The sequence below is a fragment of the Balaenoptera acutorostrata genome, chromosome 12 (genome assembly GCF_949987535.1).
Source record: "Balaenoptera acutorostrata chromosome 12, mBalAcu1.1, whole genome shotgun sequence".
NCBI classification, from domain to species: Eukaryota; Metazoa; Chordata; class Mammalia; order Artiodactyla; family Balaenopteridae; genus Balaenoptera; species Balaenoptera acutorostrata.
In genome coordinates this window covers 3,272,823-3,344,911 of record NC_080075.1, presented here as the reverse complement: position 1 = coordinate 3,344,911, position 72,089 = coordinate 3,272,823, and the positions used below count along the sequence as shown (strand labels likewise).

The following is a 72,089-nucleotide window of genomic DNA, read 5'->3' as shown; positions in this document are numbered from 1 at the left end:
CACACACATACACACATATACACACACATACATATACCACACACATATATACACATACACACACCACACACACATACACACACATATACACGCACATACACACACATACACACATACACACACACACACGTACACAGACATACACACATTTATGTCCAACAAACCCAACTACTTTCCACTCCCAGAAACACCAGCCGCCTTCATGCTTCAGTGCCTTTGCACGTCCGGCTCTCTAGCTGATGAACTCATACCTCCAGGCCAAGTTTCAAGATCACCTACAGTCCCAAAGCCTTTACCTGCGCTGTTTTCTCCACAGTGGCGCTTTGCAGGGCTTGCCTTACATTGCGGATCCCTTGTGCTTTTCTGTGCGCCGCCTGGGCGTGGCTTACAGAACAGGAGAAGCTGCTGCACGCTCCTTAGCAACGGGGAGGCCGGGACTACGTGGATATAAGTAGACCGTGATGGTTCAGGGGTTTACATGCTGTGGTGGAGTGAATCATGGCCCCCAAAGAGGTCACATCCTAGTCCCTGGAGCCTACGTATATGTTCCCTTCTTTGGCAAAAGGGGCATCGCATATGTGACTAAGTTAAGGATCTTCAGATGGCGAGATCACCCTGGAGTTTCGAGCGGGTCCAATGTCATCACCAGGGTCCTTATAAGAGGGAAGCAGAGGATCAGAGTCAGAAAAGGAGAGGAGAGGACAGAAGCGGAGGCCAGAGTGGTGCAGCCAGGAGCCAAGGGCTGCAGGCACCTCTAGGAGCCGGAAAGGCAAGGAATGGGGTCTCCCCTGGAGCATCCAGAAGGCACACGGCCCTCTGACTCCTGCTGTTAAGCCTGTGAGACCCATGTCAGACACACTGTCAGAGCTATAAGATAAAAAGTGTGTGCTGTTTTAAGAAAACAACCAAGTTTATGGAAATTTGTTACAGCAGCCAAAGGAAGTCAAGTCACAGTCTCTCACCCGGGAGACTCAGAGATTCTCAAAAGCAAAGATAAATTATGGCCACCTTTTCATCCCTGGTAACTATCTCAGTATCTGTCAGAGAGTAGGAGCTCCAGAAATGTCTGCTGAATTAAATCAAAACCATAATGAGATATCACCTCGCACATATTAGTATGGCTATTATAAAAAACAAAAAGATAAAAAGTGTTCGTGAGGTTGTGGAGGAAGATACAAAATACAAGGAATCCTTGTATATTGTGGGTGGGAATGTAATTTGGTGCAGCCACTATGGAAAACAGTGGGAAGTTCCTCAAAAAACTAGAAACAAAACTGCCATATGATCCAGAAATCCCTCTTCTGGGAATAAACCCAAAGGAAATGAAATCAGTACCTCAAAGAGAGATCTGCACCCTCATATTCATGGCAGCATTATTCACAATAGCCAAGACATGGAAACAACCCAAATGTCCGTTGACAGATGAATGGATAAAGAAATTGTGGGGCTTCCCTGGTGGCGCAGTGGTTGGGAGTCTGCCTGCCGGTGCGGGGGACGCGGGTTCGGGCCCTGGTCTGGGAGGATCCCGCGTGCCGCGGAGCGGCTGGGCCCGTGAGCCACAGTTGCTGGGCCTGCGCGTCTGGAGCCTGTGCTCTGCAGCGGGAGAGGCCGCGACGGTGGGAGGCCCATGCGCCGCGATGGGGAGTGGCCCCCGCTTGCCACAGCTGGAGGGGGCCCTCGCGCAGAGACGAGGACCCAACACAGCCATAAATAAATAAATAAATAAATTTAAAAAAAAAAAAAAAAAAAAAAGAAATTGTGGAATAGCTATACAATGGAATACTATTCAGCCTTGAAAAAGAAGATTCTGTCATTTGCACCAACATGAAAGCACCCAAAAGACATAATGCTGATTGAAATAAGCCAGACACAGAAAGAAAAAAACTTCACAATCTCATTTGTATGTGAAATCTTAAAAAGTCAAATACATAGAGGTGGAAAGTAGAACCATGGTTACCTGGGGTGGGGAGGTGAGGGGAGATGCTGGTCAAAGGGTATAAAGCTGTAGGGTATGTAGGATGAGGAAGGCCAGAGATTTGACGTGCATCATGATGACTACAGTCAATACTCTATTAAATGCTGGAAATTTGCTAATGGAGTAGATTTCAGGGCCCCCCCCCACCCCGTCCGTCACATACATCCACAAAAAATGGTAACTATGTAAACTGATACTTGACTGCAGTAATCATTTCACTACGTAAACCAAATTACCATGTTGTATACCTTAAATGTATACCATATTTATTTTAAAAAATAATATACTTATTTTTAAAAGAAATGTCTGTTGACTTGAACTAAAGTGAACATAATTTTACGCTATCTTTTATTGGTTTCAGTGTACTCCTTACAATTAAATATCGATCTAGCCTCCCTGGGGAGGAATATGGGTCTACAGTACATAGGAAATTAAGATTTACTCAGTAATTATCAAGTGGTAGATTAACACCGTTTTCTTCTTTTTTAATTGTCTTTGTCTTTAAAACCTCTTACCTTTATAACTTCATATTTCCGGGCTTTTAAAAAATATGTTTATTTATTTAGGCTGCACCAAGTCTTAGTTGTGGCATGCAGGTGTCTTAGTTGCAGCGTGTGGGTTTCTCAGTTGCAGCATGCATGTGAGATCTAGTTCCCTGACCAGGGATCGAATCCAGTCCCCCTTCGTTGGGAGAGCAGAGTCTTACCCACTGGACCACCAGGGAAGTCCCTTCTGGGCTTTTAGATTTTGGTGTTTTGATTCACTAATAACCAGAAAAACCCTGAAATGTTATTCGTAAATCACACACTCTCTTCAATGTAACTGAGAAGTCTCTGAAATGAGCAAATTCTTAATTTCCTAAAAACTGTTTTAGTTTGGTCTGTGACTAAGCATGGAAGTGTCGTTTAAGTGGCACAATTTTCTGTAAGTTACGAAGAAGTGAAAACAGGAGTTCTGCTGCCTGTAACTTTAAATTTTTAAACATTAAACAAGCTTGAGCTTTTCTGAAAATTAACCTGAGAACCAAAAGGGCAAGTTATTGCCGCAAACCCAAGTCTAATTAAGCCCATCTGAGAAAAAGAAGGAACAGAGGCAACGGGCTGTTCTGTGATTTGCCAGAATTAGAATTAAGAATTAAAATAATGGAATCAAGATCCATATTCCCAAATGTACCAAAGAATTTTGCCACTTCCGTATCGCAATCACATCCCTGTAACACAAAGTTGGGGAACTCTGTCACACAGCAGTGCTCTCACGTGAGACAATTTGGGTCACAAATCACCCAGACTCTAATAGGTGATAACTCACCTGCCTCTTTATCACAGTCTCCTGCGCCTTTGCTGTATATTTTTATCTGGGCTCCACCCTCACTCCCCTTCCTCTTTGTGCACTGATAACTTTCCTTCACTCCTCACCCTGTCCTATTAATTATTAAGTGGGGTCCTAGCAGGATAAGGAGAATCCAGTTAGGTTGAGAGAACCTTTCCAGGACCCACTGACCCAAGGCAGCCACAAGTCTACACTAGGCTAACTCAGCATCCCTCTGAGACAGAGCCCTGGGCCACCCAAGCACCGTGCATCCTTTCACTATGAGCCAGACATCCATCTACTTTTTCCCAGGCACTGGACTCTACCCTCAAGCGTCCAGTGGGGAGACAGACACGTAACAAATCAGGGTTATCCTTCAACGTGCTGGGACACATGCAAATTACGGTAGAGGCGCAAAACAGGTTGTGAAGCATTTGGAAATTCACAAAAAGATTCCTGGCAGGTGACACTTCAGTTGAGATCTGGAGGATGCAGAGAAGTTAGCAAAACTAGGAGGGTTAGATGGGACAGAGGCAAGCAGCAAAAATAAAAGTGAAACTGGAGACACTGGTGGGGACCAAACCAGGAGAGGTTCAGACTCTATCATTCATTGAAGGATGATTCGTAGGGACAGGGCAAGCTTAGATGCGCTTTCAAAGTTCATTCTGTTTTGCAAAATGCCAAATGGGGTCAAGAAGAGCAAGACCCAAGAGAGAGATGGTGATTAAGCTGTAGCAAGAAGCCAGATTGATTCAATTATTCCTTCAACAAATATGAACTTAACTTCTATTCTACACCAGATAACCAGACGATGGAAACCAAAATGAGGCCAGTGACTGCTCTCATGGAGCTCACATTTACAGAAAGAGATAAGCACCACTTAGTCACACAAGTTTAGGATTACAAACCAAGATAAATACTATGGAGGAAAAGTGTGGGCAGGGGAACTGCATGAATCCTCCCACAAGAGGAGACATGGGAAATCTGAAGGAACGGCCAAGTGGGAAATGACGGTGGCCTGAAATAAAGTGATCTCAGGGGAGATGGGGATCTGACTGACACGTGACTGATTGAGTGAGTGAGTGAGTGAGTGTGGCGAGTTGAGAAAAGGGCCAGAGAGGGAGCATTGTCGAAAGTGTGGATTTAGAAGAGAGAGGAGAAGATGAAGTGATAAAGACAGATTTAGACATTTTGGATTTGAGGGAACATGAGTCATTCAAATGGAGATCTTAATAAATAAAGGAATCTGAAGATGCAGCTGAATTTTACCAGAAAGCTCTACACTGAAAGGAGCAGATCTGGAATATAAGTGAAACAAAAACCACAGGAAGGGATGAGATTTCCTAGGACAGGAGTCTAGTGAAAAAACTGTGATGGCCCAAAAGATATCATGAGGAAATCCCACATTTCAGAGATTAAGAGACTCAGAAGAGGCAGCCTGAAATGTAGGAGAAAACCTGAGAGGTGTATCCTTCAAATACGATCACGGCATCTTGATCTGCATCAGAAGGGCATATAACTTGGGTGGTCTTAACCAGAATGATAACAGACGTGTTACCGCTGATGTCACCTTTCTCTCTCCCTCTCTCCCATTCTTCCTTGCAGCCAAATGACGTGTACGTAGATGGTTGGTCAAGTTTTGGATACAGTTGGTGGCCACAGAGCCACAGAAACAAATTGCTCCATGGATGACAAATCTACAAAGCTTACCTTAGTCCTATCAAATGAATAAATCCATCTCAGGCTAGACTGTTCATACTTACAGATTTGCAAATTCATATACTCATTTCTGTACTCAGATAATTCTGTTCAATTTTTATTGAATAATCTGAATATTAATATACATTACTCAGGTGATAGGTAAAGAGTGGGAATTTGGCTTCTATGAATAATTGCTTCAACTATTTATTTTTGTATACAAACACAACCATGTCACACATATAGTCATGAAAACAACAAGCCACAGAAGTAAAAATACCTGCCTACAACCAACACCCTGGGCCCTGCTGCCATCCATTCATTTTGCTTGAGTTTTTAATATAGTCTGATCACTGTAGTAAGTCAATCATGTACTTTTCCACCTTGATCATTTAACTACCAAAATCAATTATTGAGCCCACTATGTTCTGAGGATGTTCATTTCAACTACTGCCAAATCTTCTTGATCAGCTGATTTCCTAAAACCACACGTGACATCATTCAGGCCAGATGTGTGATTCCCGAATTTTCAGATGGACTAGAGACTGTGATTGAAAACCACACCTAAGGCAGCTCTAAGACAGATACAAGTCTAGTCATGGTAATTTCTCTTCAAAATCAAAGGACATGGACTAGAAACTAGAAATTTCATCACAGCCATCACTGTCTTGACCATCCGAGTTTACATGATTTGTTTCTAACTACTTCCCAGGCTTTGCATAAAGTCCTCCACTGCTCCATTTTATTAAACTCCACAGTGCGAAAAAAAGACATCTGGAATCTGTCTATAAAACACCCAAAGAGTGCTTTCTTTTTCAATATTCAATACCATATGGATATCATACAGGCACTACTGACAGTCCCACTGAACAATGCATTTGTTTATTCAAATGTTTCCTTGGACTACATCGTGTCAATCAAATACGATGCACAGAGTCAAATAAAAATCCTGAAATAAAAACGTGAAAAATGCCAAACTAGATAGCATACTTTTTTCTTTTATGCTTAAAGACAGCTGAACTTTCTGAGATCTTTCAGAACTTCAGCACATCTTGGTTCTTCCCAATCTTGGATAAATCAGAGGGATAACCTCAAAGTCCAGTTGCATCTCCTTCATTCTCGGAGTCATGATCTTGACTCTGCTTCCACAGCCCTCACCAGGGAACCTCGATCCCCAGAGGGAACCTATGGGAAGGTACCATCAACCCCAGAACGTAGTCCTGTTTCTGGAGCAGGTGCTGTGTCAGATGACACACACATACTATTTCACATGAGCCGTCAAGCACAAAAATGAATGAGGTGGGTATCACCATTGCCATTTTACAGTTCAGGGAACTGGGGTTGGGCCAGGTGAAAGCACAGACCCAGGCCCCCTGAGATTTCCCCTGCCAGAGCCCAGGGGCTGCCCCCCAGTGCCTGCCTGTCCCCCCGGAGAGGCGTCCAGCGAGAGCAGCTCCTGACCGTCTTCTCGCAGGAAAATCTGACGTGCTTCGCTTTGCATTTGTACCTATTCGCACTTTCACTAAAAAGACGCTTTTAAACAACTATGACCTCCATCATTAATCTCATTTTTTACTTTCATCGAGTAAAGTTTTAAACGACCACCAACAAGGAGAAGAAAAAAGACTTCCTATTTTGAATAAACATTCCTTCTGACTCTAATACAGTGAAGCCAAATAACCAGAGTGGCCATTTTTTCCTGAACGAATCAATATATTTGATTTCCTGTTGCATCCGTGTCAGCTCAGCCCACGAGTCTCTCTTGGTTCTATGCAGAGAAGGATTTCTTTTCCTTTCATTATGATGAACAAGCCCTGACACCTACACATTATTTTGGGGTAAAAACTTAATTTTAAGGACAAAGAAGCTCTTTTTCAGAGATAGATAGATATAGATATAGATATAGATTTTTTTTTTTTTTTTTTTTTGGCTGCGTTGGGTCTTAGTTGCAGCATGTGGGATCTTCATTGTGGCATGTGGGATTTTTCTTTTTTCTTTTTTGCATTTGTCATGTCTCTTTAGGATGCTTTTTTTTTTACATCTTTATTGGAGTATAATTGCTTTACAATGTTATTTTAGCTGTACAACAAAGTGAATCAGCTATACGCACACATATGTCCCCATATCAACTCCCTCTTGCGTCTCCCTCCCACCCTCCCTATCCCACCCCTCTAGGTGGTCACAAAGCACCGAGCTGATCTCCCTGTGCTATGCAGCTGCTTCCCACTAGCCATCCATTTTACATTTGATAGTGTCTATATGTCAATGCTGCTCTCTCACTTCGTCCCAGCATGTGGGATCTTCGTTGCAGCATGCAGGATTTTTCGTTCTCTGCCTAGATGCGGCACGCGGGCTTCTCTCTAGTTGAGGCACGCGGGCTCAGTAGTTGTGGCACGTGGGCTTAGTTGCCCCATGGCATGTGGGATCTTATTTCCCCAGCCAGGAACCAAACCCATGTCCCCTTGCATTGGAAGATGGATTCTTTACCACTGGACCACTGGGGAAGTCCCAGGTATATTTTTTTTACCTGAAGTATAGTTGATTTACAATGTTGGGCCAATCTCTGCTGTACAGCAAAGTGACTCGGTTATACACACATATACATTTCTTTGTTTTAATATTCTTTTCCCAATCCAGCAGTCTGGGGTGATCTGGCAGGCGTCTCTGCTCCTTGCAGATATTAGGGGACTTCGGTTCCTTCCCCATCCCCTGGGACATTGCCATCACCTGCGCATTCAGAGCGGGTTGTAGGCTATTCTGTGTTTTAGTATTAACCAAAGAGAAAGGCTATGTGTTAGGACACCAACCTAGAAATGTCTCCTGTCACTTCTGCTCACATTTCATTGTCAAGAACTTAAACACAGGCCTGAGGCTTGAAATACAGCCCTGCGCCGAGAGACCACACAAGCGCCTACAACTAGATTATCACCATGAAAGAATGGGAAAATAGATTTAGTGGGCGGCCAACCACCGGGGAACACCCACAATTCTTGGATATAAGAATGTGAAACAGAAGTCCACCCTACACAAAAGCAAAAAGAAATCAAGGAAAGAAGACCTCATGAATTCAAATAAACAATAAACAACATGCTATTTTACCCAAGTGTAAGATTGTGAGCCTGACTTTTCCACCTATGTACCGCAAATCTTTGTTTCGCTAAGAACAACTTTTCAAGAATGAAAGATCACGCCATTCTAAACATATGGAAATGGAATTCATCTCAGAAGAAGAATATTGGATAATAAAAATATTGCTGCATGACACAGAGGGTCGAGGATGTACCCAGGATGCCTCCGGGTCTGCAAATGATGCTGAGTTGAAAATCCAAACAAAATCTAAGGCTCTCCAAGCCCAAACATACGGGCCTTAGACACACATATGGTTTCCATCTCCAGCTGAAGGAGCTGGATCTAAATGGAGTTTCAAAGCACATATGCAGTTTCATAAATAGAATTAGGTAGATCAGGATACCTTCCAACCCAATGTCCTTTGCACAACTAAAGTTTGCTGTTCTAAAAATCTAGTCTTTGTTAAAGTTTCCTGGCTGGTCTTGGATCCTCATAAAATTTGTTTTTCACATGTGCTGGGGAAGCTATAAAGGCTTGCTTTGTGAGCAGGATAATGAGAATGCCAGAATTTTCATTTGGGGATAACGTATATAAACTAAGCCATCCATAATTTGAACATATGAAAAATACCTCAATAACACAAATTTGGGGGATTGACCTGTCAATAAAATGTGTATTCCATCAAAAGAGGTTGACCAATGAAACACTGATCAAAGGTAAAACTAAGACACGTGTCTGGTCAAGAAAAATTTATAGAATCTAGAATTGTAGTTCTTTCAGATTCCTCTGTCAAAAGGCAGTACTCAGCCTCCCCTAAGGACCATAAACATGAAAATCTAAAAGAAAAATCTAAAATTGTGAATCTAGACTGAATAAAGGAGTTATGAGAATGTACCCTTGGGACCTAATTGTCCCTATTAGTTCTAAATTCAGCAAGCTGCTGGTCAGCTCTCAGTTTTATCAAGGTAATGGAGACATACATAGAAAAAAGTCCTTGCTGAGGGATTTTGTACATGGAAATTTTATATCCTGTCTATTTTATTTCATAAATGTGCTGTATTAACAGATTACATTCCAGTAAGCCTCTGTTTGATTTGGGGACGGTTTTAATGGTTTGATTCTCAACTACTTTTGGGCTGAGATTGGCTGATTTTATAGGCCCAGCGTCATGATATGATTCCTCTAATTGCTATGGGTCTAGCAAGAAAAAAAAAAAAAAGCCTAGAATGATGCTTATCCTTCCCACTGGTAAATTGACAAACGCTTTATAATTTTAATAGATTTCTACCCGACCAGCACTATCTAAATATAATAGTTACTGAAATCCTTAATGAAAATATTCCACTGAGGTCTCTCAAATTAACCATATCTGTTGTACAAAAACCGGATTTCGCAGAGAATTTCCAACCTTGCTCCTTTGCTTTGTGATACGGAGGCTTGACGGTAATTTTCTGGATTAATTCATCTACTTTGTTAGGAGAAGGCTGGAAGCCAGCCAGCGTGCAGGTCTCACAGTTAAGTTATTGAAACTGTGTCTTCATATGAAATGAAGGTAGTGCAATTACTGGGTGAATTCAGAACTCTCTCAAAGTAGTCTACAAAAGCAAGGCGGAAGAGTGGACAAACGCACGTTTTTCTCTTCTGGAACACCGTCTCTTAGGACTTAGCGGACCCAGCTGTTGGAAGCATCTTCTTTGTGGTTGCTGAGAATGAGGTTCGCAGAGGTGAAGGGCTCGCCCCAGCCTACGACATCTTTGCACTCCCACTCCAGGGCTCCTTCCTCACCGCAGAGCGCGCTGCCAATCTCCTCCCAATATACATCTGGAGGAAAACACGCTGTGCGACTCCTGAGACCACACAGCCAATGCCAGAATAACTTTAGTTTCTAGTCAACCATTTCAAAAGCTGATAGGAAGTCACACAGCGGCAAATATGGCCATCGCAAGATATGACAGAGGAAGGGGAAATTCTCAAGGGTCACAGACTCACGCACAGGCTGCTGGCCTTCAGAGTCAAGCTACTGGGGATCTTCCCGGGAAGGAAAAACGGGAACGACTTTATTTGCTCTCTCCTTTTTCAATAAGACAAGTAAATGTCTTATCTCCAGCCCACCCCCCCCGGAAAACTGGTGTCCTAGCCCCAAGGTCCCGTGAGCGTTCTTCTGCTAAAGACAAGGTCACCGAACCCACGGACAGAGCCCGAAGCTCCTGGTCGAGGGGTCAAGGCAAGCCTTTCCCTCTCTGAGAGGTGTCAGCTCTGGACAGTCCTCTCCTTCTTTGAAGATGAAATTCCAAAAGTCAGCTTAGAAAGGTGGCATTTAGTTAGACAGAATCCCCGGCTCTTTGTCCAGCAGTTAGAAAGCGGTTTCCTTGTTAACGAAGTACATCCTCTTCTATCCCGCCGTTCCTTTGGTGCCTCAGTCTCTACCCAAGGGGTTTTCTAGAAGCAGCACAGGTGGTACACGTGAGTAGGATGCCCAGGTGTTTTTCACCGGCAGTTTAGATTCATCACTGGAGTGAAGGCCCTTCAGATGTAACCAGCTGCTTCTCTGTGGCTAGAAAGAGAATACAGGATAGAGAATCAAATGTGGGTCGCCCTGGGGAGTCCCAACGCCAGGTATGTAGGCTGAGCCGTCCCAGACCTTGGTGTTCTTGGTGCCAGGGGGTGAGGTGTGCTGAGAAGACGGTGTTGCACCTGCTTTTTCTCCGTAGCCAGCAGGAGCTTCTAAAGAACAATCTCCACTACCAACCGGCATGTCCATTCTTAACTCATAGTCACCGTTTAATCAATAAATATTCACTTAGCGCTTGATCAGGCACTGTATTAGGCACTCTTTAAGCTCCCAAGAGCAAATACGTGAATTCTCTGCTACCCTGACATCCTTGGGGCTGCCTTGCCCTCTCCTGCCCCTGCAACCAGCAGTCCTGCTTTGCCAACATTCAGAGCAGATCGCAGACCTGACCAGAATGGACACAGGGTGGAGGCTCAGGGCTGGAGGCCAAGCTCCCACAGGAAGAGCTAACCCCACCCAAGACAGACCCCTGGCCGACACATCACCTTCCTGCCCCTCTGTGGACCCAGAAATTCCTTGAAATTCGAATTAGATCTGTCTTACTTTGGAAATTTGATGGCTTGTTCATTAAAGATGGAAAAGAGATGCAATTTCTTCTTCTGTTCTTTTTCTACGGTCCAAGTGGTAGATGCTACAAGTGGCCAAAAAGTATGGGAGTCTGCCTCTTCCAGAATAAGGGGACATTTGCACTGAAATAGGAAGTGTATTGTTTAGAACTAAAGAGAAAAGGGGGACCAAGAAAGCCAGGACTGGAAAAATAAGTCAAGATTTTACTGTTTTCAAACACAAGCCTCTCCATCAAGGAATACAATGTGCTGTCCAGGTAACGGGCTCGATGGATGGGTAGCTCTCGGACTGATGCAGGATTGTATGAACACTGCAGAGGGAAGTGCTCTGGTGTCCAGGACATCTGGCTGTCCTTTCCACGTGGGCATAAATAAGCAACGTGCACCAAGCTGCGGGCTTGCCTCTGCTATGATTTCAGCGCTGAAGAGCCAGGGGACAGATCGTGATAAAATGAACAGGGCAGGGGACCCATGTTGGGGTTAACCTGCCAGGGCAGAGGCGGCCATAAATCAGCATCCCGGCCGCACATGGCAGCAGAAGGAGAACGTGCGAGGCACCTTTAAGTCAGCCAGATTAAGCGGCACGACTGCATCTAGGCAGTGTTTTCTCTTCTAGAAACTAGAAAGGTCTTTAGAGACAGATGGACTTCCGGTTTTCGAAAACTGTAAAACAGGGAGACAAGATGCAATATGCACAGAAAATTGATGTCAGTTGTGTTTATGCCTTTTTTCTTGCCAAAAAAACAGTCAATTCAGTCTTATGGGATGAAGGCTATGCCCTGTTTTCTTTAAAGTCTAATAATACTTTGGGTAACAAAATAGAAAAATCTGAATCTTCCTTGTTTTTTTTTTTTTAGAGAGAATTGATCAGAGCTTATTTATGAACAGACATTCATATCATGATGTTAAGAAAGCAGAATTGTTTGTTGGATACCCACTATGTGCCGGGAGTTTACTACGTTAGCATTTAATTTTTTTTGCTAAACTCCCCCTGAGGTAGGTTTAATTGGGACCGTTTTGCAGATGAGGAAACTGAGGCTCGGAAAAATGAAATCATTTTTCTAAAATCACACAGCTCATAAGCGTTAGATCTGGAATTCAAAAGTTGGAAGGACAAAGCCGAGGTCAGCATCTCCGAGAGCTGGGGCTTCTTTTAGTCCTCCTATGGCCCATGTCAGTATTGGGAAGAATCTTATGCAGGGTAAAGGTAACAGCATAAAAAACCTTCTAACCGTTCTTGAGGGTTGATTCGGTGCCAGCTGCCTTATTTGCACGGAGGGTCCAGGCTAAATCCTTGGTGCACCGGGGACCTCACCGTCCACACTCAGATCGTGTCAGTGGAGGTCTTCCTCATGCATCCCCCCAACATCCTGCCGCCCGTCCACATTCATACCCATTGTAGAGATGAGGAAAGTCGAGGTCACAGAGTCCATAACTCATGCAGTGTCTCACACAAATCAGCAAATAAGTGCCAGAGCCAGGGGAGGTGCCCCAAATTCTCTTAAATTCCAAAGCCCGTGTCCTTCTCCGTCTCCGTCTCATGATTCCATCCATAAAGAGAGGAAAGACCCTGCAGGCTTCCAAACCCCTTTATTTACTTACTTAAAAGTAGAGCTCCCACAGGGGTGCCGGCCAAGGTCAGAGGCAGGTGGCTTCCACTCCTGGGAGTGGATCGTCCAGGCAGGCATGCTCTGCAAACGAGGAAGTGATGCAGCGCTTCCAGGGGCTCAAAAGGAATTCACAGCGTTTCATTTAGAAAACTACACAAGGACTCGGGGAGAGAAGATTCGGATTAAAAAGGATTAGACTTTTTACGTGAGATAGGAGCAAGTGACCAGCATTCCTGAATAATGAATCCAGAGCAGGCAGGCGTCAGTTTGAAATGTAAATGGATGGAGGAAGGTGCCACGCTGTCTCATCCAGGAGCAGATGATGTGACCGCAATGATGATTCTGCCTCACCTGCCCCCAGAAAAGGCTCAGACACAGGGGCGGAGTGAGGCCACCAGACAAAGGACCCAGAACCCTATTCCTGCCTCTGACCTGCGATTCACGTTCATGGCCTTCTCCCCAAGAGATTCTAAAAAATGAGGAGGCACCAGCGAGGCACGAGGGAACAAAGCATCCAAGGAAACATTACTTACCTGACGGGGCTGCAGGGGACACACTTGGGAAGACCTTTATTTTCCTTCTGTTTTCCTGCTTCTTGGGGGAAAAAAATGTATCTTTCATCTCTCCTCTCTCCTTTCTTCCCAAATTTTCTGGAGCTCTTCCTGCAGGTGGATCTGCGTGACTCAATGACAGGCAAGAGCCACGTGCAAAGGAGCAAAAACAACGGACAACACTGGTGGGGAGACAGGTAAGGGGACCCCCCCCTTTACCTTATCACACCAGAAATGCTGCAGCCGAAAACACAAATAAATACAGTCTGCAGGAGACAGGATGCTTCTCCTCCAACTAAACACTGATCAAAAATGTCTGTTCATAAAAAAATAATTAAAAAATAAAATAAAATAAAAATTTTTTAAATGTCTGTTCTAGAAAATATGACAGCTTGGCATTCACATCACAGCATCTTAGATCTGGAACACGAACCTGTGCCTGGTGCAGCCTGGTATACAGTAGGTGCCAAATGTGTGTGCTTCTTTTTTTTTTTCTCTCTCTCTTTCCTTATCTAATACACTTTTCCACATGGGCAAGATGTCCCTTCAGTCCTCTCTGGAAAGTGGAAGCAATCCCGGAGTCCACCTCCAAGGGTCGAAGGCATGCCCGTGCCTGGCGCTCCTGTGAGACCTGTAGCCTTTTCTGTCTTACTCCAGATTGAAGAAGCAGCATGTGCAACTCCATGAGAAAGCTTGATTTGTTCAGGGAGATCACAGATGCTCCTGGGTGGCAAGAACACTGGGTTCAAGGTCAGCGTGGCAGGAGAGGTAGCTGGGAGGCGGCCAGGGGCACCTGTTGTGTGTTTCAGGGGGTCGGGCTCTTTTGGGGCCCAGGGGTCCCAGGGCCTTGAGATGGAGCCAGATGGGGGAGGGCTGAGGAGGTCCGGATCTAGTCCATCAGGGTGGGAACAGAGGGAGAAAATGGAAACGTGAAGGACCCCGATGAGTGCAGTGTCCTGTGTGACACTGTGAACGCCACCCTCAGGGCCGGGGGAGAGCAGCGGGGGAGGGCGGGGGGGGAGGGCAGCTGGCCTAGGGGCTGAGTCCACCCAGCAGGGTTTTAGCCGCCCTGGGGCTTCTCCGCCCAGAGATGTCACTGTTATTTTCTGCCGCTTTTCCCAGAAACTGAGAGCTGTGGCCCGGCCTCTCTCTCTCCTTCCTCTGCCCCGTCCCTTTCTCTCTGCTCCTCCCCGCCTCTCCTCTGCTCTCCACCCCTCCTGTCTCCTTCTCTTTCTCATTCTCACCTTCTCTCCTCTGGAGCAAAATCAGAAACGATTTCCTGCCCCCAGAAACCTGTGCCCTCCGTAGAGGCCCCTCCGAGGTCTTCCCGCCCACCTCACGCTCCTGCGTTTTGCTGGTAGTCGTGACGGCCAAGGTCAGCGCCCAGAGCGGAAGGGAGCCGGGGCGGCCGGGAGGATGAGGGATGTTTTGCTTCATCCCCAGTGATGCCCCTGCCTTGCTACCCCTCCTCAGCCCCACCCACCCCAGACCCATTGCTTCGGGTGTCGTCCTGCTGGAAAGCAACTGTTTGCTTGCAGAATCCTGGCTTCTTTCTGAATAGACTCTCATAAAAATGCACAAAAGTAAAAAAAAAAAAGAAAAAAATGCACAAAAGTAATCCACGATGGAAATAAAAATAGAACAAACATGGAAGCCTATTCTCTTACGTGGAAGAAACTGCAATGTGACTTACATTTTCCCAAACTTAAAAACCTAGGTCTTGATGCCTTAAGATTCAGGGAGACAATATCACACAACTCTTAAGTTCGTGGATGCTTTCTTTCCAAAAACGTATTATCGATGGCATGCATTTCTATAGGAAGGTGTTCTAGTTCCTAATCTCAAAAGTTTGTTGGCTAGACTCTGAAACTCCATAATTTAAGGATCCACTATGTCACTGTAAAATATACATATGGAAATTGTATCTATCAGCTAGGAAATATTATTTCTGGAAATTGAAGGTTAATTTTTTACATTCTTTGGAATGTTTTCCAAAGGAAAAAAAAAATAATCCTAAAGACAGAACTCTGAGCTTTTAACTGCTGCAGTGAAGGCATGGAGAGGAATTGTATTGTGTGGGTGTGTGTGTGTGTGTGTGTGTGTGTGTGTTTTCATCTCTCAAAGAACTGAGGATTTACACACAGAATATTGCAACCAGCTGTTCTTCACCACCATCTAGCAGGGAGTGAGAAGCCGGTGGCTTAAACTTGAGTGAGAAGGATTTAAGTTCAATAGGAAGAAAGGCGGCCCAACAATGACAATCGTTAGGACATTGGTGGAGGTCGCCAAAGCGGGCAGATTGTCCTTCCCGGGAGGGTGTCACCATTCCTGCAGATCGTCGGCTCTCTGGGGGGGGCTGACGCTTGCCATTCTCTCCCAGGCGTCCACTTAAGAGGAAAGCAGGAGACAATTCCCCCAGCCCCTGCATCCCACATCTTCCCAGGAGGAAGATACCCTCAAGGGAGGGCCCTCAAGGGCCCACGGTCAGCTCAGCCTCTTGCCAGTTGTGAAATCTTGGGAGAGTCACTTAATTGCCCTCTGTCTCAATTTTTCAGCCTCACAATAAACATGATAATAGCGTACATCCCGCCTAGGCTTACGGTGAAGGGAAAAATAGGTGTAAAACGCCCGTGAGCGTGGGCCTCCTGTAGGTGTTGGTCCTTAACGGATGCTGTGTGAAACACCCAGATTGGAGGTCACAATCCCTGACCCGAGGGGATTAAAAACCTGCAGAGGAGCTCATAATAAAGTGTCCAGGTCTTTGGGTCTAAATTGCAGTTTTTTTCCACGTATGAGAAAGGCATTAACTGGTCCAAATAGGCGATTCCAAGGCCAAAGCAGCACATGCTCATCTTGAATGACCAAGGCTCTAAGAATGACCACAGTGTCCTAGAGCCGTGGTCCCCGGTAGCCATGGACTCAGTGTCTACCCGCCCCACTGAGGGCCAAGACCCCCGCATATCCTTCACTCTAACCGCATCAGTGAGGTCCCCCCACCGGCCCCCTGGGTCGAGTACCTGGGGACCCTCTCTTCAGAGAGGCCCGGCAGAGCCTCGAGGGGCTGGGGCAGAATGAGCCCCGTGGCTTCCCTGGCAAACTCTGATGCGACCACCCCCACCTCACAGCAGAGACCAGCCCTCCAGAGACCACCACCAACTTCCCTTCGAACGCTTTCTGCATTTCTTCCCAACGGCCCCTTTGATCACCGGCTGAAAGCCACACAGGATGAAAAACATGTCTGGCTGTCTCTCGTCTTCTGTGACTTTCCTTTGAACTTGACGTCACAGCATCAGGCTCGGATAATGCGCCTGAGGTGGTCAGAAATGGGAGAAGGCGGCGAGAGGTGGTCCCATCGGAATATTTCTCAAGATCTGACCTCAGAGCTAAGATTGCTTCTGGAGGAGAGCTCACTGAAGGCAGACGCGGGAGGGAGAAGAACCCAGCCGCGGCCCTCTTGAGGACGGACCCAAGGAGGAAGCTGTCTCAGGTCCCCTGTCAACTACAAACTGACACTTGCCATCTGCCTCTGCAAGGATTGAATCCTGAGCCGCTGCAGCCGCTGACCTTCGACACCCCTGAAAGGAGTTCAGGGTGGAGATCAGGAATGAGGTGCCCCGTGCTCTGGGGAAAACTGGCAGAACAGGTCCTCAGATAGTTAGATATTTTCAGGAGAAGATTTTATGAGCTCAATTCTTGTATCTCCTCGTAACTAGAAAAGCACTAAAATCCTTCACGGTGACGTCTGCTCCTCGTGGCTAGCGGTAACCTTCACGAGACTAGCAGCAACCTTCTACAAAAAATATGTGCTTGATTGCATGGACTCTCCCTTCACCAAAATCACACATATCCTGACCTTCCCGCCTACCTCTCTGGAGCAGTTTCTCAGAGCTATCTGAAAGGCTCTCTCCCGGGCTATAGTCCTCATTTTGCCCCAAATAAAACTTAACTCACAGCTCTCACGTTGTGCATCTTTTTTAAGTCGGCACCTCTGTTGACCATCACTGTCACAATCAGTGGTGTCTTCCAGCCACGTGAGGCCCAGGACCCTGAGATGACAAAGAACCTTCTCCCATTGGAGGAGGCATGGGACACAGCCCCAGTGCAGTGGGGAGCGACAGCCTTCCCACTACCTCTTAATCCACAGACACAGGCCAGCCATTGTGTCTGGGATCCAAGCACAACTGGCCAGAGCTGGAGGCCGTGCGAAGTGACCTTTCTTCACCAGTAGCTCATCTTACTCTTGTCATTAAGAACTTAAAGTATAATGTGCTTTTGCCTGAAATACACTTCAGGAAAAATTAAAATGTTTGTGGTCTGCATATTTTATGAGTTACATATATCATACACCTAGAGACAGCATTTTTCAGAATCTACAAATATCCTCAAGCCTCCATCCCTCTTCTACTATCGCCCCATTCATGAAGGACTCGTTGGCTGCTTTGTGGAGGAGAAGGGAAATTTGGCGAAAAGTAGCATGAAAAACAGAATCTGAAAAATTCCATGTTTTGAACACATTTCTGTGCGCTAAGAGCTAGTGAGGAAGGAGGATTGACAGAAGGATTTTAGAAAGGAATGGCCTCTCACTCAATAAATAGTAAAGAAGAAACCAATTAGAGATAAATAAGTACCAGAGCCCAACTCCAGAGCAGGGACATGAAAGACAGATCCACTGCTGGTTCCTAGCTTCTGGGGAAGTGGAAGAGACAGAGGGGCCCCATTATTTGGGTGGGGTTTTAGGAGCATCCCAAGGAGTGTGACAGCACAGGGACAGAAGGGTCGCAAAATGCTCTCTAGATGGGGTTTCCTTCTTCACCAACTACTTGTAAAATAGTGAAAAGGGAACATCTTCCTTGAGGAAGTGTATAGAAGGGAGAAAGGTCTATATCTGTTTGACTCTTTATCCCAAACTAGGGCACACGCTGCCTGCACCTGGCCTTGGTGTGGTGACATCTCTGGGTTGGCCCCCGTCCAGAGCTCCCCCGGGGCTGGTGGTGGATTCCCATGCCCCATGCTGCTGGGGTCAGCACCACTGGAAGACCAGCTACTGCTCCAAAGTGAAAGAGCGAGTGTGCTTTCATGGGGTTCAACAACCTGAGCTAAGTTTTTGTTCCTGAAATTACTAGATGGAGAGTATCTTGCTGTGGCTCGAGGGCCGCATGACGCTCGTCATTATTTAGAAGAAAGAGGCCCAGGTGCACGGAGGATGCTCCTTGACGGTGAGAAGAGGGCTCACTTGATTTACAAAGAGCCCGTGAATTTAGCACTAGCCGCCCTCCACCTCGCACTTCTTCACTGAGCTTCTCCCAAACCCCTATTCCTTTGCCCAAGTGCCCAGCAAGAGTGGAAAAGAAAATCATTGCAAATCAAGAAAGATGGAAGAGGCAACAGGCCATCATATAACGAGTTGTGTTCTCAGAATCCAAAGATCAGGGTTCAAAAACCCCTGCCCAAAGTGCTCGGTAGATGCTGCTTGCAAAGGACAGAAGGGGCACCTGCTGAGGTCACACTGCGGATGCCGGAGGTCACTGGCTTCCACTCCTACAGGGTCTGCACCAGCGTGTGCGGGAGATGCCAGATGCTCATCTCTTCTTTGAGGCCACACTCAGGAACGCATGGGAGCTGAGAGGGATGCAGGGCGGGGGAGCAAACGGGAGCAGTGGCTGGGCAGTGGCTGCCAGCCTGGGGCAAAGGGAGGGGGCCCCTCTCACGCCCTTCCTACCCCGTCTGTTTCTCGCTTTATTCTTCATCTTAGTCTGAGTCATCACCGTCAACCTCATCTTGGAAATTCCCCCATCTCCCCTACTCTGTCTCTGTCTCTCTGTCTCTCTCTCCCTCTCTTCTTGTTTCTCTGTGTCTCTGTCTCTCTCTTTTCTCATCCCTGCCCATTTTACTTCCCAAATGCGTTTCCAATCCCTCTCTTCCCTGCCCCCTCCCTGGCACAGGGCGGCTTCATGAGCACATGTGCAGTGGCCTCAGCACCCCTTCCTGCTCTTGCAGCGGGCGGTTTACATCTTCCACGCTTCCCTCTCCTAATCCAGATCCCAAAATGCCTCCCAAGTGTCCCTTCCGAAACACAGATCTCAGAGGGTCTTCCCAATGCTGAAGAACCATCCGGGACCCCAAAGCCCCGGGGGGCTCCCTTTCCCCTAGTAACACCAATTACCACCGTCTGCATCCACCGTCACCCAGGGCCCCGCTCAGCTCTGCACAAAATTCCCCAGTGAAAGCCTGCAACATACTGGGAGGAAGCACTGCCATCTTGGGTTTACGAGCGAGGAAGTCGACACTGGAAGGGGCCCCTCATCTGTAGGCAGCTAGGAAGCAGCCCAACCAGGAGGCTCGGCAAGATGCGCTCTGTCCCAACGACACCACCCTCTCCATTTCCACTCAGTGCCACTTAGGAGGTTTAAGTCCTCCCCACCTTCCTAGGGTCAACTGCAAAATGCCCCTCACTCCCTCTGAGGAGTCCCCACCACTAGAGCATGTGTCACCCGGTGGCCTTGGTGTGTCTGTCCTCCCCACAAGACTGATTCCTTAAAGACAAAGGTCAATTTTGCGTCCCCAAGGCCGAGCAGAGAACCGGCACGCAGGGAGGTTTCAATGGACCAAGTGGTGGTCAGATAAGTGCGTGCGCGGGCGGACGACCACCCTGATCTTGAGTGGTCACACGCCTCTGTCTCGTCCATGACAAAACTCGAAGTGTTTGCTTGGCCACGTTAGACACTTTGGAAGTGAGTTAATACGGGTTAGAGAATATTATCAGAACAAGATTACATTTCCATCCTCTAAGGTTGGAAGCACCCTCACGGTAAAAGCGTTTTTGTGCTTTTGCATTGTTTTTGCCGTTCTTGTTTACTAGGGCCTGTCGCTGTGCTTGAATGTTAAGCAGATGGGTTTGGGCTCCATTCATAATTTCCCTGATTTGGGAAAAGTCATCATCACAGACGGGGACAGCGGCACCTCCGCACTGCCGGTGCCCACAGCAGCCTGGTTTTGGCACACGTGGATGCAATTTGACTTCGCTGGTGATCTCTCTGCAAGCTGCCTCTGCTGTGGGTCCTGACGACAACGGGGCGAAGGACGAAGCCTGGGCTCACCCTCCTGGGGGGGACATTGAGATTCCTGGGCATGGTACCAACTCAGCCATATGTCAGCACAGAAAGTAACTGCTTTTTCCATATATGATCATAACTAATGTTGCAAAGCCTGTTTTGCCTGGATCCTTTTACAGGACCTGTGCAAAATATGCTGTGAGCTTTCACTCCAGATTTCTTTCTTAGGATGAATGGCTCTGCGCACACGGGAACAAGCTCTTACTCTCTTCATCGGGGGTGATAATTATTCCACAGGCTAATTCCCCAGGCGTTGAGTTCTACAGGGTGACAGTCTGGCTTGTGCACCGGAGCTGATGGCAACGGGAATCCTAATGGCCAAATACATCCTAATGTTCTCCTTACAATTCTTTCATTTTTTTTTTTCTGTCTTTACCTTTTAGAAAATGTTAATGTATTCCTGATGAATTCAGTGTGAAAAAAAAATATGTTTATCAGCTTGGGTTTAAAATTTTTATTCATAATAAGAATATAGTCGCATTGCCAACACTTTCCAAAGTCAGTCCCGGAAGCTGGGCCAGCTCTTCGGGGCATCACAAACAAGATGACCACACAGGAGGGTGGCAGGTAAGGAGTTCAGACGCCCAGATGATAGGCAAGCATCTGTGCATCGGGTCCTGGTGCTTGGTTCTTGCCAGGCGTGGGGTTCGAGAAAGCGTGCTCTGAGAGCAGATAACCCTGCAAGTTGTCATTTGGTGACTACATAAGTTGTGCCTTTCGCCAGGGCCAAAAGGATGGTAAGTTTGTCACTGCTAACAGGTGCTCGTTCTTTAGAGCAAACCGTGCTTTCTCCTGCGAAATCAAGCTACTGAATTTCTTGCCTGCATGTCCCCATCCATAAGATGGGACTGAGGGAAGGTGGTCTCTGGGGGCCCTGCCCCACGCAGCCTCCTATCCTGAGGGCTCGGATTTCCAGCAAGCCCTCTCCCCACTCCCTTTCCCCAGAAGCCCACCGCTACCCACGCGCGTGCAACACCGCACTGGACGCGGGGAGCCCACCTGGGCGGCTGACCTGCCCCCAGAAACAACGGTGCACAAGAAGCCTGCAGCTCTGCGGGCCGCATCCAGCACCCCAGCTGGGTTCTTTAGTTTGTGTGAAAAGAATTCCAGCGTGACACAGCTCTACTCAGTACAAAGAAGTGCTGAAGCACTAGGGGGGAAAAAAAGAATGCCTCTGAAAGCAAAGCAGCGGAGAGAAAGGCAGGGGTGGACCAGCCTCCTTCCCCCCAGGGCTCGGCCTGCTCCTCTCCGCGGGTCCCAGCCACCGGGCGCATGCAACGCCCCCCCGGGCGTCTGGAGCAAACAGTGCCGGCCGCTCTGTGGTCAGATGGGGACAGCCAGTCCTCCCGTTGTTTGATTTCTAAACTTGCATCCAACTCCCGGAGGCCTCTGAGAGCTCAGGGTTTGCAAATCAACACAACATTTAATTAACTGCACGTTAAAGTTTCCATCTTTCAAAAGGGAATTAGGGACAGTGCACTTTCTGAAGCATTCATTAATGAAAACATAAATGCGAAGGCTTCCCAAGTCCGGGGTGGTCTTCCCCATGCTAGGTGGTGGCCCACCCTAATCCTCGGGGTCGGGCCGGGTCCTTCCCAGGAGCGGCTCGGGTCCTCTTCCAGGCCAACGTCGTTAACCCTCAGAGACCCAGTCTTGGTTTCAGCCAAACCCAAAGCCCTCTGAATTATCCTCAACAGTTTTCAGGAATACTCAGAAATGGTCCCGATTATACCAAATCGTGAATACTTTTTTTATTAAAATGAAAGGTATATGCACAGCCCTGTTAAGAGAGGCGTGAATAGTATAATTAAATACTGTCTGTGTCGCCTCGGGCATGGGTGTGAGCTACTGTCACCCCCTGGGGATGACAAGCACATGGTCCCCCATCACAGAGGACACGGCACAGTCAGCTTGACTTCAGGGAGCAAACAAGAGGAGACAGAGCAGAAGATACCCAAGGCAACTCACCGCACACAGGCTGGCACCTGCCCACGACACCAAAGTTCCCTGCTGCTCCAGGCTGAGGCCACACACACACACACACCCTGACCGGGGGTCAGAACACCACGAGTGGAAAGAGCGTCTTTCAGGCGTCGGGAGAGGAAGGTCCTGTTTCCACCATGAACGCGCTCTGCTTCTCTGCTCGCCCTTCTCATCCGAGGAAGAGTGGTCCCTCCCCACACGCCTGCCCACGACGGCGGCAGCCCTTTCCACTAGCGCCCCTGTGGCGTCACTACCATAGGAACTGTTCTGCCGTGTCCTGATACTTAACTGTATATAGGGCTCCTCTCAATAGTCTCAAGTCTTGGAGAAAAGGAGTGGATCTTCTTCAGTTTTACACGCTGCATTGTGCATATTTACTTGGTCGTGCCCATGTGTCATTTCCATTATGTGACAGACTCTGTTCTACCTTCAGAGTATCGCCCTGTTCTCCTGGAAGAGGCAAACAAATAATGAAACAGGGAAGGGAGCTGATTACAAACTATAATTTGTGTTAGCAGGGAACATAACAAGAGCCTAAGATACGAATTGATGGAGAGGAAGAGACCAACTTCAAACTGGATCTCCAAGGACAGCTCCTGAGGAGGGGGCATTCCGGGGTTGGGGGAAGGGGCACAGAAGGAAGAAGGGGGGTAGCAAGTGGGGAGGAAGGCAATTCCGGCGGGGGTCTCCTACACGCAGGAGACACAACCAACGCCTCTCCAAGAGTTGATAAAGTAGATTTAATCAATTCAAATCTAATAGATTCTACTAAATTCAAATAAATTCTAGCCAGAATATTCTTGTGTATAAACAAAAGCATCCAGTAGGTGGATTCCTCACTTTCCAGGAGGATGGTCCTCCCAGGCTTACCTGAGACAGGGGACCACACCCCAGGCTCTGCGCTCCCACTCTCCTCCTGTACATCTGCTTTCCGATCTCTGCTCAGTGCCCAGCATGACAACCAAAACACCAGAGAATTCTAGGTTCTCACCCACAATTCCTTGACATTCTTCCTTTCTGTCCAGGTTTTGGGTTTTCTCACCAGCATGGCATCACGGTGAAGCCAGCCTCTCAATTTCTTGCATTTGCTTCCTCGAGGTCCTCCGTGGGATCATCCCAAAGCACAAGAATGCAGAGCGAGGCAGACACAGCCATCAGACCCACAGCTCGTGCATCTGGCTGTGGGTCACTTGAACATGTGTCCATCTTGTGTCCTCCGGGCTCTCATGGTCACCAGGCCAGTGTCCCTGCCCTTCTCTCTCTGCTCTAGGGCCGAGGGGCTGGGACTCAGCCAAGCACATCCATCCTCCCACTCCCTTTAGAATCTGTCCAAAGGGGATCTTATGTGGAGCCTGAGAGGTAGGAAATGTGTAAGGAGGTGGATTTTCTTACCTGGACCCTGACTGCGACCCTCCCCATGAGATACGTGCTCCTCGGTTATTTGATGATTCCTGCCATGTGCCCAGGAACCTGTGATGTGTGCCTTGAGGTGGAGGAGGGGGAGGCGGGGGGGAGGGGTCTAAACATCTGTATCTGTGTCCCCTGATGCAGATGTGTGGCCACCCCTAGGAACCCCCTTCCTCCTTCCTTCCTCCCCTCTGCCCTTCACCATTTTTTGGACTCAGCCCTGCATTCCACCATCAGGGCTACACATGTGATGATAAACCCTATCATTCCTCCCAAAATCCCAGTCTAGTGGGGACGCCAGGTGGACACAAGGTGGACACACCTGAGAACAGTCATCGCAACTGTGGTCATAATCGGGGTGGATGAGGGATCACAGCCGGTGGCCCCCTTACCCAGCCCAGGTTTATTTTTTTTGCTCCGAAATATTTTATTAATAAACGTTTCATATAAAAAACAGAAGATAGATATGTGTCACACTGTATAATGCACTGAAGGCATGTGGATGGTTGTAGTTTTTCATTTCTCTACAAAATGAACCAGCCATGATAGAGTTAAGAGTCAGTGTAAATATATTCATATTTTGGGGACTACTTCAACATACAAAGAGCCGTGTTCGTTTTTTGTTTGTTTGTTTTTATACAGCAGGTTCTTATTAGTTACCTATTTTATACATATTAGTGTATATATGTCAATCCCAATCTCCCAAAGGACCATGTTAATTTTTAACCATGAAGAAAGCGTATAGTAAAATAGACTTTCAAAATTACAGATAAAAATCTGTACCTCAAGGATACGTTTCAGGCCTTTCTGTGTGCACAGCATGATGTAGAGAGAGAAGAACTGCCTAGAGAGGACCCATCACATCAGGTGTTAGAGGTCTGGCCCGTTTCAGCTTGCAAGACCTCTCTCTTCCTCTTTTCTCAAGGGGAAAGGCTTCTCAGAGGGGCAAAAGCCAGGATCAACTTTTGAGTTGGTCAAAAGTTGAGTGACACTTAGCAAATAGCAAGAATTAAGAGGTACTAGCTACATCAGTAAGCACATTATTGAAAATATAGTCCTTTATGCTGGTTCCCATGGAGGTCCGTGGATTGGAGAAAGGGCTTCTGATGCCCATGCCAAGATCCTGGAAGGCCCTCACCTCTACCCAGCGAGTCCAGTCCAGTTGGTGTGTGTTATGGCCCCAGAATCCATTCGTTTGTTTTACTTCTCTAATGAGGTATACGATAGGTGTGCAATGATTTCATTCTCATAGAGTTTATCTGAGAGTCAAGGAGCTACTCTGCTCCACTGAACCATTATCAGAGATCAGCCAGGCCAATGGGTATGGAGTCTCTAGGTCATTCAGCCCCAGGAATAGCACAGTCAAACCCCAACTGGTTGGCCAAATGGTTTCTGCTGCAAATTTCTGATGAACAATATTTCTTTCGCCTGGGCCAAGATTTAATTTGTGCTGCAAGGGAACACTTTCAATTGTCAACAACAAAAGGCGATATTTCCTATATTCCTTGAGAATAAGCTTCAAAGGTTTCAGCTCCTTTTTAAAAAGCTTTTCAGCTTTATTTTGACGTGGCAGAAAAGTTTTGCATGCATCCTCGCATCCTGTGTTGTGACAGCTGCATTTAATGAGTGCAAAATGATCAGAAAAACATCCTGTGCCATGGGGGTTGCCAACTGGTGACAGGGAAGAGGGGTGCTGTCATCAGAGCAGGAGAGTCATGCACGCATCTGCAGAGGTGGGATTCCTGCCCGGCTGGTCTGTACCCGGCAGCTCCATGCACGGCCCCCGAAGCCAAGTAAGACCTGCAGACCTACATCCCACAGACCCCCTCCTTCCAACAGCAGGATGAAGACTCCACCGTGTCACCCCAGGCCATTGTTGCTGGAGGTTAATCCATCTTTCCTTCAAAATTTTCTGTCTTATTGAAAGAAGGTCTTTCTAGCTAATCTAACACATTTATAATTAACAAACTCATGAGAGGGAAAAAAAGAAAAAGAAAAAAGAGCAGACTTTAAACAATTCACGTGTAAAGGCCCCAGTCGGAAAATGAAGGTCTTCTTTTACATATAGGTAGTCATGGTAGATTAAATTATTGTTTAGCAAACATTCACTCCACGCCCCAAACACATACAACACTGACTTCCATGGGACGAATTTGTTTTCTTATCCCACGGATGTTGAGCTTGATGACGGGAATTCCCTTAGCCGATAACATGTGGGCAGACATGCCACATGCCAATTTGGAGTCCAGGCCTAAGGCGTGCGTGTTCACACTCACTCCTCTGAGAGCACCCACCTCCACCTTGGAAAGATCACGGGCCAGATAGCTCTAAGCCCTCCGACGATCCTTGCAGAATGAGAGGCAGATGAAACAGACCTGAGCTCCACCTGCAGCCTGACGCAGGGTTGTCCCAACTGGCCCGCACACCTGTGGAATGTACCTGGAGGAGAGCTACCCAACAGAACCCAGCCCGGTTCAGCTGAGCCACAGCTGACCCAAAGCCCTGGAGCGCAAGCAAAACTAGGGGTTGATTTAAGTTGCTGGGATTTGGAGCTGTTTGCTACTTAGCATCATTGTGCTGTTTCATAGCTTTTGAGAGAGGCCACCAACAATGTATGCCTAATTATGCAACAGAAAGAAACATTTCAGCTGTAGTAGAAGCCTCTAGCTCCATGGACATGGTGTGGTGTATGGGAAAGCAGATAGAGCAAATACTCCAATCATTCAATCCTATTTATGTCAGCAAGATGAACAACAGCTTCAAACTAACTGCATCTTTCATCTTTTAGTTCCATGTTGGAGTCATGAAGTCACACTTAATAGGTAATATTTCCAAAAAAAAAAAAAAAAATAGGTAATATTTCCAAAGCAGCTCCTGGTCCCAACATGCTTGGTTTATTTGTTGTTACCTACCCACACCTTACGGGGAAACCACAAGTACCCACCTGCATCTATCTCTTTCTCTGGAGTCTGTTTCATTTCCATGGGCTCCATTTCAATTTCCTGTCGTTCCTCCATCACAGAAAGACAGCAAAAGTAAACCGTCACACTGAACCGTTATGACAGTTTACTCTTGAGGAGAGAATCCTGTGGGTGCCTAAAAGCTCACTCTAAGTTTTATTTGCCTAATTTATGCTTCTACTGACAAATAATTAGGGCAGCAACTAATTTCAAAATGCAAATGTGTAATGAGTCTCACTTGTTTTGTTTTGTTTCCAATATCCTTTGGCCCCAGTTCTACTTGTGTTAGAGTCTTAATGGATTTAGTTTAGCAAAGGAATGAAATTATTTTTTCTAATGCTTTGTTTACTTGACGGAATCAGACTTTTTATCAAATATTGACTACAAATGTTTGTTCAAGATCACATGCCATAGAAGTTAATAGGAATGAAAACCTGTAGTACAGAACCATCATTTTTTACGTGTCTGGGGGGTAATCTACTTGAACGGTGACTTAACGGCAGACAGAAGATGTTTATAGGGATGTGTCTGCCTGAACCAACAGTGATCTTCTAGTCAGAGGGAAGATTCCTTTTTATCTCTGAAAATACCACAGAGATGTTCTTCAAGAAGCGAAAACTTTCCAGCTGTAACAAGTAACATTAGCTCTTATTTCTTTTACATCCTCCAGTGCTGGGAAGACTGGGAAGATAGTTAGAGGTCCAACGAATGCTCCTTTCAACTGTTCATTCATTCACCACCTACCACCACGTGAATACTCTGTGCTGGATCCCACAGGATCTGCTCTCGGGGTTCACAGTGTGCTGGGAAAGTCAGACAGGAGAACCTCTGCATATTTTCGTCATCACACTACCTGGCGTCATTTTATATGCGTGTTTATTATCTTTCTTCTCCACTAGAATGTGAGCACCACGAGGGCAGGGACTGTGTTTTCTCACCATCCAAGCAGAGCCAATGGCAGGAGAGGCCCTCAGTGAATATCTGTGGCCGCTGAAAGGAGAAATGTGGTATTTTAGAGACGTGAAGAGGAGAAAATGAGAGGCCAAAGGAGAGATGCCCTTCTCAGCAGAGGATGGGATGGAAGGTGGATTGGTCAGAAAGGTACCAAAGAGGAGGCTGCCCAAAGATCAGAGTCAGGGACTTCCCTGGTGGTCCAGTGGTTAAGAATCCACCTTTCAATGCAGGGGACGCGGGTTAGATCCCTGCTCGGGGAACTAAGATCCCACATGCCGCGGGGCAACTAAGCCCACGCGCCATAAACTACAGAACCCAGGCGCCACAACTAGAGAGAAGCCCGCACGCCGCGACGGAGAGCCCGAATGCCGCAACTAAGACCTGACGCAGCCAAATAAATGAATGAATCGATCAATTAATCAATCAATAAACAAACAAAGAGCAGAGCAGATGTAAAGCCACAGAGAAGGAGGTGATCTGGATGGCTTTGGGAACACCAGGGAAGTTCCCCTGGAGCAAGAGATCCCTTGGGGAATGGCAGGTGCTGGGACTAGACGGGTAGGGAGACCCAAAGCAGGAGTCACCTTATACCCCGATGGGGAGCCTTCATCTTTCTCCGTAATCAGTGCATCTTTCTCCGTAATCCATACACCAATCAGAGTATGACTGATGGAAACAGGTAAATGCCAAATTACTCACTAGTGTGTACACTGAAGGAAAACATTTGTCCACTTTTGGCAGACACTTGAAGCCCTCCTTTATAACAAATATGTAATATTTTTCCACTGATAGGCGACTTGGCTTAAGGGTAAGGCCATGGCCTTATCCACCAACTCAAAAGAGTACTCAAGCAACACACGTCAGATGTAGCTAGATTTTTCTTCCATTCTCTACATATTTAAAGGAAAATCAGCATTTTGGTTGGAATTATCTGAAGAATCCCACAATCCTTCCTTTGCTTTTTGTAGACACTCAAGGGAGATAAGAAATAAGTATCTTTTCTCTCTCTCTCTCTCCTTCTTTTTTTTTTTTTTCCAGGATCTTTAGTTGCGGCATGCAAATGCTTAGTCGCGGCCTGTGGGATCTAGTTCCCTGACCAGAGATCGAACCCGGGCCCCCTGCAGTGGGAGCACAGAGTCTTAACCACTGGACCACCAGGGAAGTCCCAAGAAATAAGTATCCTTAAGACTAAACATGATTCATATAAAAAGTCTACTTTAAAATAGCAAAGTTATTTGCCCCTTCTTCCACCCATGTGAGAAAATATTTCACACACAGAGAACTAGTGAGAGACCATCAAACAGGCAAGTTTTTTGGATTGCTTTCTTTTGTTTCACGGATTTTTCTGTTTTATTAGGAAAAAACCACTCAGTGGAGCAAGTAGGCAGAGACCATCACTTGTCTTCTTCCTGCTGCAAGCCGAGGTCATCAGTAAGTGGGAGCAGGCCACCTCTGATTAATTATGAATTCCTCTCATGGCCACGGACTTCAGCCCAAGGATGACAAGGATTTTTGAACTTCAAAAAAAAAAAAAAAAAGAGGAGGCATCACAATAAATATTTCACCGTCTCATCAGCCCGGTTTGCTAAGCCTGAGGGTCTCGCCCAGCCTCTGGAGGCTGCCACGAGAAGCCTCCCCAGATGCTCCCTTCCAGCAGGGAGGTGGCCCAGCGTCTGTATTTGGGCAGCCCTGCTGTCAGGGAAGAGGTGAAGGAGGGGTCACTCACACCTGCTGAGGGAGAGTCCTGGACATCCCTCGCCACCCCTGCCAGCCCTGTCAGGATACTTAACCAATTTCTGAATTGGGTGAGTTGACCAGTGATGGACCAAGCCTTCGTCTGCTAGGTTTATACTCTGTTCCAGACAGCGATGGTCAGGGAATGTGCGGATGGAGAGTTCCAGAGCAGCAGGGAGCTGACCACCCTCACTTCCCCATGCAGACAGAAATCCTCAAAGGATGGTGCTGATTGAACAGATATTGGGCAAGAGCATGACAAGGGCCTCGAGGGTCCTTCATGTGGCCCTGCCGCGCCCCTCCTTCTGAGCAACGCGGCCCCATGGTCATCAGTAACGAGGGAGCTCGTATGCTTGTGTTACTAGCTGTTGGTGTAACTTTTTAAATTCATGTTACTCTTATTCTTCATATACTGGCATGTTATTCCCCCTCTGGATCACACCTATATATTTTAGTTTGTCCTTCTACTAGTCTTAAACCCCATCTCTTCCTTTAAGGAGATCACAGTGGATATGATCACACCATCTGTTGCCAGAAAAGAGCTTGAACCTAAAGTGAAATAAGACAGAACCTCTCACCCTTACGAGAGATTATCCTGCCACAAATAACCCTTGGGAGTCAGACCAGCCAAGCTAAGACTCTTGCAACAGCTATTTCAGAAGAATTCCTGTTTGGGTTTTTTAAAACCACAAAGCCAAGATGTCAGAGGTAGATTTGATACTCCTATAGCTTGGCTGCATAAAATACGCAGGGTAAGCTGCTGACAGAGAATGTCCCGCTCGCAGCTCCTCCGAGGTCTGAGAAGGCCACGACCAGGGTCTGAAAGCACAAGCCCTGAGTTCACGCAGGAGATTAGAATGGGTTCAACGTGACCCTGCAGAGGATTCAGGCAATTCCGATTTGCTTAGCAATTTCAGAAAAGACAAAAATTGGGACCTGCCGTGCATTTTTCATTTTTAAGAAGTGAGGAGTTTCCAGTGCTGTAGGTAATGACAAATCATTTATTACAAAATGACCAAGGCTTCACGGTAGCTTGTATCTACTAACAATCAAACCAGAATTTTATAATACTGGTGCAAAGATGGAACCATTTTACCCATAAAATAATAGTTTTAGGCAGACACTTGGCTATTACTTTAACGTTAATAAGGGGGAAAGCTTTTGATCTGAAAAAAAAAAACTCTCAAGATAAAAAGATAAGTAAGATTCCATTGCCAATTACCTAATTAGAAAATGTCCAAACTGAAGTTTTGATTTATTTTTTTTTTCAGCTAGCTTTCATGGGCCTCCAACAGAAAGCTTTATGTAAATTTTCCCTTTTTGATATGTCATTTTCATTAACATCACTGTGATATATAACTAATAACAGTTAAGTGTAATTATGGTAGTATTTAGAAAAATAACTGTGGTAAGACAGCATTTCGTGATTGATTCTGTGCTGTTCCCCTTGTGTTTTATCTTCATCTCTGCCGGTTCATGGCTTCACCAAAAAAGAACAGAGCTTGGGTATCACAAATTTCAGAAAGGACAAGACATCGCTCATGCTTCACATCCTTACAGTTTTGTTCCACATTGTTTCTCCTTCATTTATGATCTAATTCTTTAGGCATTTATCTCTGAACGGAATTTATTACATCTATAATAAAGCATTGATAAAACGGCCTTAGGTTTTAAAGTATGGTTGACTCTAAAAATAAAACTCCTATTCTGGGCTTCCCTGGTGGCGCGGTGGTTGGGAATCTGCCTGCCAATGCAGGGCACACGGGTTCGAGCCCTGGTCTAGGAGGATCCCACATGCCGCGGAGCAACTAGGCCCATGAGCCACAACTACTGAGCCTGCGCGACTGGAGCCTGTGCTCCGCAACAAGAGAGGCCGCGATAGTGAGAGGCCCGTGCACTGCGATGAAGAGTGGCCCCCCAAAAAACAAAAAAACAAAACAAAAAAAAGAGTGGCCCCCGCTCGCCGCAACTGGAGAAAGCCCTCGCACAGAAACAAAGCCCCAACACAGCCAAAAATAAATAATAAATAAATAAATATTTTTAAAAAAACAAACAAAAAAAACTCCTATCTACCAATTGCCTGCTACGTGTAGGTATCATTCTGTTTTGTTTATTGGGTTGTTTTTTTTGGGGGGGGGGGATTGCTGTTGTTGTTGTTTTTGTTTTGTTTTTGCACCAGTAACCAGAATATGCTTAAGACGTACATCCAAGTTGTATTTTCTAAGACTCAGAAAATACGCAGGATCAGGGGGTGGTATTGGCATCCAGGGGAACGTGGAGTTCCAGCTACTATTGTTTTAGTATCATCTCACTGCTGAGTCACCAGACAGAGCCATTTCACAGAAAAGAATAAGAATGAATTTTGGGGGGACACATAGGAGGTTACTTAGGGATTTGAAAAGAGATTGAAAAAGGGAAGAGTCCAAAGAAAACTTGGAGAGAAGTTTTACAATAGAGGGCTGCGTGATTATAAAAGAATGGAGTCGTGTTCTCCTAAACAAAGCACAGAATGGTGCATGCTCGAAGAATCAAATGTGCTATAAAATTAAGAAATCACAACATATAACATATGGACAAAAATCCCAACCCACAGTTTTACTGAAAACTGAGGTTATTGTCAGAGAGCTGAAAGTTGGGAAGAAATATTTAACAGGACCCAGGAACCAAACAAAGAAGGACAGAAATATATCACATTAACAAAATGAAGGACAAAAATTCCATGATTTTCTCAGCTGACACAGAAGAAGCATGTGAAAAGAGTTAACATCCTTTCACGATTTAAAAAAAAAAAAATCGACAAACTAGGAATATAAGGAAACTACCTCAACATAATAAAGACCATATATGAAAAGCCCACGGCAAACATCATACTCAATGGTTAAAGACTGAAAGTGTTTTCTCTAATATCAGGAACAAAAGAAGGATGCCTGGTTTCACCACTTGTATTCAACATAGTACTAAGAAAAAGAAGTTAAAAGCATAGAAATTAGAAAGGAAGAAGCAAAATTATCTCTGTTCAAAGATAACATGATCTTATATGTAGAAAACCCTAAAGACTCCACACACGCCCCCCCCCAAAAAAACTGTTAGAACTAATAAATGAATTCCCCAAAGTGGCAGGATACAAAATCAACATACAGAAATGATTTGTGTTTTTATACACTAACAATGAACAATCCAAAAAGGGAATTAAGAAGACAAAATCCATTTACAATAGCATCCCAAAGAATAGAATACTTAGGAATAAACCTGACCAAGAAGGTAAAGACTTGTACACTGAATGCCACAAAATATTACTGAAAGAAATGAAAGAAGACACAAATAAATAGAAAGACATCCCATGCTCATGAATTGGAAGACAATACTGGTAAGAGATCAATACTATCCAAAGTGACCTACAGATCCAACCAAATTCCTACCAATCCCAAAGGCATTATTTACAGAAATAGAAAAAAAATCATCCTAAAATTCGTATGGAATCTCAACAGACCCAAAACAGCCAAAGATATTTTGAAAAAGTACAGAGTTGGAGGACTCATACTTCCTGATTTAAAAACATATTACAAAGGTACAGTAATCAAAACAAAACAGTGTGACACTGGCATAAAGACAGACATATAGACCAATGGAATAGAGTATAGAGCCAAGAAATAAACTCTCTTGTATATGGTCAAATGAGCTTCAACAAGGGTGCCAAGACCACTCAATGGAGAAAGGACAGTTTCTGCCACAAATGGTGAAGAGAAAGTTGGATATCCACATGCAAAAGAATGCAGTTGGACCCTAATTTTACAACATACACAAAAATTAACTCAAGATAGATTAAAGATCTCCATGTAAGACCCAAAACTATAAAACTCCTAGAAGAGAACATAGGGGGAAAGCTTCATGACATTGGACTTGGCAATGATTTCTTGGATAAGACACCAAAAACACAGATAACAAATGCAAAAATAAACAAATGGAACTACATCAAACTATAAAACTTCTGTACTTCAAAGGAAGCATTCAACGGAGTGAAAAGGCAACCTATGGAGTGGGAAAAAATGTTTGTAAATCACATATCTGATAAGGGGTTAATATCCAGAATCCATAAAGAACTCCTATAATTCAAAAAAAAAAAAAACAGCCTCTTAGGATGGCTACTATCGGAAAAAAAAAAAAGCAAGTGTTGGTGAGGATGTGGAGAAATTGGAACACTTATGCACTGTTGGTGCAAACACTATGGAAAACAGTATGAAAGTTCCTCAAAAAGTTAAAAACTAGAACTACCATATGATCCAGCAATCCCATTTGTAGGTACCTATTCAAAAGAATCTAAAGCAGTGTCTCAAAGAAGTATATGCACACCCATGTTCATAGCAGCATTATTCACAATAGCCAAGAGGTGGAAGAAACCCAAATGTCCATCAAAAAAATGAATGGATAAAGAAAATATGGTGTGTACATACAATGATATATTATCCAACCCTAAAAAGGAAGTAAATTCTATAACATACTATACAACATAAATGAACCTTGAAGACATTACACTAAGTGAAATATGCCAGTCACAAAAAGACAAATGTTGTATGATTCCACTTATATGAGGTATCTAGAATAACCAAACTCATAGAAACAGAAAGTAGAATGATGGCTACCAGACGTTTGGGGGAGGGAGAAAAGTGGAGTTGTCATTTAATGGTTATAAAGTTTCAGATTTCTAAGTTCTGAAGCTCTTTTTCACGACAATGTGAATATACTTAATGCTGCTGATTAATGCTGTATGATTAAAAATGGTTAAGATGGTAAATTTTTTATGTTTTTTACCACGATAAAAAAATCGTTCAACAGCAAGGCCCTACTGTATAGCACAAAGAACTGTATTCAGTATCCTATGATAAACCATAATGGAGGAGAATATTAAAGAAAAGAATGTGTATATATATATAATGTGTGTGTGTGTGTGTGTGTGTGTATGTGTGTATAACTGAATCACTTTGCTACACAGCAGTAATTAACACAACATTGTAAATCAACTATACTTCGATTTTTAAATAATTAATTAATTAAAGGAATCATACAATTTAAAAAATTGTTTAACTTGTAATTTCTTTTACAAAGCAGGGATGGTTGCACTGGGGAAAAAAAGTCCAGAACGAGTGAGAGTTCATTTGTGGGATGAGGCGCTCCAAGGGCAGCAGTGAGGCCTGCACGCCAGGGAGGGGCATCAAGGAAACTTCAAGAGGAGAAACAGCTAAGGTCACTTGCGGCAGCGACTTCCATTCTGTGATTCCCAGGAGCCCAGTGGGCAGCTGGGGTGGCAGATGATCTGTGGAAGGAAGAGCTGTCTTCAGGAGGGGCAAGGAATTTGTAGTGCCCCTGGGGCCCCTAAAGTTAGACTGGAAAAGCCTTTTCCACCTCTGGTCTATGGGTCACCAAAGGGACCCCATGGGTTGTGAGGAGAAAATATTAGAACTTCTACGTCTCCGTAAAATTCTCATTATTTTGAATTTTCACCTTTATGTATATTTTATAATGTATATCGTCTAGTAGCAATAGTAGCGGTGCACAATAAATAAGAAATAATAGATTAGCAAGCATATATTGGGAGTTTATGCTCAAAATATTTTAGTGGTCAGGGTGAGCAATCTAAAAAAGCCTGGCGATACGTCCTCTAATAAACTCCTGTATTTGTAAGTAGGACCAAGAACCCATGCCTTTGGGGATACCCATTGCCTTCGGTAGCAAACCAGCAGGCTGGCAGGAGGGGAGAAATAAGATGGAGAGGAAGCTGGGTAGGCAGGGCCAGAGTTACTGGGTGGAATAAACTGCAAAGGAAGAGAAGAAGCAGACAAGAGCCGGAAGGACAGGGAAAGGAAGGTAAGAATTTCCAAAGGGCTGAGTGGTGATTGTAGAGTTTGTTGCCAAATGGCAACTTTGATCAGACTTATCTATGGTTTCCCTTGGCCTCCACATGCCACGCTCTTCCCTTCAGAAGGCAAAGCAGACTATGAATAGAAAGGGTCTCTCCTCCGGGAGACAGAGTTTATGTCTGTACTTGGTTTATTAATTCCCTGAATCTGTCTTAAAGGGGACCTGGGGCGTGGTAGCACCCTCAGCTGGATATTAGGCTCTCTAGGGACCTTAAACTCACAGGCACGCATGCATGCATGCACACACGCACACGTACACACACGCACACATACACACATGCACACATACACACACGCACACGTACACACACGCACACATACACACACGTGCACACGTACACACACGCACACGTACACACACGCACACGTATATGTGGTCACACACATGTATCCACATGCGCACATGAAGCCCGTGGTTCCAAACACCGTGGATTTATATGTTTCAAGTCTTAATTGTTGAAATGTTCAATGTAATGTCTCTAGCTAGTAAAAATAAATAAGTAAAAATTTTCACGGTATGTCACAGGCTGTATGATTCTATTTACATGAAATACCCAGAATAGGGATCCACACAGATAGAAGTCAGATGAGTGGTTCAGGGGCTGCAGGGAGGGGAAATGGGAGTAAGGCACAGGCACGGTAAGTTCTTCTGGGGACATGAAAAAGTTTTGAGGGCTTCCCTGGTGGTGCAGTGGTTGAGAGTCTGCCTGCCAATGCAGGGGACACGGGTTCGAGCCCCGGTCTGGGAAGATCCCACATGCCGCGGAGCAACTGGGCCCGTGAGCCACAATTACTGAGCCTGCGCGTCTGGAGCCTGTGCTCCGCAACAAGAGAGGCCGCGACAGTGAGAGGCCCGCGCACCGCGATGAAGAGTGGCCCCCGCTTGCCGCAACTAGAGAAAGCCCTCGCACAGAAACGAAGACCCAACACAGCCATAAATAAATGAATAAATAAAATTTAAAACAAACAAAACAAATAACTCAATTTAAAAAACAAAAGCAAAAAAAAAAAACCAGGAGTGGTTGCACATCATTGTGAACGGACTGAACGCCGCTGATGTGCACACTTTAAGGTGGTTCATTTTAGGTTATATGATTTCACCTCAATTAGAAGACACTGTGCACCAGGAAAGCCCCTTTCCTAGGTCTGCGTGCGGGTGTGGACGGGAGGGAAGAGGGCTAGGGTCTCGGGCGCTTGACGGCCATGCCCTGCCCCGGTTCGCGGGCCGGCCGGAATTACACCCATAAAGCTGGTCTCGCAGACCGATGCTCCTCCCATAAAATGACGATGCGAGCCACAGTGACGGTGGGGACCCTCCGCTGCCTCTAAGTAATCTGCGCTGGTTGAAATGGACATCAAAGAGGAAGCAACCAAAGGGGAAAGGAGGGCACCTGCAAGTACATGCTTGAGAGCGGTGGCCCTGGGCAATGCGCCAGCAGCCAGGACTCAGGGGGCGGCGGCAGGTGCTTCCCCCCGCCAGCCCCTCCCCCAGGTTCCGCCTGTCTCCTGCCCCCCGCACACGGTGCCCGGTGAGGCCAGGGGCCAGGTCTGCAGCCAGAGCCTTGCAATCCCGTCGGAAGCAACATGGGAGGTGGTGGCGATGAGACCTGGCCGAGGCACCCGTCGTCCACGGCTCAGCCTTCTCTCTGAACACCCCACAGGACTCCCGTACCCAAACCCCGTGTAGCTGTGCGCCCTGAGACAGGCTGTGCCGAGGTCCAGGGCTGAGCAGAGCAGACCAGCCCTCGGGGCTCCCTTAGCTTCTGGTCTGAGGCCTTGTCCCTCGGCCTGGCCCCATCACCTGAGAGCTGTCAGAGGAACAGAATCCCAGCCTCCGCCCCAGACCCCCTGAACCCGAATCTTCTCTTTACGTGACGCCAGGCAATTTGAATGCACATTCAAGTTTGGGAAGTGCTGGTTTAGATGCTCGTTTCCATGAATGAGAGTCAGACCAGGGGCTCCAAAGACACGCGAGGTGGGCTCCCTGCCCTTGACTTTCACGAGAGCCGGCGCTGGAGAAAATAACTCTTCTGCTGTGAGATCGCAAAGGGATCTTAGGGCTCATCTAATTCAACTCCCTCACTTAGCAATGATGACATGGAAACCCAGAGAGGTCACGTGATGGCTCAGGGAAGAAGCCAGAACTGGAAACAAGCATTCTGCCCACAAGTTCACTGTACCCATCACAGGGCTGAAGAAAGCCAGGTAGCAGTGTCTGCAAGAGAAAAGGTGACAGAGACAAGACTGCTGGAACAGGGGGCTACAGCACTGCAGACTCAGTGGTCCCTCAAAAATGTCGGGGGGGCAGATCATTTCCGCAGCCCCTTCCAAGTCTGCTCCTTGACACCGTCAAAGTTGATCCAGATAAAGAAATACTGACCCCCTTTGGCTTCTCAGCAAGAATGTGCTTTCATTCTAAGAGTGATATTCTAGTCCACGAGACCTACCGGCACAGGGAGATGGCTCAGGTGTCATTCTGTCTCATTTCTCCAGCCGGGCTCCAAAAGTGAATCCAGGAGTCTAAGACACCCCCATAAGGTTTACCCCAAGGTCCTCAAAACCTTTGGCGAGAGCATCTTAAAGGAAGAAGGACACCCTCTGTGAGGATGTGTGTGGATTACAGCGCACTGCATACAGACAGGCTGCCCCAGTGCGCTGACCCACCCAAAGCTCCTCTCTAAATCCAAGCTCCGAGCAAAGATTGTCAAGGATGCTGACAGCCTCTTACTCCTCCTTTCTACTCATTTGAAGCACTGGACCACTGTAAAACTCAAACTGAAATCAACTTGAGAGATTCCCCACAAGAGTCAGCACATTTTGTCTAAAACCAGATAAATTAACAGTGAACACAGGCAGTCGCTGGACCCGTAGTATCTGAGCACAGTTTGCTGAGCCGGGGGGCAGGAGGCTGGCAGGCCTGAGCCGGGGGTGTGTGATGGGCCTGCTGCCGCCTTTTCTTCTCCACCCACCCCCGCCACCGCCCCAGTAATAAGTATTCAATTTGAGAGAGCTGATGGAAAGAGACAGGAGTGAAAAGTGGGCTTGACACATTTATGAGAAGGATTTGTCCTGGGCTTCTTAAGTATAGTGCCTGGAGTTTTTTCAATCATACGAAAAGTAGGAGGGAATGAACACCTGTTTCATGTTTCCCAAGCACACTCAGATGGTTAGACAGATAACGCACCATCAGGAACAAAAAAAAAAAATCATGGGAAAAAATGGCTTGTCAAGTTAACAAAAATTGTATACTGTTTGCAATCTACAAATAGAGAAAGAGAGACAGACACCAAATCTCCAGAGGATAGAAGTACTGTTTCTAGTTGAATTCACATTGAAGGCTCCAGAATACAGTTTGACATTGGAACAGAGAGTGTTTTTATGATGGATCTTTTTAACCCTTTTCCTAAAAGATGAGATTTGGGGATCACAACTTGCTCTGTGCTTTCCGATAGTGGTGACAAGTAGAAATAGTATTTGCCGGGTCCATGAGCTGGTGTTTCCTCAGAGGCAGATGGAGTTGAGGATTTGTTACTTGATCTAATGACGATGGCTTTCCAATAGCCAGACATGCACGGCATCATTGATCAGTCTGCCCTCTCCTTGTTTGCACTGAAACACTGCTCAATTTACACCAATTAAAGAATGCTTGGTTTGGGTATTGAAGAATCATTAAGGGATGCAAATCCCCAAGGGCTTCTAAAAATGACATCTGACTAGAATGGTGATTAAAGCATGAAGGCGGCATTAGTATTTGAACAGTCTGACTGATATACAAAATCATTACAACTCCTTTCCAGGAAGAGTGACATTGGGTCAATGTATGTACTTGCCTGGTCACCCTAAACAAATCTGACAAGTCTAATTTTAAGTAATTGCTCAGAGTTTAGTGGCTGCCTCTGTCCCCACAAGGGCAGCTGTCTAGATCACATCTTGTAATTGAGATGTGTCTTTAAACTCTATGTGTCAACCCAACATGCAAATGTGCTCTCAAAAAAGGTTAGGGGTTAGTGATGCTCTGGTGAATCATTTTCCAGTCAAATTTCCACATGAAAACTCTACCGCAGCCAGTAGTCAACTCCTTAGCTGATGCTACCCCATCACATGTAGGAAAGACTGGATGTTCCAGCCACAACGGTCTCTCCAGTTTTAGGGACCATCTCAAAGTGTGTTCTGTGCACCAGCAGCGTCAGTATCGCCTGGAAACTTCCTACACATGCAGAGCCTTGCCCCCTGCCTCCCCCAAGACCTGCTGAATCGGAGACACTAGGGCGGAGGGTCCTACCATTAAAACTTTAGTAAGTCCTCCCCGATCTAAAGCCCACTCAGGTTTGGGAACCACTGATCCAGACCCACTGAGCCTCCGTATCTGCGATGAAGTGGACGTCCCGTGGGTTAGTGATTTGCCTGAGGCCGTGCAGCCCAAATGGCTGTGGAGGGCAAATATGCGACTGAGCATATTACGTTCAAACCATGTAATCCTTGACTTTCACTGTTCAGTTAAAGTTTTGAAAATACTTTGCTGCCCTGTCTTTCCGTGCAGCTCTCTGCTTGTCCCTGAGAGCGTGTGCACGGTGTCCTGGAGGAATGCCTGTTTCTCCTGTTCCTCCTCCTGGACCCGGAGATAGAGACCCCCGGCCCGGCAGCCGGGTGCGACCACTGGGCTAGCTGTTGTGGAAGCGTTGTCAAGCTGGAGATCTCATCGCCAAGGCGAGAGCCCTGAGAGGTCCCTTCTTTCGTCCACGGGGCTCGTGGGTACCCATGTGGACAACAGCCCTCCATCACCAGGGGTCCCTGAACCACCGTGAGGGACCCCCACTGGCTGTGTCGTGAGAACCACAGATGACGTGAAGCCACAGGCACTTGGGGAACGTTTGTTACCACTTTATAACCCAACATCTCTCAGGACCCTTTGGGCCTTCCGGACGGTCCCCTTGTACCATTAAAAGGGAGTGATGTGGAGGACAGAGAAGCATCTTCTCTATTTGGAATATAATTGAATATAATAGGATTTCCGGGAAGGCATAAGGACAGGAACCGAATTTGAGTTACTAACCAAACAGTTTTCTGATTTAATTTTTTTTTTTTTACACGTATCTTTTGCCACTTTATCCCAGTCCGACAACGCTTGAGCTATAAGGAGCCGGTTAAGCACGAGCAAGGAAATCGAATCAAAACTGAAAAATAAGGGCCGGCTCATTTGCAGGCTCCAGGAGCTTGAGTTCCCGGTGCCTGAGCAGGCAGCTCAGCCAGACGGTGACAGTGTGAGAAAAAAGGTTTGTTCCAGCTCGCCCGGCTCCCAGCAGATGGACAGAGCTGGTTCACACCACTTGCTCCCATGCTGTTTGCTTCCTGGACACCCAGCTGCCCAGGTGAGACTGTGCACCCAGCACCCCACGCTCCCCTCCCCTCCCCTCCCTCTCAGTCCCTCTCCCCGCAGGGATGCTCAGCCTTTCAGCCTTTCATGCTGCGCCCTGTGCGGGGCAGGGTTAAAATGTGCCTCTGAATGGAGAGGAGTAGACAGGAAGGATTAATAGCAGCGGCAGAAGAGTGATACAGCCCGAGCAGAACAAAACGAGGGCGACCCAGACGAAACAAAGCCCCACAATAGATCAGCTCTGAAAAGTCATCGGGCAGCTTTGAAACCCAGGCCTCTGCGGTCCCGGGCAGTTTCGCAGCCACGGGCTTTCAAGACACATGAATGGAAACGGAACAGTAACTCTTTCTCCCAACCCTTTTCAGGGGTCTTGTCGGCCGAGAAGGATTTACCATTCAATTCCCATACTTTTATGTGGGAAATTAGGAATTGGCTCCTGAAAAAGAAATTGCCTTTTTAAACTCTCATAAATTGTGGCGATTTTATAGATGCACCCAAATTTCTTCTTTCTTCTCTTCTTCCCACTTAGAGTTCATTTTTTTTTAAAACTACTCATTAAACACACATACACATACATTTCCATCTTCCCTCTTCTCTGGAATATTTTCTGCAGAAAATCTCCAACCAAAGAGGTATCTCATCTTTCCGCTCCATATACTGTTTGGTTTTGGTCCTTAACTATTTTTTCATTTTATCACAGTTCATCACAGACCCAACTTCTTTTTTGAATAAAAAGACCTATCCTTTCCAGATATTAATCACTGCATATTTGGAAAGGTGGCAGGTGTTGGGCAAAGCTGGTGCAAAGGTCAGAAGCAAAATAGGATGTTTTCTTGATTCCTGACTCAGCAGGCATGTACTGCTGAGTGACTAGCCCTGAATATATGCTACTTTTGAATTGTCTGATGAAGACAATCAAGTCTTCCTGGAGGAGAGCTCAGTAAGGCATCCCCATCTAGAGGGCTTGGGTTTGCAGGAGCGCGTAACAGGCTCTTTTCCTTCTCAGAAGCCAGCAGTGTTTGGCCATGTTCATCTCATTAACCTTCCCTATCTGTTTCCACAGGACAGAAAGGAAGACTTGAAAACTGAGAATTCCCAGCCTGGGACTCAGCTCAGCCCAGCTTGGGCTCTGAACCGGCACATCTGACATGGCTCTCCAGGCCTCTCCCAGGGCGCACACAGGGAAACCTTGCCCCAGGAAATCCAGCCGTGTTTGACCCCTGCTTCCCCCTTCCCTCTCCTGCCCCCAGGAGAGCCCGGCTCCAAGGCCAATGCCCGGGAGCAGCTGTGGTGACCGCTGGCCATTCTCCAGGGTGGTCAAGCGCACCCCAAGTCCTCGGAGATGACTTCAGGGTGAGAGATGGAAAGGGGAGGGGAGAAAGGAGGATTCCCCCCGCCTCAGCCCATCTGCAAGGCCAGGCTGGGGCACGTAACCATTTCCTGATGTGCAGAAGCTAAAACCTGGACTTCCTTTCTCATTAGATTGTTCAGATATGCAAACACTAACCCAACAAAAGGAGTCTCGCAATATACTTCACTTGGTCTGTTTCAGATCCTGATATCACTCCTCTAAAAAAAAAAAGAGACATCAAAAATAAATAAATAAAATAAAGAGAGAAATCAAACAATTTCCTATTTCTGAGGACAGTGTTAAAAACCTTAGAAATTTGCAGTATATGTGTATCAAATCCACACACTGTAAACCTAAACTTATACAATGTGATGTCCTTTTATCTCCATGAATCGGGGGAGAAAAGAAAACCTTCAAAAGAAAATCCCAATAATAACTGCAAGGATATCAGAAAGTCTGGGAACTATGCTGTTTCCTTCCTGAAATAACTCACTTGTTTAGAGTTATTGCAGAAGGAGTCAGGATACTGCTCTTCAAGAGGTAAAATCACACTTAAAAAATTGATATTCGCGGGAAAGGATGGTCCTTAAACACGGACTTCACTTGCTTGAGAATAATAGGTAGGCGGCTTTTGTGGGCTGGGTAGGTTTTATAAATTACCATTTCCATTTCCTCCTGTGCTGCCTCTGCACCAGAGGTAGAAATTCCAAAGTCCAGGCCCCTTAGACGCTTTCGAAAGCCCCACTGCAGCTACTCCAACCCCCTTCACCGGCCTCGTCCACAACCGCAAACCACGAAAGTGGACCAGAGGATGGTACCGCCGAACTCTCACCAGCCTTTCCCAGCCTGCTTGCAACTAGACGGCAATGGTCTAAGAAACCTTCTGGCAACTTAATTCCTCAAACTACTGGCTTGGACTTATGTTTTTAATGAATTCAAATACTGTGTGATTAGAGAAATTCTTCAATGATTTTTTAAAATAAATTTTCGCAATCACCACTGCCAGGACCAAGATAGCCTGCGGCAGCTGTGGGGACCCTTACCTTTTCAGGGTCCTTTCTCCAGAAAGCAGTAGAGGTGACCTTATACAGTAATCAGGTGACTTGTCTGCCCCCCTCCGCACACAGACACTCCTTGTGAACTCAACAGCTTCTAGGGCACAGAGAGTGAAACCCAGATCCGGTCCCACTGGTACTGCCCACCTCCTAGTGCATTCTCCCCTCCTCCACCCCTGTCTTCAGTCCCTCAGATTCTTCCTTGTCCTAGGGCCTTAGCACATGCTCCCCTCTGCTTGCACGCCTGCCTTCGTGTCTCCTTTAAGGCTCAGCACGTAGGCTTCCCTGAGCACGCTGGCTAAAGTAGCTTTCTCTCGCCCATTTCTCTCTCCCCAGCCCCAAAGATACATCCTTCACAGGAACACAGCCCAGTCTGTAGGTGGAATGTCTTAATTTAATGCCCGTCTACTTGTTTTGGTCCATCTTCCCTACTAGAAGGTAGGGACACAGTTCCAGGAAGATAGAGACACGGTCCTCCTGTTTACCATCACCGGTAACGTGCCCATTGCTGGTACACGGCTGGTGTTCAATAAATACTTATAGAAGGAAGGAAAGAAGGAAAACAATGAAGGAAGACAAGATATTGACTTGAAATCAATGCTCTACTTCCCCACCCAGAAATGTCTTGTATTACTCAGGGTAAAAAACCTCAGCTCTTAGATTAAACAGACCCCAAAATACAGTGGCTCACAAGATGGAATTGCTTTCTCTTTCACATAACTCTGTGGAGTGGACGGTCCAGGCTGGCAGGGTACTCCGTTTCACACGGTGATGAAGAGATCCGGATTATTTCCCTATCGTCGTCCCACTGTCCTGCGGGGTACCGCGCATCTGCTCGGTTTAATGGGGGGGTTGTCGCCAGCACATCCGGGTTCCGGCCCACGGGGAGAACGAGAGAGAGACTAGGAAGAGCGATGCCCGGTGAAGACAGGAAACAGGAGCTGTTCCCATCAGTTCTGCTCATATTTTATGGGCAAAAATGTAATCTTAGGTCCAGACAGGGAAGCTGGGAAGTAAAGTCTCTAGATGAGTGACTTCACATCCAGGGAGAAAAGAAGACAGCTTTGGAGAACACTGGCCATCTGCCGCGGGTTCCCAGACTCCTCTCCGAGTAGAAAACATCCTGGGGCCTGTCCAGGGAGCAGAGCCTGTGTGCAGACTGTCTTCGATTAGAGGAAGAAGACCCCCCACCCAGGATCCCCGGCCACGCGGCGGAGGTGTGGGGAGCTCGAGGGGCAGCAGGACCTCAGGGGTGGCAGTCACTGCAGGGGGACGTCAACATGCCCAACCCTCCCCTTCCTCGTCGGCTCTGAGGCTCAGAAAACGTCCAGATGCATTTTTGTTTTCACACCTAAATTTTCCCATTCAGCTCTCCGCTCACCATGCAAGAACATGCAAGCAGCAGGTGACCAGGGCTCGCACTGCTCTAATTTGAAGGAAGGGAAATGGACAGACTGCTTCCATGTCCCCAAGACAATCCCAGTTTAGCAGCTTCCTTCCGTGGGATCTTGAGCAAATTACTTATACCCTTAAGACTCATTTTGCTCACCTCTAAAATGGGAGCTAAAATACCTTGTCCCATAGTCATTATTAGAATTAATTTAGCTCATGCAGGTAAAGATCTTAGTTTTTTAAGAAACACCTGGCGTACAGATATCAATTCATTTTCTTCTAGTTGGTGGCTTTTCTCTTGCTAAATCCCAGCTTAATAAACCATTTCTCTTCCTCAACCTATTCAAATTCCCCCAGATGACACCCTACAGCCTCAAGTCTTCTCTGAAAGAGTCCAGTAGCTTTGTCCTCCTCTCTCTTCCCAACTCCTGTCCCATCCTTATTTATTGAATGCCTTGTGCTATCCACTGATTGTTTCCTACGTTTGTGTCCAGTGTCACTGGATAGACTGCAAGCTCCCTGAAAGCAGCAGATACCGTGTTGATTTTGGTAGCTCGTAACATCTGACACAATGGGACTGTACAGTATTCACTCAACAAACATGCCATTGAGTTATGGAAATGTGAACAGATTAATGCGAGGTCTGCATGACCTAGAAAAATAAATTCTTTCAGCAGGTTCATGCCAAACGTCAGTTGATTTAGGATTTCTCTTTTTAAAGAGTAAAATATTCTGCTTATGTGGACTGAATGACTACCTTACTATCCCTGTGTAGAAGCCGAAAGTGTTGCCTAAAATTATATTGGACCTTGGGACTTCTGGGAACTCAGGATACTGCCTTCTGGGTGGTGTTTATTCTGTGCCACAAACACCTGAATGACTGAAGTTGAAATCAATCCAGATTCTGTGTCTGGGGTTTCAGCACTTTGTGGCCTGGCACGTGTGACTGAGAAAAATCCGGGGAATGCTTGGCCTTTCGTTCCTCTGAGAATTATGCCATTTTCCAAGAAAAGCTAAATAGCTCACTCCTGTCTCACCGCCTCTTCTTCCAGCCTGGTTTCCTGAGGATATTTTTTAGCCAGACTGGTGTGTGCTTTTTAATAAGCTGCTGGAAACTAAGAGTTTTAAACTTAAACTTATACTGAACGAGTGCATCACCAAATGAAGAATATTATCCTGATTTCATCTATCACGGACGAAAAACACATACACAGGAATGGTGGCCACTCGGTAGCTTTTGCAGACAAATTCCCCAGAGTATAACCCAGATCCGCATGAAATCTCTCAGCGCTCTTTCTGAGGGAAGCTTACTAATAAGTACCATCAGGTAACAAAGCTGTTATGTAGGGTTTTTTTCTTTCTGCATCGCTTTTATCATCAGGAGATAGGGGAACTTCATATTTCAAGGGCTTTTTGCACAGGAAATCCTAGTGTGGCTTTCACACACACTGATGTCTCTTGGGGGGAAGTACAGAGTAACCCTGAAAACCTTGGGCAGAGCAGCAAAGCTCACCCGGATGGCATCCATCAGGGGCTTCCAGAAGGAGAGCGATGAGTGTATAAGCCACCCACTGAGATGAATGTGCTCCAAGCCATCTGAATCCTTGGACCTTGTTTCCAAGAAGAGGCGAAGCCATGAACTACAGAGCTCGGAGCCCAGATTCACTCCCCGAAATACAAGCAATAAGCTTAAATGCAGACAAGGAAAATACTTGGTTTGGCTTAAGTGGACAGTTCAGGCCAGTGTGAACCGGGCAGGCAGAAGAGCCCGAGAATCTATAAAAGTTCTTTAGAAAAGACAGACACTGGACAGCAGAGGTGGCCTGGCAATGTATAAATGTGCTCTGCCTCCCAAGCTAAAGACAAAGCCCCCCAGTATATCCCAGTTGTCCCTGGAACTTAAATATGACAGTGAGACATATTTTTTAACTTCTGTGTTTTATGTTCTCTATGGTTTTTTCATGGAGATGCCTTTTTTTTGTAATCAGGACAATAAAAAATTAAAATTACAACCTTTAAAAAAAAGATAAAACCCTACCCCTTCCTCAAAATGAAGAAACCAGCAAAGGCTCCCAAGAGCTGTTGAACTGGGCCTTCATCACAGAGGAATAAAAATGAGTGGGGGACCGGGAACGGACCAGCGGTCCCCTGAGCACAGAGCAAGGGTAGCATTGGCAGAGCAGAAAGCAGTGCTGGGGAGAAGGGTCTCCGCGGCCACATTAAGGTGCTGGACCCTTTCGGGCAGGCTGTGGGGAGCTTGCCGAACTGGCCTGCGGATGGGCAGGTCCTTGTGGCCCCCGGAATCCGGGAGGCACTGAGGGCTGGCCAAGCAGGATGGCAGGGTCAGAGGGCACGCAGAGGAGGTGCGCTTTTTTTATCACGTGTAGTGATGCACGTGTGGTGAGCATGCATACATCACGTGCCTTATCAATGAGCAACTGAGTCATAGGGAGTGATGCAGCCTGAAGCCCCAGGACGTTTAGTCCAAAAGTGTGCAGGTGACAAGGCACCATCGTTGATGCACTAAGCGTGGAAAAGATGGCAGGTCCCGCGGCACTGCCTTCTGACCACGGTGGCAGTCAGGGTCCGGTGGTGACAGGAGGCGCCTTCAAGTGGGTGACTGGGAAGAAGGTAACGGGTGGTCTGTTTATGGAAGGGTTCTTAAGATTAGGAAAACCAAACCCAGGAAGAGAAGTTCTCATCCCAGGCTTGAAGCAGCCGTGGGAAGGACTGATTCCTAACCAACAGAAGAGCAGTTGTGTCACCCTTGGGCCGGCAGAGGGGATGGGGCCATCAGCACCCTGAGTCCACCGTCCTTCTCCCCCGTTTAGGGTCCTGACCCAGACAGACCCTGAGGGCAAAGAGGCCACTGATGATGCACCTTTGCCGACCTCCCTCCCCAGGGCTCCCCACACCACAGGGAGGTAAGGAGGGGGGTCTGGAGGGGTACACGGAAGATGTCCAGCCCACAGACTGTTGACTTTCCTATCGTCTTCCTTTCCCACCAGACCGTAAGCTCCCGGAGGACCAGGATGCAAACAGTCTGTTCCCTGCTGTGTCCCAAGTACCCACAAGTGGCCACACCCAGTCAGCACTCAGAATATTTGTCGAATGACTGCATAGGAGCACAGAAGAAAACCGCTTACCCAGGATTTAACAGCAAGGGGGTAACAAGACAAGCAGCATTTTATGAAAGATAAAAATAGTCCTCAACGGGGTGTTTCCCTACGGTAAACCCGTTCTTATTTTGGCCATTCTGCCCAAAGCAAAATACAACCGACATATATAAGAAGGAAAATAGAGAAGAGTAGAAGAGTTGCTGAAAAGATTATATTTATGCTTTGCTTGGAGTGAAGAAAAGTTTGGGGAAACGGTACTGAAGAATTTTAAATGGCCTTTAAAAAAATACGAGAAATACATCTTTCTCCTAACTTTCAGACCTGTGGTCTAGGAAGGAGGGGACAGTTGCCAGGATTATTAAAGAAACTCTGTGTTAAACGGTGGAAAGATGTCAGGTTGTGGGTTTCTCTGCTATGGGAAGTTTTGGAGACCAGCGTTGTCTGGATTTGATGACAGGTAATGACATTAACTAATTACAAAACTAACCACATTTGGAGCGGTGGAAGCTGAGATCGTGATAAGCATAATCAAATCCCTGACTTCAGGCCTTCGGGAATCAGAGGATAAGTTTTCTCCCTTTGCAAAGCTTGACCAGATGCCTTTCGGAGCCCTTTGTCTGAATATTTTGGAAGCTACAGACACCAACGAGAGTGGGAACCGGCGTTCTGAACTGCAGCTCCCAGTGGTCGGATTGGCACCAAGCAAGGGCACCACGGGGATGCTGTGTGGGTCCCGACTGACCGAAGATGAGCCTTGCCCACCCCCCGTTATCCAGAGCTCCATCAGGGTAAGTGCTCGGCCCTCCACCCCCTTTCTCTTCCCCTAAAAGCCTGAAGACCTGTACCTCCCAACCCCCATCACTGGTTGGGTCATCTTGGACAAATTCCAATCCACTGGAGACTTCGTTTCTTCTTCTACAAAGCAGAGATCAAAATATTGGTTCCTTTTGCCTCAGCAAATTGATATGAGAATCCAGTGAAATAGCGTTTACTCTGTGTGTTATAGACTGCTATAAATATAAAAAGTATTGCAGGATGAGGCCAAATTACAGGCCAAGTACCTATGATACAAACACTACAATTATCAGGAAAGTAAGAATCCTCAAAATAAAGAAGCTGGACACCTTCTTTCTAGTGGTTAGTGACCTCCATCACTTTCCCGCTTCCCTCTTCCCCTCCCTGGTCCCCTGGGAGGAAAGAGAAGAGGCGTCAACCTCCTTCAAATCATCTCCAGCCCTTTAAGGAGCCAGCAGAGCTGTGAGCCGGGCCGTGGAAAATGCCCTGGTCACTCTTCCCATCCAGTAACATTCCTGAAGCCCCAACATAAGACTTGAAAGGAAATGAAATCTTAAAGGGAAACACTATATATAAAATAGATAACTAATGAGAACCTACTGTAGAGCACAGGGAACTCTACTCAGTGCTCTGTGGTGACCTAAATGGAAAGGAAATCCAGAAGGGAGGGGATATTTGTATATGTATGGCTGATTCACTTTGCTGTACAGTAGAAACTAACACAACATTGTAAAGCAACTATACTCCAATAAAAATTAATTTTAAAAAAATCCAAAAACTCAAAGGTCAAGTATAAGATGATCTTACAGTTCATATAGATAAATAAGCCAATTGGGGCTTCCCTGGTGGCGCAGTGGTTGAGAATCTGCCTGCTAATGCAGGGGACACGGGTTCGAGCCCTGGTCTGGGAAGATGCCACATGCCACGGAGCAGCTGGGCCCGTGAGCCACAATTGCTGAGCCTGCGCGTCTGGAGCCTGTGCCCCGCGACGGGAGGGGCCGCGATAGAGAAAGGCCCGCGCACCGCGATGAAGAGCGGTCCCCGCACCGCGATGAAGAGTGGCCCCCGCTTGCCGCAACTGGAGAAAGCCCTCGCACGAACCGAAGACCCAACACAGCCAAAAATAAATTAATTAATTAATTAATTAATTAATTAATTTAAAAAAAAAAATAAGCCAATTGTATAAGGAAAGGCAAAATGTAGATACCTTGGGGAGAAAAGTATAGTAGGAAAATTTGTTCAGAAGGGAATTACTGAAAATTTTAGCTTTTATTAAATTCCAACTTAAACTTCCATTAATACATCTTTTAAAACACTGAAACAATATTATTTTCCTTAAGTTCAAAATACATTATTTTTCAGAAAAAAGAAAAAAACCCTATCTTTCAGTCACTTGGAAAATTATCTACCTCTGCTTTCTCTCTCTTACCAATTCACTCCTCCTCAATTAAAGCCATCCTTTGAGTTCAACCTCACTCTTTGGAAACCAAGCAATCACTTAAGAAAGAGAAAAACATTAAGAGATCCAGATTTCAATTAACTTTGCCATTGATTTTTGTGTAATTCTGGGGGAGGCATTATTCTTTGGGTAAAGGTGAGGGGGCAAATAACTGACAGATTAATGAAGGTTCTAACGTGGGCAGTGGGCAAGGGCTGAGATCCCCACCGTCCTGGTCCCCAGGCCCTGATGAAAAGCAGAAACATTAGGAAAATGGCCTGGAAGAGAGGCCTGCCGCTGCCCTGCCCCTGACAGTGGAGGGTCCACCATTCACGCAGAAAAGTCTGGGTGAAGAGCGCATCCTTGTTTCCTTTTAATGTAATTTACGTATTTGGTGCTTCACAGAATTCCCTCATTTTTTAACTGGTCAATCAAGTATGTATGCAGCCTTTTTTTTAAGCTGCGATTGTTTCATAATCATTGAATGCATATCCTTCATAACAAGAGACCACTGGGTTAGCAAGTGCCCGCACATACACGCGTGCACGCACTACCTAAACACAGCAGAGGCAACCACTGATACAGTTATAATTTTTAATGTGCTGTGTCACTGCCTGTGTCCTGGAGGACGTAAGTCTCTGTGAAAATAGATTTAAAACAACGGGCAGTTTAATCAGATAGGTACACGGCACTCAACTCTGCCCCCTGGAAACATGATTTCGGCATAATGCCTGGGGGCGGGGGGAGCTCACTGAAGTGCGTCCCTTCTGAGCAGTAGAGTGAAAGCGGCTGTCGTGAGAAGCCTTTCCTGGGGGGGCGTGAGGGGATCTGCTGGTGTGACGCCCATGAGGAAGAAGGTGATGTTCACCATTATCAACAGGTTAACTGTTAGAACTGAGCAGAAGAAACGGGGTGTAATTATAAATGATGCACTTAGGAGTTTCACTTTGGAAGGTTTATTCCAGCTACATGGGACCTGTGCTAGGGCCTCTCTTCTCCCGTCCTGCCCCGGTTTGGCCCAGGAGGCCCAGAAAGCACTTAGTAAATGGTTGTCGGGCTACAGAGACTCCCATGTTTGTGAACCTCGGAAGCTGGGCCAGCTGGGCCTTGTTTTCTCACGTATGTGACATGAGACGACCCAGTCACCGAGGGGAAACCTACAGAGGTTGAGCTACCCTAGTGCCACCTTCGGGTCCCCCAGCTCCCGCGGGGGCTTGGAAGGGTCAGCTCCGGGCGGGGTCCGCCTGCCGTGGTCCAGGCGCCCCGTCTCTTCTACACGTCAAATCATTTTGGCCACCACGTGGGTGAGCCGAGTCTGCACCTTGGCTGTGCTCCTCTCTGACCTTGGGGAAGTTACCTTGAACGGAGCTTAATGTCGTTACCTGCAAACTGAAGGCTGTGACGTCTGCCTTGCGGGGCCGCTCCGTCCGTGAGAGGTGGTGGAGGGGATGCCCGTGCACACTGGCCTTTTAGTCCATGGCAACGGCTCTTCCTCTCGCCGACGATGCTGGGACTTGGATTGGACCAGGAACAGAAGCCAAATCAGTGCTTCCTGCTAAGAGACGAGAAGACGGAACATGCCCACCTCCAGGCCAGAAGATGCTCCAGAAGTGGGTTTGGCTGGTTGGTTGTTTTGAGGAGGAAGGTTGGTGGGAGGACAGGTTAGCTGAGAATGCTCCCCAGGCTGGCGTGGCTGACTGGCGCTGACCTTTAGGCATCACCGACGGGCCTCAGTTCTGTTTAAAACTGGGGGTATTTTCATGTCGTGATGTGGGGTGGCATTTCACCTCTACAGATCTCACACAGTAGCACCCCTAGCATATTGGTTAATGCCTTGGGGCTCTTAGGGCTCCTTTGGTACTAACATATGCTTCCGTATACTCATCTGTACTCAAGGCTACCAAAAGGGCATTTTCATCAATGCTGTGTTCAGTACAACTAAAAATGATGTGTTTGTCAAAACCTAAAATAGAAACAATCTCTAGCTACTCAGTGATGTGAGAACCAAGGAGACAAGACAGCCGTGTGCTTGAGCAGACTGTACCTGAAGCTCCAGTGCATGGTGTGAGTTTCCCCATGAGACAGAGGGAGATAACACGCCCAGAGAAGGGATGGGTGTGGCCTCCAGTCCCAAAAAAATACTCCTCCACAGCTCCAGAGTTGAAGAAACGGGCAGTGCTTTGCCTGGTAAAAGAAAACGGAGAAAAACTGTCTTCAGATATTTGGTGAGAACTTTTGTGTATAAGAGCGCGCCCTATTTTACGTGCATCAGGAAGTAAAACTAGAACCAATCGTGGCATCTACATGAAGGCAGGTTTTGACTCAACTGAAGGAGGAGATTTCAGTTACTGCATTTGAAGGTGAGATGCACAGCCCTGAGTGACAGTGAGCTCCATAAGCTGAAGGTGTTCAAGCTTGGGGAACGGGCTTCGTCGGAGGAGGCCCGTCACACCTGGCTTACGGGGCTGTGACGAGGAGCAGGAGATCACAGCTTCAGACCCCCGCTATGCCTTGGTGACTTGGACACGCTGCTCTGGGCTGCCCCTACCTGAAAGTTCACCTTCCAAGCAACAGACTTCAGAGGCTGCAACCAGTGAAGGCTCTTCTTGTCTCCCCATTACTGGCCTCTGCCCTCCCACCCTGGGGCTCCCCGGTGACCCTGAAACCTGAGACCCTCCAGCAAAACTCAGTCTCCAACCATGCTTGACCCGGAGGTAAGGGGGGAAATAAAGGGGTATTAATGTCCCCTGAGGAAAGCCGTTGAACAATCAGAGGTTGGAACTGGCAGATACATTCTCTCCCATTTCTTCCTCCCCTTCATCCACTGGGTCAGTTTCTCCTGAGACCTAATAGTTCATGCTTTGGGAGGATGGTCCCTGCACTATCGCCCTGCAGCTGCTGTAACAAATAACCACAAATTTGGTGGCTTAAACAACAGGAATGTATTCTCTCACAGTTCTGGAGGCCAGCGGTCTGCAATCAGTGTGGCCGGCCCACACGGAGCTGTCAGCAGGGGCTGTGCCCCCTCCAGAGGCTGGAGGGGAGGGTCCCTTTCTCACCTCCTGCAGCTCCTGGTGATGCCCACGTTCCTTGGCTTGTGGCCACATCACTCCAGCCTCTGCCTCGTGGTCACACTGCCTTCTCCTCCTCTGTGTGTCAAATCTGCCTCTGTCTCTGCCTCCTTATCATAAAGACAGTTACAACTGGACTTAGGACCTACCCAGATAATCCAAGGTAACCCTCCATCTCAAGATCCTTAATCACATCTTATTCCTGGATTGAACTCTCCACTGAAGAGACAGCACATGAGCTTTTCCACAAGCTCTCCTTTCTGGGGAGCACAAAATAATACACATAAATCATTAAGAACTTTGCACACAGTAACGGTAGTAACAGTAGTAGTAATACAATAATAGTTCCCACAGTTTTCAATGAGATTTTACTTTTTTCCAGAGCATTGCTAAATCGCTTAAAAAGAGGCTTAGACACTGAGGAGATGGAGGTCATCTATTTCAGTAGAATTTTACACTGTGTTGAGAGATTTATTTCCCCCTCTACAAAACATTTCCAGCGTGGGGACAATTTCTCAGTAGAATACCTGCTAAAAGATTAGAATTAGAAAAAGAAGGGTTTTCCCACAGCAAACGGAAGAAAATTCACTTCACGGCAGGAAAGTTAAATAAATTGGTTAATGCTTACAAATTTCTTAGAGAGGAAAAGTGTTATCTGTATCAGTGTTAAGTCCTGCAATGCATATGCTTTTTGTGCTGAAACAAATTGCGTTTCTGAAAACAAGAGCGTCCTGGGTCCAGGGAATTTCAGAGAAGTAGCACAGCTTCAAGGATGAATTGCAAGGTCAGATACACCCATCTCCAAATTCAGTCAGCAGGGTTGTGACTCACTGATGTGGGAGAAAAAGGAGGAAAAGGCATAATTTTCTACTGTACTTCCCAGAGGTCTTTGTGGTAACAACTGTACAATGGAAGATTCTGGAAGGTTTTATTTTGTTTTGTTTTGATGAGGTAACTTCATTGGTACCTTTGTTTCAGGAATCATATGACTCTTAGGTTCAAGGTTACCTGAAGAGCGTTAAGTAGCCAACGACACTGACTATTTGACTATAAGGGGAATACTGGCAAACGTCCCGGTTAAAAGGACAAGTATCAAAAAACAGAACTTTCAAGAACTTCACTTCACCTACCAGGACACAACAAATTCAATATTTTGGTTAAAGCTGCTTCCTCCAGGCACATTTGATAATCATCATTTCAAAAATTACAAGACACATCATTGAAGGAATACAATCTGATTAAGACTGTATTGGACGGTATGGTCAACATACTGGCATGTTTCATATATGTCGCCTAATTGCACAATTCATATTTGAAAATGTCTCTGATAGGGATTCTCTTGGACTTTAGGTAAAAAATTCTAACTTTCAAATCTTCTAAACCTAGACTATCTCCATCTTTTGGTTGCTGGTATAATCTGCTATCATCATTTCACCATCTCTCTTTCTCTTTCCTATCTTGTTACACACACACACACACACACACACACACACATACACACATATATACACACACATAAACACACATACACACAACCACACACACACATATATACAAACACACACACATATATATACACACACATACACACACATACATTCACACACACACATATACACATATATACACACACATACACTCATATATACACACATACACACACATACACACACCCACACACAAATACACACCTACACACACATATACATACACACACACCTACACACATACACATATACATGTACATACACACATACACAATACACATACACACACACAGACACAGACACACACATACACACACACACACACACACACACACACAATCCAAAACAATGTCTCCGGCAACATTTTGCTGAGTGACAGGATTACTCTCCCTTTCCCATCCCATCTACCCTCTTTCTTCGTATCAAAAATAAGGGCCAGCTCCTTGGGCAGCTCAGGAGAAACCATGAGGAAATCTCTATACTTCTGGACTCCAGCCACAGGGGTCCAAGAACAAAATTATTCTAAGGGTCTTCCAACTCTTCTTTAAGTAGTCATCACTCTCCCTGAAAAATTCAGCTCTTTCTCCAGTTCATAGCAGACTCATAAATATTGTTGAATAGTGAAGGAAGGAGGGAAGGGAGGGAGGGAGGGAGGGAGGAGAAGGAACTAAAGAACTGAGTATTTCTGAAACCGTGGAAAGAAACGTGACGTACAGAAGCATATGGTGCCCTGAAAAGCGCACTGATTAGAACCAGGAGACCCAGATTCCAGTGCTTCTACTGGCTTATTAAATCTTTGATAGGCTAGGTCTCATTTGCTCACATGCCAAAGAGAAATACCACTTATCCAATATTTTATGGATAATATCTATGCCACAAATACAGCACCTCATGGCTTAGAAAACACTTGGACTCTCTCTACTTGACCTTCGCAACCAACTGGTGCAGAGGGGCCCATCTTTGGGCCTGGCAGCAGAAGTCCACCTATTGACCATAGATGTTTCTTTTATTAAAGGTGACCGTAGGTCTTTAAGTCACTAATAAAGGCGCACTCCAAGCCATCAACACCTTCTCCTCCAGGTAGCAGACAAAGGAAGAGCCCAGCCGTGATCCATGACCTGCCACCAAGACAATCATGGCAGAACCTTTTCTCAAACCGTGACTTCTTGGGCCAAATCCTTCTCACTTCTTGCTACCTATACACCTATACTGATCACCCATGACAAAAGCACATCACCAAAGGCCCTCAGCATCTCATCAAAAGAGGACCACAATTAAAATTCCTATAAACACATTTTTCAGCACGGAGTAGATATCTAGCAGATACTCAGTGAATTGGATACACTACATCAAGAGTCAGCAAACTTTTTCTGCAAAGAACCATATAGTAAACCTTTTAGGTTTTGTAGACCATAGAGTCTTTGTCACCACTGCTCCACATCTCGGTCCAAAAGCAGCCGTAGACAGCACATACACAAATGGGTATGGCTATAGCCCCGTAAATCTTAACTTACAAAGAGAGGCAACAGGTCAGATGTAGCCCATGGGCCTTTGACAAACCCCAGGACTTACATCAACTTTGAGAAAAGCCTTGATGTCAAAAACATTGTTTTAACACTTCCTTTTAGAGGTCGGGTCCTGCCAACTCTTAATGTTATATCCAGGCATTTTTGTCCCTCTTTTCCACTGTCCTCTGATAAACACCCACTGGCCGAGGAGACATGGGGCTTTTACCCTTCAAATGCTGTTATTCTGGAAGACAAAGCAGGGGCAGAAATTAAAACCAGACCCCAGGTCTTTGTGCCGTACCCAGCAATATCAAGTGCCCCTCTTCAAATTGTACCCGGTTGGCTGTATACCTAATAAAGAAAATAGAACTATTCTTTCGCTTAATCGTCTTTTAGTAAGGGGATGGGGGGCCAGGTTTACTAAAGGCCCTTATAAAACGCCGGCTGAAAGGGAAAAATGCTCCTTGTCACCACAGAACCTTTTTCATGTGAAGCTACACGATCACTTTTCATTCTGTCTCTCAAGCACCCCGTGGCACCCATCCATGTATTAGGCTAATAACCGCATGAATCTAGTTAAAAGGAACCAAGCAATTATTTTAATTAGAAGAGAACAAAAATAACACTCCTGGATTCTGTTTTAAGGGACAAGAAGGAAGTAGTCAGGGTTCAAAAAGATCCCACAAAATATTTTTGTGAAAGGAAAAATAATTAAGGCCAAATTTAGAATGTGCTTGCAATAAATGGGCCAAATAAAATGAATGGTACCACTGTGCAGCTACAACCCATTCATATAGAGGAGCCCCAGAAAGTCCATTTTTATGTGATACCATTTGCAGAGTATAGCCAATTTCACAAAGCGAAAGTAAATGTCTAGTAGGGACTTTAATGATCCTTGTGAATCTCTTACACAATTTCTTATAGAGTTTCTGTGTAAACTCTTCTATTAATAAGAGAAAAGGGGAAGGATCTCAGTCAGTTGCCTTTTAAGTAGGATTATTTTTTTTTTCATTTAAATTCTTAGAGTAAATGGTTCATATTTGTTACTCCGGAAAAATCTATCCTTATAGAAAATCCTTGCTGCTAATCCATTCTACAAAAAGCGAATGCCACGTAAGAGAGTTTTAACCATTTGAACTGAATTCAGTCGTACAGGAGGAGATGGTATCTGCGGACTTTCCATAGCCTTGGCCTTCCTACCTCCCTACCTCATGGTATTTGGGCCATCTGAGTCCATCTCAGGCTTCCAAAAAGAGATGAAATGGAATGCAAGCTAGTCAATTAGTCAGTGTTGTCCCTTCTGTTTGAAGCTACAAATGTTTACTGAGCACCTGTTGGCTACCAGGCTGAGACCTGGACTCTGCCTGCAAAGAGTTCACCATCTAACCACCGAAATTAGAAGCTGACCACGCAGTCCCAGCTGAGAGGAGTCAAGGGTTCTGGCCTGAGCTGATTATCAAAGAATGCATTATCCAGGAGGAAGCCCTGGACAGCCTATGCCTGGGATTTGAAAGAGCAGCACACACAAAACCCCACAGCGCACACCAGTAACCGCAGGCAGCTGGAGAGGCTGGAGGGGGATGCGGGCCAAGGAGGAAGGAAGAGCCCAGCCAGTGGGGGCACCGTGTATGTGTTCATGAGCCTGCACTTCACCTTGTAAAGCCATCAAGGAGTTGTCAACGAGGGCTAAGGTGGCCAGCTGTCCATTTTGGAGCGAGCACTTGGATGGCTGAGAAGAGGATGAAATGAAGACTAGGTGTTCTAGAAATGCCACAGTCCGGAGGACCACAGCAAGAAGGCATGGAAAGATGGGTGAGCTATGAGATATACAGTACTGAAGGAGATTTAAAAAAAAAAAAAAAAACTCAGTGGAGCAGTGACTGAAGGGTCAAAAGGAGGAGATGAAATTGGCTTTGAAGATTCTCACTGGGATCAGGTGTTTTATCTGAATGCTTATCATACATCCAGAAAGTTCTCATCTTATAGGTTCTCCTTTAAACCCAGGATGGACCTTGATCATGGGTCTTGGGATTGAGACACAGTGACACAGTTCAGCCTTGGGCACACGAGCTTACTGCCGAGGGCCACATGAAAACTCCGAGAGCCACATGAAAGATCATCTAACTTCTATTTACCTTCCCAGGCAAAACTCACACAAAACCAGTTTCCTGCCGAAAGTCTAATTTAAAATATACAGAAGCTTGGAATGAAAGATAATTGTGATGAATAAATACTTACTGTGATGGTTGATTTTACATGTCAGCTCGACTGGGCTAAGGAATGCCTAGGTAGCTGGTGAAACATTATTTCTGGGCATGTCTGTGAGGGCATTTCTGGAGGAGATCAGCATTTGGATGGGTGGATGGAGTAAAGAAGATCACCCTCACCACTGCAGTGGGCACCATCCCATCCACAGAAGGCCTGGATAGAACAGAAAGGCAGAGGAAGGGTGAATTTTCTCTCTGCTTGAGCTGGGAGCCCCATCTTCTCCTGCCCTTGGACATAGGAGCTCCCAGTTCTCAGGCCCTCAGAATCCAACCAGGTGTAGAGCACAGGTGTATTCCATTATCTTGTAATAACATTTAATGGAATATAATCTGTAAAAGTACTGAATCACTATACTATACACCTGAAACTAATATAATATCATAAATCAACTCTGCTTCAATTAGAAAAGAATCCAACCAGGACTTACACCATTGCTCATCCTCCAGCCCCCAACCCCACAGTTCTCAGGCCTTCAGACTTGGACTGGGTTACACCACCAGCCTTCCTGGTCCCCAGTTTGCAGACAGCAGATCAAGTGACTTCCTGGTCTCTATAATTGTGCTAGCCAATTCCTATAGTAGATCATATATACGTCTATGTATATTCTATTGGCTCTGTTTCTCTGGAGAACCCTGACTAATATACTTAGGACAAACTATGTATATTTTTAATCACTATATTAGATCAGATTCATTTATGTCTTAATTTTTTTAAAGAATATAAAGAAGACACTTCTCAACTCCTTTTATGGGCCAGCTAAACCTTGATAACACACCTGGCAAGGACATTACACTAAAGGAAAATTACAGGTAAATTTCATTCATACATATTGTAAAAATTACCAAAACATGCAATAATACGTGAAATAAATATCATAAACAAATTCAGTTTAGTCCAGAAATGCAAGGTTGGTTTGACATTCACAAACCTATTGAATAATTCACCACATTAACAGAATAAAGGGGAAAAAGTCATATGATCAGTCTATAAATGAGTACTTAATTTATGACAAAAGTGTCACTTCAGAGCATTGGGGAAAGGAAGTCTTTTTTATTAATGGTGTAAGGTAAGTAGATATAATGGAGGAAAAACAAACTTGATCCCAGCCTCACACCATACACAAAAGTCAACACCATGTGGATTACAGATGTAAATGTGAAAGGTGAAACAATAAAGCTTCCAGAAGATAATATAAAAGAATACTTTCATGGCATCGGGGTAAGCAAAGCTCTCTTAAGTAGGACATAGGAAGCACTAACTATAAAGGAAAGTATTGGTAAATTAGACTACACTAAAATTAAAATCTTCCTCTCATCCAAAGACACCATAAAGTAAGTGAAAAGTCAAGCTCATGGTGGTATATGATATTTGCAATATATATAACCAAAAAAGGATCATATCCAGAATATATATCTCCTACAAATCAGTAAAAGAGATGAACAATACAATAAGAAAACTAGCAGGACACTTGAAAACCCGTTCACAAAATACCCAAATAGCCAATGTACATGAAAAGATGCTCAACTCATTAATAATCCAGGAAATCAAATTAAAACCACAATGAGATTCAATTACATACCACCAGAACGACCAAAATCAAAAAGACTAAGAGAAGCAGACGTTAACGAGGAGGTAGAGCAGCATAAGTCTCTCCCACTGCTGGTGGGAGTGGAAACTGACACAACCTCTTTGGAAAACTGACATTATTAAAGCCAATCACAGCTGTGCCCTACAACGTGGTAAGTCCCCCTTTGGTCTACACACCCAACAGAAATGCACACACCCACACACGCACCAAAGACGTGCACAAGAAAGCTTACAGCCACCCTCTCTGAAATAGCCTAAAACTGAAACAACTCAAACGTTCATCAGGAGTAGAACGGGTAAACCGTGCTATGGAACTGATACAATGGAAGGAAATACAACAGGGAAAAAATACTATAATTACACCCAACAACATAGATACAGCTCACAAACAGTGTTGAAAGAGTGAAGCCAGACACAAAAGAACAGCTACCATATGATTCCATTTATATGATGTCCCCCCCCTAAAGAAGAAAAAAAATTCTATGAGGTCAGAAATAAGGATGGTGGTTATCTTTGAGGAGGAAGGAGGGGTCCCATCACAGGAGCAATCAGGGATAGCTGTGTTGTCTTTCTTATCCCGAGGGTGGTTACAGGGGTGTGTTCCCTCCAGGATAACACATTGAGTCACGTGCTTCTGTTCTCTGCAAGCTTCCATATGTGGAACCCTAATAAAGCTTCAAAAAAGTTTCAAATGTTTATTTCTTAGGTGAAGCAAAGGGAGGGACTAACACAGAAAATAGTATAGAATATCTTTATTAAAATCAATCAGTGGTTTGCTCTTACCTGGGTTCAGTTTGCTCTCTTGATGTCAGCTACTGAGCAGAAAATGGGAAGAACCACATATATGATTAGAGGTCAGCTGGGCTGGGAAGAAGAGAATGTCTTTTCTTGAGGAAAAATGAATAAAACTGGGACCCTCTGCAGTTTAGCAAAGAGGTAAGGAATGTATGAGGAAAAAACGATTAAAGACCCAATGTATAAAATAATGGCAATAATGGAGGACCTTGGGGAGACTCCTATATTTCCAGCCTTCTTATGTAAAGCAGGATTAAAAGGTAACAAATTTAGGCTGGCTGCAAGGAAATACTTTCTTATGAAATGTATAATTAACCTCTAGCCAATGGTTTAGTAAAATCCAACTCCTCCCTCAAAAAAAAAAAAAAAAAAGATTAGCTATTTATAGCAGCCGAAACAGCATCAGCAGTTACACTGACTAATATTATATTACAAAGACTCCCCTGCTTCCAGGCAAAAACCGATAGCCAGCTGGGGTCAGGAAGGAAATTTTCCCTTTGGTGTAGTATTTCACAGCTCTGTTATCTAATAGGGAACCATCCAGACGCTGCCTGGCGTTTGCACCTCCCTTCCCAGCACCTGGCTCTGGGATCCAGGCTGCTGCACTGAAACAGGCCATTGTTTTCATCCTGGATGGAACACCTGTAGGCCTATATTTAGGCAACACCTTGTATTTCCAAAAGGTAAACACAAGGAATATAATCAAAATTGTTCCTAACACTACTGTTTTTACATCAACAATCTATAAATATATGGAAGAACTCAGTATACGTGTGAAATAAACAGAGCAGATATGCCTACATGGACGTAATTCAAAAGACAGCTCTGTAATTTAGCAGCTTGGATCTCAATTGTTGTATTTTGCAGCATGAAAAACACAGATATTATTCATCAAAGTGATTGTCCTGCGCACTTGTATACCTTATATAATTTATTTTTTCAGGGCTTTTTACTTCAAAGAAATCACTAGCTAATGACATTTCAGACTTTAGAAATTTTTCTGATAGCACACTGCTATTCCCTCAGGGACAGGATTGTGAATAAGTGGATTTTTTTAAAGATCATTAACAGATATTACAAACCAATTCAACTGAGCATTTTCTTTGCAAATTACCTTTAACTTTTAAAGCCATTGGAAAAGGAAAAAGAAAAGAAAAAAAGAAGACAGTGAGTGATTTAATTTACTTAACCTGTCTACAAATTGCAGCTTTGCACTCCATCGGCGACTGCATTTTCAACCAAAAAACATCTCTAACTGACTCTAATAGAGATATTTTTCTAAATGATCACACTTGATGAGTGATATTTCAAAGGATAGTGATGCTTCATTTTTTTTTATCATTGAACAAGTTGCCCTGGAATTGAGAATGCTTATTTTATTGATATGTTTAAAGCAAAACCAGCCCTGCACTGCCTGTATCTGTTGCTTAATTAAAACTCTCAAGTAACTAGCAGGTTTATCATTTTCTGAGCAAATGGATGGTGGAGCTCTGGTGGTAGATTGTGGGGTTTTGGGGGCAGGGAGGGGGCTCTTTTATTTAATGATCAAACCATAGTTTCCTGGCTAAAGAGCTAATATTTGGGTGGAGAAGCACCTCTATTCCCCACGTACATCAGGCCTGATTCCTATTTGCATCAGCACCCCGTTGTGTATGTTTTCCATTCAAAGAGCTCCCGTGGACTTCAAAGGGAGTTGCCTGCGAGGCCTGAACGGGCCCTGAACTGGGAGAAACCATGCCAAGTCCAGCTTGCGCTGGAGCCCCCAAATCATGTCACAAAATTAAAGGGTGTCCCCTACCTACACCATCCCACAGAGCATGTGGGAAATGTCCCCAGGCTTGCCAAGCACTACACTGGCTTCTCAGGCTACTCTTTATAAATATTTGATGAGTGGCACTCCATTTATAAGGAACTATGTTAATAAGAATATTCTTTGAAATCGGAGTCCAACGTAGGCTTTAAAAGGGGTCATTGTTTGAGGGACTACACATTTCCCTTTTTTCCCTTTTAAAGTGCAAAGTCAACTTACCACAGACCAAACAAAGGCACCTATGTCCTTTTGGATATCCCATCAGCCAAAAAATGGGTAGGGTTCTATTCTGAAGGATGTTCTGGTTTTGGAAGGAGTCATGATATTATTGAGGGTAAAGGAACATAAGAGCTAATGTCTCTTGAGCATCTCTTGTGTGACAGATATTTTCATTCTCTTCTTTTCATCCTCACCGAAATATTATGCAGTAGACTATACTACCCCCATTCTAAAGATGGAAAAATGGGCCTCACAGAGATCATACAAGTTGTTACTGCAGAGCCGCACGACAAGAAGTACAGAACTGGTCTGGAACCTACATCTACCCAACCTCACAGCCCTTGTTTGTTTTTCTACCTCACACTAACTCCCAGGTGTCGGCCAATTTCAAATGTCAAGTTCACATCCTCCAGCAGCTGCCATTCTTCTCAAGAGCTGGAACTCGAAGATTATGGGTTCCTTCAATTCAAGCTCAGGCAGGGAATACTGTATCCCACCTGCTGACGATTAAATTGCAAAAGAAATGTTTTGCCCCAAAGAGTTCCCGGTGGGATCCTACCAGGAAAGGCGAAACCCAAGGTGGCTGCAGATCTACAGTAGCTGGGCTGAGTGCCACGTGTGCGTCCCAAAACCCTGACGCACCTCAGTGGACCTCAGATAATAGGGGTGATGTTAGTGATCACAGCAGACTTCCTTGGAGACAAGTTCAAGGAGGACGAGGAGGACCGGCAAGGGCTCCAGGAGGACAGAGGACCCAGATGCCAATGTGTAGAGAGGTAGCACGTCCCAAATCATCACAGCCCATATTTTTAAGTGTTGGGATGGGAGGAGAAAGGTGGAATTCCACTGATCTCCTTGGGCGTCTCCCCAACCTCAAGATGTGGGAGCCCTGATTAGGTCTCAGAGGTGGACGCTTGGTGGTCAGAGAGGGAGGTCAGGGGGCCGAGTCCCTAGTCTACCTGATGAGCGGACACGGGCCCCCAGTGCACCATGGAGTAACGAGAACCCCCATGACCATCCCATATCCTTCCTGTTTTCACAAACTCCTACAGCAAGAGCCCCAGAGGCCACAGAAAGGAGCCCAAGCAACTCCATGAGGCCATGGTGGCCACCATTTGCCCTGGGCTCACGGAAAGTTCACCAGAGCAGAGACACACGTTCCCGGGACCTCACACAAGGATGTGGCCTTGCCAAGCCTTTTTTCGCGTCTCTGAGCTGCCGCCTCACCTGCACAACGGGTGATGGTTTCTGAAAGCGCTCCACACGATCCAGGCTGTGGAGACACTGTCTCATCAACCTTTCCTTGCATTTCAGGCACGTTTCTCAACATCAGACTTTTAATTCTCATCCCTGTAAGCTTGGTCTTTTAACAAAAATAAATCTAAATGGGAGTGATTTTTCATGTAATAGAAGCCAAAACCAAAGTTTAAAAATAGAATAAAATAAAACAGGATGTTTTCCAAGCACAGAACATCAATTTGTTTATTTATTTTGAGCTCACTCAACAAATCTTTACACACGCTGAGTTGAGGCTTCCGCAAGGCGTTATGATGTTGGATTTCTAAGCACACTCTACCTTGCCTGTGCGCTTAGGGTAAAATCAAACTTCTAAACATGAAGCACGAATGAGGCCAGGTGTGATCTGATGCCTGCTGGCCTCTCAGACCTCATCCTGACCAGCTCACGGCTCTGCTGTCACCCTGTGGAACAGCTGAGACGCCTCCTCCCTCCTGGGTCTGCCTTTCTTCACCTGCTGGCCCGTCTCCTCATTCTTACTTCGGTTTAAATGTGCTTTCCCCAGAAAGACCTCGCATTGCCTCCAAATCCCAAATGGCCCAGCCCTGATCCTTGCCCGTTTCCGTTTCCTTTGGAGCATGATTGCCGTGGACCACACTCTCCCTGTTTGCTTGGTCCCTCGTGTACCGTCCGTGTCCCCAACCCAGCTGAGACTCCGGAAAGCCAGAGATTATCACAGTCTGTCCCCAACTTTGTCCCCAGGCCCTAGCACAGGCCCTGTCCCAGGAAACAGCGTTGTCTCAAAGCAGCTTTACCTGGTGTAAAATAACATAAAACCCCAGTCAGATAACTCTGTATCATCGGCTGCAGTGGCAGCCCTTGAACTGAAGAAGAAAAGCTCTCATTTCTCCTCCTGCACAAACTCAAGTTCTTCCCACTGCACTTAAGCCCTGCCTTCTCCCTGCCAGGCAGTGGTACACACTGGATCTGGGAGGACGGCCTGTGTTTACTTCCAGCCAGGGAAATGTCTTACCTGTTCACAGGGTCCTGCTTGCCAAGGAGGCACGGCTTCCCCGTCATCTGAGTGCGAGATGGCCGTGAGCTCGGCGTCCTGCAGGGTCCAGGTATGACTCTCAGGGGCTCCCTGGGGCTGCTCTGTCCAAGTCAGCACAGGAACCCATGACAGCCCAGGACTCAGCTCCTGTCGCCTCATGAATTGCCAACCCTGCTGCAGGGTAGAGTGTCTTAATTGTTTTTTTCTTTATCGGATCATTTTCAAATTAGAGAAGTACAATATACTAGTTGTAACAACTGAAACAACATTTCGAGCTGCCAGCCCCTGTACTGCCACTGACCTTGTCTATTTCCGGTGGCCTTCTCTCAGTAACAAGTCTCTAGGTCAAGGCCCCTTTCCCTTTCTCACAGGTGCCTCTCCCCATACGTCATCAGGCAGAGCTGCCCAAGCCTTCAATGGGTACCACTGACTCAGCCCGTTTGTCTCCAGATGGCCATTCCTCCTGACCCTCACCCTACAGGTCATAAACGTGGTCAACACATTTGTGTATTGCTGTGTCAGTTTCAAACATATTCAGATAGGTTATTTCAACTAATTCTTACAATAGTCCATGAAGTAGAGAGGGGTACGTATATTGGCCCCCCAAATATGTGGGTTTTCAAAAACATTAACAGGAAATTTGCAAAGAAGATGTTAAAATGGCCACATGAAAAAATACTCAGTTTCACTATGGGAGTTGGGATTGACATGTACACACTGCTATATTTAAAATAGATAACCAACAAGTACCTACTGTAAAAAAAAAAAAAAAAAAAATTAGGGACTTCCCTGGTGGCACAGTGGTTAAGAATCCACCTGCCAACGCAGGGGACACAGGTTTGATCCCTGGTCAGGGAAGATCCCACATGCTGTGGAGCAACTAAGCCCGTGCACCACAACTACTGAGCCTGTGCTCTAGAGCCCACGAGCCACAATTACTGAGCCAGTGCACCACAACTACTGAAGCCCGCATGCTCTAGGGCCCGTGTGCTGCAACTACTGAGCCCGCATGCTGCAACTACTGAAGCCCATGCACCTAGAGCCTGTGCTCCACAGCAAGAGAAGCCACCACAATGAGAAGCCCGTGCACCGCAACAAAGAGTAGCCCCTGCTCGCTGCAACTAGAGAAAGCTGACGCGTAGCAACGAAGACCCAATGCAGCCAAAAAATAAAAAATAAAATTGTTAATTAATTTTTAAAATATAAAAGAGTGCAATAGAGTAAAAAAAAACAAAAAATAAAAATAAATTTTAAAAAAAGAAATGCAAAGTAGAAGAACTTGGATATACTTTTTGCCTATGGATTAGCAAATATAAGAATGACAACACACTGTTCAACAAAGGAGGAGTGTGGCGGGACGCTAACCGATCGCAGGTAGGAGTACGTATTGGTGGCGCTGCTCTAACCGATAACTTGCCAACATACAGTGAATTAGAAAACCATGGAACCGTGCAATTCCTCTTGTAGGAATTTATCCCAAGGAAATAAAGCTATGTAGAAAGTTTAAGCTACAGGGATGTTTTAATATGCGACGAAGTTGAAGTCAAGTCATAGAATAAAATGCTCTGAAAAAATTAAAATAATAACACAGAAGAATATATAATATGCAAAGATTCTGGATATAAGTTTTAAAAAATCACACATTGTCTGAGTCCCATATATATAATAGATATGCATATAGATATAAATATAACACACCCCAAAATGTCAAGAAAGGCTATCTCCAAGTGATGGCATTACGGGTGATTTTTATCTTCTTAAGTTCTGCTCATCTCCATTTTCTGAATTATTTTTAATAACCACACAGAATTTTGTAAAGAGAAAAGCAATAAAATGATAAAATTAAAAACACTGCCTTTTTCTAAATGGAACCAATTCTACATTTGATTCTTTCATCCACTCACTCATTCATTTGACAAATATTTACGGAACTCCTACTATATACAAAGCATCCTCCTAGCGATCAAAATTATTTTTAAAACAAATTTTTTAAAAGAGAGGCGGAGAATGTATTCTTGGTAAATAGGAGGAAGCCAGCGAGGGTGCTGGTTTCAACCAGGAATGTCACCAGCCAGAGCTGGAGGTCGCTAGGCATTATCCTTCCCTAAACCCAAAAAAACGACCTCAGAGGATACCAATGTATCCAGTCATGCTTGGCTGAGATTTAGCTTCAGAACTGAACCTGGACCTGAAAAAGTGGTTTCTGGGAGTGAAAAATGGAGAGAATGTGTGAGTGTGAGACTCCCCCACGCCCTGAAAGCTCTTCACTCCTGGGTCTACTGCCAGCTTGAGACAAGTCGGTGGCGTGGCCTGACCACAGGAACAGTGGTCCCAGGGGGTGCATGACGACAGACACTATTTGGCAGTCCCCAAATGATCCATCTTTTGAATAAGCGATCAATGAAAATGCAACCAAATTCTCCTAAAGCTTCCCCCTGACTCTGCCTCTTGAATAGGCATCCCGCCTCTCACTGTTTCTAGAAAACACTCCCCTTTCCTTGCAGGACAGAGTCCCACACACGCCTCAAAGCCAGCTTTCCCAGCACGGAAGCCACCCCAGGAAGCCTAGCACTGGCACGGTCTGTAGTACGTCTTTGCAGCCTCCTAGGGTACCATTTAGCCACCCCATGGGATCACTGCCATATTCCAGGTTAACTCAAGGCATCTGCTTTGAGCTGTCTTTTCCCACAAATCGTGAAGAATTTGTGTTGATTCTTCCCCAGAAGGCCACTTGTGACCAGTGTTCCTCTGGAGGCGTGGCCAGGGTCCGGAGGGCAACCATGGAGAAGCGAACCAGCCCTCCTGGGGACTGAACTCGTGACCTCATTAGCACGGGGCTCTAATCAACAGAGCCACCAGGCGCATACCTCATTTAAGGCACTGAGGCGGTAATTTGCTAAATGTTAATTCTTAGATTAACTACAGATGCATAGAGTTCCTGGGGGAAAAAAAAACGAGAGGGATTTGTTAATTCTTGAAAGGAAATTTGGGTCATCAGTAGATGATACCTTTGGTTCGTTTTAAAATATACTTTCGGCATCGAGAGATGACACCCATCGGGATCCACGGCGCCATGTTTTTTTTAATCAACATCCTGACCAGGAGACTTTCAAGGAAAAAGCAAATGGTGTCACTTCCCCACGAGCAAAACGGCACAATTATATCTGTATCACTTCCTCCAAAGTTCACGTTTCAAACTCAGGCACAAAACTCACGTGGCAACATGAAGGAAAGGTGTCCCTACCTGAGGCAGAGGTGGTCCTCCCAGTGTGGGAAGGGCTGGACCCCAGATCTCTCCCTGCTCCCGAGAACCCTAATTCCTGTGGCCAGAAGCCCCTCCTGCAGCCCCGTCTCTGTCACTCGGCAGCCAGCCCTCCCCTCCACCCCTTACCTTATCCGTAGCTGGCCCCTGAGGGACCAGTTTTACAAACAGCAAATATGGTTTGGAACAAAGTTTCGACACCGACTCGGCATCCTGTGTCACATTACACTTCTATGAATATTCCACCGACTGTACAACTCTGAAGAAAAGTTTCCGCTTTCCGGCCATTTCAACTTCAGTTGCTCGCACCCTGACAGCGATCTTTGAAACTGATATGGCCCTGAAAGAAGCCAGAATAACTTTTTTTTAAATATTAATAACCATGGGCGAGTTTCCCAGTCTTTGTAATCTTGTGAAAGAGCCCCTGGGGGAAAGCACACTGGGACTTGAATTGAACGCGTGCCCACGTGAGCTCTTCCATGGAAAAGCCTGCTTGAAGATGCATGGACGTCGTACAGGAGAATTTCTGTGAAGGGAGAGAGGATGGGAAGCCAGCCTTGCATGTTGCACTTATCACCTTTTGCCCCAGGAGCTTGAAGACCATCTTTACCCAGGTCTCTGCCCACTGCAAGGGAAACCCCACAGCGTCCCAGCCTCCAGTGGAGAAAACCAACCTGGCCTCTCGGGAGCCTGCCAGCTTGGAGAAGAGGCGGTGGGCGGGAAAGTTAGTATCTTCTTTGAGTTGTCAGTTTCCTCACCTGTAAAATGATGATAATTATAGTTACTGCAAAATAGTAAGTGTCTCCAGGTGATATTGGACACAAAATTCTTTAGTCGATTGGAACATAGTAACTACTCATTGGAACTTAAATATTGTAGCTACTATCTGCCTCCTGTCTCAGTGCTTACATCTCCATTCCAGATATCTTTTCCTTTATAAATCTAAAATAAAAATTAAGTTGTACTACAACTATAGTTGTACATCCATGAAAAAGATACTGATGATCAAACTGGCCACAGCCAAGTTTAACTAGTATGCTCTGATTCAAACAGCTAAGAGGTAGCAGCCTGAAATGAAAATAGCTAGTCCTGATTTCTAAATAATGCCTTTAAAAATATTTCCTTATGAAATACGTTATAAAATGGCATAAGGAACTTTCCAAACTGGCATGATCACGATACATGATCTTAAAATCATAATTCTCTACACCATACCAACATTTTAGTCACCCTAAAGATTCTCAGGAATTTCAATTCCCAACACATTTTTCAAAAATCCACCAATCCAAATAAAATCAGACTAAGTATATTTTTATGAAAATACAATCTGAAACAACCCTATTTTATATTCAAGGAACACTCTTATAAGCATTTAGTAAGTTACAATTCAAAACTTCTACTCAAGTTCAAGTTGACAGTTAGGGACCAAATAAATAGACACTCAGTTGCTGAATAGTATCTGTCTTACAGTTGTGGGCTCAATTTGCTACTTTAATCTCCAGCAGGGAATATTAGTTCAATAAAATAAATATTTTTAATTTCCTCTATGAATTTCCTCAAACCATGCCAATGCACTTATCTATGGCTCACTTAAAAGATTTGTTAAGTAGCCCCCCACTTACATAAAAGAGGATGTTTGATTTTCTTATGAAAATGGAGGAATGAACACGAGTGCTCATTGTTTTAATGTACTGAGCCCTTAATCACTTCCAGTTCGGATTCATCAGAAAAAATAGTACTCTTGAGGGATTCTTTTTTTTTTTTTTTTTTTGGTCACTAAATATTGTCTTTCATTTTGAGATATTTATTTCTTGCCAGAAAATGATACTGTGTTTTTTTCCTAATGATGAAGGATGAAAGATGGAGAGAATTCCATTTGGTGATTATTGGGCCACAAAGAAGTAAACTGATTCAGAAAACAAATCCCCAAAAGAAAAATAAAACGTATTATGTGAGGTGGAAGCATGGAATTCTTGGCATATGTTCAATTGGAGCCAGGATTGGTAATTTAATAACATCCTTGTTTTGTTAATATTTGGGGGGTGGGAGGCGGGGGCGGGTAAAGCTCTAGGGCTTTAGCTTTGGGCCAGATTCCTTCTACTCTCCACCATTACCTCAGCCAGCAACGGTGTTTAAAGACACAAATCATAGGCCACGGGCAAGGGTCAGAGATGCCATCTTTCCCACATAAGCCAGAGGCTACGACGGAACGTTGATCTCCTCGGCTCAGTGGGCAATGGAATCACCTCCAAAGAAAGCCCACTCTGAACACTGTTCCCAGAGGCCCAAAGCATCACACCCAAATCAGAGCAGATAGGCAAACTCATGAAGTAAAACCTTCCAACTGCAATGATTCTGCTAAATCATTCTGATTCACTGGGTAATTGTGCCACTTTCCTTTGGACTGGTCCTTCTAGCTTCCCCTGCTGGTTGCTGAGCAGAGTATGGCAGGAAAAATAGCCTCAGCTTTGGAAATCCGAGCCACACCTGTGCACTTCACTTATTTATTTATTTTTGGCTGCACCCCACGTGGCTTGTGGGATCTTAGTCCCTTGACCAGGGATCAAACTCAGGTCCTCGGCAATTGAAGGGCGGAGTCCTCACCACTGGATCTCCAGGGAATTCCCCACACCTGTGCACTTTAAAAGGACATACCTGAGTGATGTCTGTGGTAAAGGACTTAAAAGTCAGTGCTGCAGTAATACAGCTCTTTCCTGGGACCTGGAGGCCATGGAGCACGTCATTTTTTAGCTCTGGTTCTCTTTCAAGTTTCAAGGAGGAAAGTACCACAGGAAGGAAATGAAAAGAAAAAAAAAATGCAAATTGAAGAGGGTAACAGATAGGCTTAATCCAAACTCAGTCCTGAAGACAGTTCTGAGCTGTCACTTTCTTCCATGACCTTTTAATTCCTAGATTAGGCAATGTGTAGGAAAAAAAACCAAAATTACTAAAAATCTTACCAATGTTATGGCTCCCATGATGGTGTGAAGAGAAACATTATATGGGTCACACAAATGTGTGTTTATAATGATAGATGGTGGTACTAGTGATGGTGGTGAGGGTGGTGGTGGTGATGGAGATGGCGGTGAGGGTGATGGTGGTGATGGTGGTGATGGAGATGGTGGTGATGGTGAGGGTGGTGGTGGTGATGGAGATAGTGGTGAGGGGGGTGGTAGTGAGGATGGTGGTGGTGATGGTGATGGTGGTGATGGAGATGGTGGTGAGGGTGGTGGTGGTGATGGAGATGGTAGTGAGGATGGTGGTGGTGAGGGTGGTGGTGGTGATTAGTCAAATCCCAGAAAATGAATTAAACACTTGAACTCACATATCAGAGACTTGAAAGGTCTCTACCTATCTTCTCTTAGTCTTAGCTTCCTCACCCATCAATTGTTGATTAATCTGATCACAAAGATGTTCTTTGATAAAGACCTGAAAGGCACTTTCAAAAGAAAGAAAAGAAGTGGAGTTTAAGCAACTGATTAAGAGGTGTATTTCTCTCTGTGGGTGACTTTTTATTCTTCACTATTATTTTCATTCTAATCATGGTTACTGAAAGCATTCCAAAGTATCATAAGAGTCCAAGGATGCAGAACAGTCAATGCATGGAGACTGTTGTGGAGACACGTGACACTTTTTTAGCAAGGCTCGAAAATGTCTGGGGCAGAGAAATGCACACCGGCAGTGCTAATTACAATAAATATAGAGAAATCCCTTCCCTGTGTAGATTTGTGTAATCGAGGATGAGGTCGTCAGAGGCAGTTTATTTATATTTCTCTTCCCCTCCTTCTAGGCTCAGAGTAGGGTTGAATGGCCCCAACTACTTTGAAGTCAGGCGTGGTCACATGACTTTTTTG

General features: G+C 45.5%; 1 long non-coding RNA gene across 1 annotated transcript; it reads right to left on the bottom strand.

Annotated features, from left to right (window-relative positions):
* Window positions 1–27,717: 27,717 nt before the first annotated feature.
* Window positions 27,718–65,812, bottom strand: LOC103010346 (uncharacterized). Its single transcript, XR_003622410.2, has 7 exons — window positions 64,953–65,812; window positions 58,243–58,425; window positions 56,069–56,248; window positions 53,159–53,269; window positions 51,983–52,122; window positions 51,321–51,493; window positions 27,718–27,801 (listed from the first exon to the last, which is right to left on the bottom strand). It is a non-coding gene; the product is annotated as an uncharacterized LOC103010346 (long non-coding RNA).
* Window positions 65,813–72,089: the final 6,277 nt, after the last annotated feature.